Source organism: Macaca mulatta, chromosome 9, assembly GCF_049350105.2.
Source record: "Macaca mulatta isolate MMU2019108-1 chromosome 9, T2T-MMU8v2.0, whole genome shotgun sequence".
NCBI lineage: Eukaryota > Metazoa > Chordata > Mammalia > Primates > Cercopithecidae > Macaca > Macaca mulatta.
The window spans coordinates 133,363,507-133,435,595 of NC_133414.1; the positions used below are offsets into that span (position 1 = coordinate 133,363,507).

General features: G+C 41.8%; 1 long non-coding RNA gene across 1 annotated transcript; it reads left to right on the forward strand.

Moving 5' to 3' along the window:
* The first annotated feature begins 23,226 nt into the window (after window positions 1-23,226).
* Window positions 23,227-28,581, forward strand: LOC144331029 (uncharacterized). Its single transcript, XR_013397864.1, has 3 exons — window positions 23,227-23,516; window positions 23,789-24,356; window positions 25,555-28,581. It is a non-coding gene; the product is annotated as an uncharacterized LOC144331029 (long non-coding RNA).
* The last annotated feature ends 43,508 nt before the right edge of the window (window positions 28,582-72,089 follow it).

The window sequence follows — 72,089 nt, forward strand, 5'->3', positions numbered from 1 at the left end:
CATGGAGGTTGGGTTTTCCTCATTCCGAATTTGCTGATTAAAACACATGCTCTCACACTCACATGCATGCACACTCTCACACACACTCAGATGCACACACACAGGCTCACATACGCACACATTCATACACACTACTCTATACACAAATGCACACAGTGCCAATATAGTTCCTTTAATCAAGAAAAAAAAAATGTTCCATCTGGAAGACCATTTGCACCAGTCAGTAATGAGTCGGGTCGAGGAAGCAGTTTGCAAGCCCCCCTGAGCATCCTGCTCTGTCTTCACTGCTTGTCAGATGCTGACCTGAGGACCACACCATGGAAGGGAGGTGAGAGATCAGCCCAGGGATGCCAACCTGTTTCTGTGTCTTCCTTTTATGGTGTCTGCCCTACCTGAAGCCTGTCCCAGGCCACTTCCTCATTGGTTACTAACAAGTCTAGAGGAGATACAAAGTCAACCATTGGCTGCCTTCAGTAAGGAGAAGTCTGAGACTGGCAACTGCTATTGGCCCATGCACTGTCACATGATCCTCTTTTCTGGCAGCCAGTGGGGGATGAACTTGATGGAAAAGAGAATTGAAACAGATGGACCAGTTTAAGCAGCCACTCTAGAAGCAGGATGATGAAGGGCTGGCTTTGTTGGACATTTCTGAAATTGAATCAATAAGAGTTTGTGACTAACAAGATGGTAATGGGAGAGTACAGAAGGAAAGAAAGGCATTCTACCCAATTATGAAGTTTTTAGAGGAGATTTACTGATGCCACTGGCCAAGCTAGAAAACACAAAATGTAGCTCCAGTTTGGGGTGAGAGAGAAATGGTAAGTTGGTTTTGCAAACATTTCTTTTTCAGGGCTTTGCAATTAGAAGATAGTTAGTAGCTGAAAATGTTTTTCTGAAACTTGCAAGAGAGATGGAAGGGAACCATCACCCTAGGTGTAGTCCCAAAAGTCATGTAAGTGGATGAGACCCCATCCTGGGGACAGAACATACAAGATAAAGGGGCCAGGAGAAGAGCTAGTAAGAGACCCAATATTTGTGGGTTAATCAGAGGAGGAGAAGAGCAAAAGAGATTGAGGGATGAGAAAGGGTGGTTTGAAAAAACAAAAGGTGACGATATTGTCCTGGAACTTAACCAAGGAGGAAGTATGGAGGTAAAGAGAAAGAGAAACAAGAAGATTGAACAAGGATACTGGCTTGGGTCCAGCAGCCACTGGTGACTGTCTTAGGCTAGTGTCTGGGCGGTGGTAGAGACCAAAAACATTGAGCTGCGTATTCTCAGCCCTGTCCTGTTCAACATTTTGATGAATGTTACAAATGAGGACATTGTTTCATTTATTCCACAAATGTTCATTAAGCGTATATTCTGTGCCAGACACAACCTGGAAAAAAGCTTAGCAAACCAATGGATGAGATAAAGCTGGAAGGGCTCGAGATTAATCCTGAGGCAGGGGAGCTAAACCCATCAGAATTTTTGTAAGTAGAGCTAGGACCAACTTAGCATATTGTCAAGCCAAAGTGATTGTTCTGTGGCCCAGTGAATTAGCAAATGATAGTAAGTGCTAACTCCAAGTATTTCCAGGAAACTGCCAGTCTGAATTAGAAGAAAGTCTGAATAAGTAATTATTTTTAACGTCAAGTAGTTTAATAACTCTCAAGTACTAAAATAATTCATACTTTGCTAACATCACGGCCACATAGAGCTCCTTCAGTAAATGCTTTATGGAAAAATGTAATCTGATTTGTGACTAATATATCAATTGGCTAGCAATAAATTTTGTTTCTATGCTGCAGGAAGCATTTGCTTTCTTTAGCAGATTAAGCAATCTCTTTGCAATATTATTTACAGTATTAATTTGCTTTTTAGTCAAGTATCCAGAAAAAAGCAAGAGCTGTAAAGTCAGACTGACACAGGTTCAAATCCTAGCCTAGCTGCTCACCAGGGATATGACTCAGGGAGGATGGCTCAATTTTTGAGTCATCAGAAATATCTTACATGATAAAATGGGTATAATCCTAGCTGTCCCAAAAGATTATTGAAAATAAATTAAATAATATAGCAATGGGTGCCTAGCCCAGGCTGAATGTTTTCCTTATGATGAATGTGAGCTATTATTAGTCTCAGATGCTAAGATAAGCATCCTCAGTCTAGTCCCTGGGTGCTGGTGAGGTTTTCCTGAAGTTCCAAAAACAGTATTCAATATAGGGCTCTGAGACAATAAAAGAAAAATGAGATGGACCAGGAGGGACCTTCTATTGCCATAAAACCTGACAGGGGATAGCAGCTAAAGAAAACCTGCATGAGTTACCAGAGCCCTGGCTGGATCCCCCCCGCCGTCTCCTTCTCTCACACCTGGGAAGCCACCTGGAGCATGGATGGGTCGTGGAAAGCACAGGTGGAGGATGTCTTGCCAGGTGTCAGGGTCGAGGTCACAGGCTGGCCTCTCCACAGGGATGTGCCGAGTACTGCTGTAGGAGGTGAGGTCAACCCTGCTTCCTTCTGCCGCCAAAGCTCTTCTCCCAGATGGACCTGAGGAAGCCATAGTGTCCACATCCCAGGGAGGATGCTGCTCCCTTTGAAGGAGCTGGGGAGGCTTCCAGCAGCCAAGCCCCCCAAGACCAATGAAACAGCCCTGGTTCCAGTTTCAAAATCACAGCAGCAAGAGAGCAGACACCCACGGGCATCACAGGGCCAAGCCTGTCTCATCAAAGACATCGTGCACCCTTTCCTGGTTAAGAAAATGGGAATATCGGGGGAAAAATAAACAGTATGCTTTCTGTTTTTGTTTCAAAGGGAGGATCTTTGAGGCATTTTAACATCAATTTTTTAAAGTGTTTATTTTCCTAATCATCATGGCATATGGATTGGGCATCTAGTAAGTACACGGTATGGTGCTAGGCTCCATGGAAAAGAGAGAGAGAAAAAAAGCGCATGCCGTGTTCTCGGGAGACTTCTCATCTAGTTAGGAGATGGAAGAAACACACGAAAAGAGTTTAACAAAGACCCAAAAATAGTGAGTGGATAGACATGGCATAGGCATTCCAAGCATTTGTTATCAATCCAATATCTATCTGGGTAGAAAAAGAAAATGAAGTGGGCTTCCTTTTCTCAGATAGGCTAGAAAATGAAGTGGTCCTTACTCAGCCACTAACCAGTGCCTGCCCTGTGCTGGGTCACCTTGGCCCTGACATTTCGTAGTTAGTTCTAGATGTTTTGGAGAAGAGGAAACAAATCCAGGTTGTCACACTCTGAAGGCTCTCACATTTGGAAAGGTCTGTGGAGGAGGTCAGAGGGGGAACAGACAGCAACTCATAAGCTGGAAACACAACCTAAAATTATCATTGCTTTGCTTTTAGTCACAATAGCTTTTTTGCTTTTTTTTTTTTTTTTTTTTTGACCAATGATAAAAGAGGACATGCATTTCTACCGCATGAAGGAGGCATGGATTTTAAAAGGCAGCGGAATTATTGCACTCAGGAACTCTTTCAGGCAGAAAGAAAGTCATTCTTGTGCCTGCAGGAATTGCTGGGCATACAGTACACAGTGAGTGAATGAATGAACGAGATAAGTAAACGCTGTGCTCAGAGCGCTGATGTCCTGTGCGCTCAGGTATCCAGGCAGAGAGAAAGGGGCACCTGGGGGATGCGATTCTATGGCCGAGTTTGCCTCTGACGATGTAACAGGTAAGAAGACGGGAGAGGAGGTGTCACCTCTGACAAGCCAGTCACATCTTGCTTCATAGACTGCCCGAAAATCAGGTAGAGAGACAGTGCGTTCCCCAGCTGCAGATGGTGTCTTCGAGCTGTGCCATGGAGCCCATGTCTTGACAAATGACAACAGAGGCAGAAGAATGGGCTGTGGGAAGTAGCAAGGAACCAGAGCCTCCCCTGCGTCTCGGGGGGCAGGGAGATCACCAGGGGCAGCAACTGTCGCAGGCAGAGATGAGTCCAGAGCGTGAGGAGTACGAAACAGGACCTAACAGAGGGGAATTCTGTCCCTTGGAGATCCTGAGCCTAGGAACACAGCACTCCTCAATTTTGCAGTAACATCATTTAAAACTAACTTTTATTCCCCCTTAGAGTTGGGACCTGAGCAAAAACAACATAGAAAGTCATCAACGCCAATGTCTAAACACCACTTGAGAAAGAGTTCTACTCGGCACAAGCATTCCCAGGTCCTGCAGAACTCCCAGACATCATTTATTCTCACCAGGGAGGCAGCCCCCACACCCCCTCACACGGTCTCTGCGTGGAAATTCCTGAGCTCAGAGAAGACCCCCAGTCGGTGGTTGAACAATGCAGACTGCGACAGCTCTTACTGTTTTTTGTATGGCTCCCCGCTACCGCCCCCCGCCCCAAATGTGCCATTTCGAGTGGCTGCAGTAGAAGGGACAAGTAGAAGAGCCACTAGAAACAACATTGGAAAAGTTGCCAGGCCGTGAGGCGGAGCGCTTAGGACAGGCAAGCAAAGAAGCATGTTAATCACTCAGGAGCAGCGAGCTACCGCATGCATCCTGCAGGACAGACAGGGCCTGCGGGAGCTACACTGAGGAAGCGTAAACAAGAAGTGACCCCCAAACCGGGCTGCCCATCAGAGCACCTGGAGAATTTGTTAAAAATACAGATTGGTAGCCTCATCATGGCAAGGTTTTACGTATGCATGGCTGGTATAGGACCCTCAGTGTGTATTTACCGAAGTGTTATGGGCTGCTTCTCAGGCGGTCAGTTCTCTGACTGGAATGGGAAGGAGTGGGATGGAGAGAGACAGGCAGCCGGGAGGTCGGACAGGAGGCTCTCTCTGGGGTTTGGGGCAATGTCCCTCCAGTGGGTTACCCCTGAATGCCCTCACCATACTCTTATCCAAAGCTGTAACCCGCACCTGAGTTTTGTGGTGGTGGAAAGGAGCAGGAAGAATTGGAAAGCTCTGGTTGGGAAGCATCTGTGAAACTTGGCGACATTTTGACTATCTGTAGGTGACAGGAGGTTTTACCCCACCCTCCACTCTGGACGAAGAGAGTGGTAACTTAGAGAAATGGGGCTGTAAGAGGAGGAGCTGGCTGAGGACAAAGCCGGGTGCTCTGTTTTGGACCCAATCCATTTGAAGGCTTCCTGGAGTGGGCAGCACAGCCTAGTGGCTAAAAGAGCTGCCCTCTGCCTGCATTCATGATTCTTGTTTTGATCTTTCCCCAGCTGTGTCACTTTGGGCTGTATGCCTCAGTTTCCCCATCTGTCAAATGGGAATAATGATAGTGACTGTTTCATGGGGCTGATGTAAGAATTAAATGAGTTCATACAAATGAGGTACTTAGAGCAATATCTGGCATGTATTAAGTGCTGGGTCAGGCGCTGCCATTCTTGTTACCACACCGTCAAATGGGAGTCAGTTGGCTGAAGCTGTCCATCTGGGACTGGGGAGATCAGGCAGAACTGGAGATACAGATGTTTAATTTTCACTTTTTCAAATGCAGTCATCTGTCATGTTAGTTAATAACTTGCTGCTAAGAGACATGTGTAGAAGGGTCCAGCATGACTTCCCTGCCACTACTTTGGACATGGGTTCAAAGGTATTAGCATTATCCCTGCAATTCAGCCCCAGATCTAAGCCAGCCAGCCCAGCACCAACCACTCTGGAGATGGGGTGGACATTGGCAATGTAGAGAGTAGGAAACCCTGGATTCCAACACTATCTGCCACCAGCTACTTCTATGGCCTTCTCTTATCTGTCACACTGAGACTTGAGCTTTTCGTGTTGAAATGGCTTCTCCAGCCTTTTTATTTTGATTGTTCCAAAATCAAAACCATTACTATCCTGAAAGAAGAAGGAAAAGGCCGCTGGCTCTATTGCCCTGGTGCTTTGCATAACTCAGATAAGATACAGGATTCTCTATTGGAGACAATAAAATAGATTGAGCATTGGCAGCGGACTGGTGGCTGAGTATCCCCTGGGTGGCAGTCAGGATCCCAGTTCAAAATGTTATGGAGCACACGCTGTTTTCTATTCACATGTGGCTGGATATTAAAAACAACAAGCAAACAAACAGTAACAATGGCCACCCACTTGGTCGATAGCAAAGACAGCAAAGAGCTGCCAAATGTCAACTACACTTTGTGCTGTGTGGACATACACCTTAGGCAGGTTGTAGTGGGGGACTGGAAAGAAGTCAGCTAAAAAACCCTCTTAACTTCTATCCTTCTACGGAACAAAACCAAAATGACACACCGTCCCCAAAACATTGTCCCCTCTGATGGTGACTAAAGAATACAATCCATGCTCATTCAACAAGGTTTTAAAAAGTTGTCTTTTAAAAAATAGCTATTTCTCTTATGTTCCCTAATCCTTACAAGGAATTTAAAAATCGAGTAATTAAAAATTAAAATACTCCATGAAACATGGATTAAATAACAACCAACTAATCAGAACCCTAACTCCACTGGAATTTTTGCAACCTCTGTTGTTTAAATAAACATTAATGATAAGAAAACTCTCACCCGGTGGGCTTGTGGCTTTGATGTGTATTTAGCCAAAAGGGCAGCCACATTTCTTTGGGTTTCCTTCTCATTAATCACAAGGGAATGAGCCCAGACTTGAATTCAGATAAACCTAAATTCAATTCCCAGTCTGATCATCACTGGTTTCAAGAACTCACCTTAATAACTGAATCTCATGGCCAGGCACGATGGCTCACGCCTGTAATCCCAGCACTTTGAGAGGCTGAGATGGGCGGATCACCTGAGGTTGGGAGTTTGAGACCAGCCTGACCAACATGGAGAAACCCCATCTCTACTAAAAAATTACAAAATTAGCTGAGCATGGTGGCACATGCCTATAATCCCAGCTACTCGGGAGGCTGAGGCAGGAGAATTGCTTGAACCCAGGAGACAGAGGTTACAGTGAGCAGAGATTGTACCATCGCACTCCAGCCTGGGCAACAAAAGTGAAATTCAATCGCAGTAATAATAATAATAATAATAATAATTGAATCTCACTAAAACACGATACTTCTCATTTGTGTAAATACAACAGCACTTGCTCCCTGGAATTATTTTGACCTTTACAATGGAATTGCACTTTCAGTTGGGGTGGGGGAGTTAGGTTGTTAAGTTAATGTATATAGTCATATTTTCCTTGAAAAGGCACTAAATGGCCAACCACTGTCCAATAGAAACGTAATGAGAGTCACATATGTAATTTAAAGTTTTCTGCTTGATGCATTAGAAACATAAGAAACAGGTGAAATTAATTTTTATAATATATTTTATGTAAACCCAGTATATCCAAAATACTATTTCAACATGTAATCAACATAAAAAATTACTAATGAGATATTTTACCTTTTTTTGTATGAAGTCTTCAAAACCCAATGTGTATTTTACACTGCACATCTTAACTAGCCACATGTTGACAGCCCAGTAGCTGCTGGATGCTGTGACTCCAAACCATTCTTGTGTCTAGGGTGGTGACAGGCCAGGCCTCCATGAAGGCGACCTAACTAGATTTCCTCTCCAGTGTTGAAGCAGGTCCGCATTTCTTCAGTTGAGCACCACAGTGAAGCAGATGGTTCACATTTAGGGCCCAAGAAGGAAAATTATCTTTAAGTATCAGAGTTGCTCATTGAGAAAAACGCGGCCACTTCCTAGAGGCACCACTGAACACGCTGGGGAAGGGTAGAGTCTCCTCAGTCACTTACTTAGTAGTTCTGTAACATCTGATGGATGATTCGACTTCTTAAGTCTCAGTTTCCTCATACGCAAAATCAAGATGATAATAACAGTTCTCCATTGATAGGGTTGTTTGTTAAAATTAAGATAATTGGAACAAAGCACGGGGCAGAAAACATGCTTACTTCACTTTCCTATTCTTCATAGTGATTAGGATGGGGAGGCAATAGATATTGTCAACTATGACAGTACTAACAGGGTTGGTCCAATTCATCAAGGGGATGAAGAAGACCTTCAGGTCCCAAAACTTCTCCTTGCCCCATCAGCCACCATTTCCTGACACAACTCAGTGGACAATCATCCTTTTAGCCTGTACAGTTCTCTCTAGGGCTTTTATTTAAAAAGTGGAAGAGGAACAACAGCTGGAGCCATGAGTGTGTTAGTATGAATGTCATTTATTCACTTTGTTCTTGTCTAGAGTAACCCCAGGAATCAATGATGCTCATTTGGCCAAGTAGGGGCTCAGAAGCAGGGGAATGACCAGCCTGGGTTACACACTTGCTCATGGACGACAGTTGACCCCCCAGAAAGCATGGGCCTATTGACTCTAAAAAAACTCATGAAAGTCACTCTATTTCCCCACAGACATGGCTAAGGAAAACCAAAACATTCACACGTCACAAGGTGCCAAACAGACTAGAGGCTATGATGACTTCGGAAAAATTTCCAATCTGTTTGTCAAAGTGTTTTCCTTCCAAGAAAGGTGAAGGCTTAAGGAAGAATTCTTCACCAAAAACATATTTTCTAACAATCAAGAAGAAAGAACCTGCAGAAGAGGAAGAAAATCAAACACATTTTATGAAACATTAGACAAAGAAAGGAAGAAAATAAATCCAGGCCTGAAGAATCTTGCCAGCAGCGTGCTTCGCAGGGAGGGAAGAAGCTAAAGTCATGAGCTACCATGCGTGTGTGTGTGCGTTTGCGTGTGCGTGTGCATTTGTGTGCGTGTGCATGTGTGTGCGCATGTGCGTGCATGTCCATGCGTGCATGTGGTTTCCATTGGCTCTGCACCTCTCCTGCGGGTAAGGTGCTTGCTTCGTGTGTCGTATTATTCCAATGGGCTGTTTAAGAGTGCTGCCAAGAAATGAGGTGCCAAATAAAGACAACATTTTGTCAGAAGAAAGACACTTTCTGCTCTCTGGCCCTCTGTGAACAGCAGAGCAGGAAACATCGCACGTGGTGTTAAGGAGTAACCCCTTCAGGTCGGCGTCTGACCTCAGCACTATCTATTGTGAGAGGCTGTCCTCTGCCCTGTAGGGTGTTCAGCAGCGTCCCTGGCCTCCACCCACCAAATGCTAGTAGCACCCCCACCTTCAGTTGTGACACCAAAAATATCTCCAGATACTGTCCAGTGTCCTGAGGGGGGCAAAGTTGTCCCGGTGAGAAGCCCTGGTCTAGGGCATGCTGGGGCAGCCTGCCATTTTGCCGTCCAGCTAGACCAAAATGCAAGGAGAATTCTCTGCTTTCTGAACCAGATGGGAAAAATCACTTAACCAAACCCTGTCTCTCCCCTACATCTTCTTTTTTCGGCTCCAACACAAGGACCGTTCAATTTAGGAAAGCAATGAAGAGTATAAAACACAGCCTGGTGATGGGGTTTCTAAGCCAGATTTGGCCTTCCTGGCTTCAAAGATCATGAAACCTCTCATTTGTACTCCACAAAGCAGCAATTTCTCACAAGGATACGTTCCTTTGACTCTCTTTTAAAAGTCAAGTACAGCTTGGTAACCACAGAGTACAGAAAATACAGACTTTCTGCAAGAAGCAATTATTCAAAACCCAAAGACTTAAAAAAAAAAGAGTATGTCAAGTCGTGTCAGTTACAACATGTAAGACAACTGGATTTCTCCACTTCTAAGCAATGAAATGGTCTGGATTTGTTTTTTTCTGGCTGACTTTGATTATTTCTTAGAGATATAACCCAAACTGTCTAAAAATGTTGACATCAGGTTACTGACCTCTTAATTTAAAAACAAGAAGTTCCAGGTTTAGTATTTAGACTTTCGCTTTAAATGTTCACCAATCATTACATCCATAATTAGACCTTGTGCTGGAATGTACCAAAATCTGCCTCCTGGATCACTTACAAGGTCTGTTGAAGCCACGAAAAAACTGAATACTTCAGCAATGGTTAGATTTTTCTGGGCTGGCACAGGAAAACTCAGTTCATGGAATATAAATCAGCAATCCTACACTCTAATTTCCACCCTTCACATATAGCATGATTATACAACAGAGCTGTACGCGCATCAAGTCAAAAGCCAAGTCTTGTTTGCCAGAAGGAAACCAAACCTTCAATTCTGTGGTTAATGCCACCTAGGGATATAATTACACAAGCTAATATCATCTTTCTACTGGAGAAGAGGAAAAGAGATTCTCATGGGCAATATTCATTTGAATTAACCATCGTAGGTTTAATACCAAGACTACAGTCAAATTCCTAAGGCATTCTCATTGAAAAGTTCAAAATTAAAAAATTATTCATCTGATAGTAACATTAACATGCTTATAGTATATCTGTTCCAGTTTATTAAATGCCCATTTCAGAAGTGTTCTCAAAACACTCCCTCCCACATAATTAAAAGGATTTTGCTTAAAATAAACCAATTGTATTATGACCCTCGCATACACAGCAGAATTTAGGGAGAGTTCAAACATTTGGTGAACCATTGGTACTCCTTATTGGGTCTCAAGACATCAACATTGGTATAACATATTTAATTAAAGGCAAGTACAGAAATTGTTTTTATTAGAAGGCTCAAGAGGGTATTTATTAAGAAAGTTTGGGAAGTTGTGGTATTTGCTGTCCATTGCAAAAACTAATTACTAACAAGCAAGTTAGGCATTTAGAATTACTGTAAGATTCATATATGGATCATGCCAAATCTTTCAGAACATTAGCCCCCTTCTAACATTTCACAAATACTCTTAAAAACTGAAGAGTACTGCAGCGAACAGTTTCTTATAAAGAACCATCCACATTCACATGTACACCATGGAATACTATGCAGCCGTGAAAAAGAATTAGTTCATGTCCTTCGCAGGGACATAGATTAAGCTGGAAACCATCATCCTCAGCAAAGTAACACAGGAACAGAAAACCACACAGCACATGTTCTCACTCATAAGTGGGAGTGGAACATTGAGAATACATGGACACAGAGAGGGGAACAACACACACCAAGGCCCGTCAGGTGGTGGGGGGAAGGAGAGAAAGAGCATGAGGACAAATACCTAATGCATGCGGGGCTTAAAACCTAGATGATGGGTAGATGGGTGCAGCAAACCACCATGGCACATGTATACCTATGTAACAAACCTGCACATTCAGCCCGTATGTCCCAGAACTTAAAGTAAAATTTTTAAAAATTAAACAAAACAAACCAAAAACAAAAAAACCCATCCACGTTAAAACTTCCCTGGACTGAAGAACTCCTCTGCCACCTGACTTTCTTATCCCCACCTTGGATTATTTTGCCCACTGACCCTAAGCATCGTCTGTCATCCATCTCCATGTGTGAACCACAAAAGCATATGGGCAGTTTTTTAGAAAGCTAAACATAGGGTTGTCATATGACCCAGTAATTTTACCCCTAGGTATGTATTCCACAGAAATAAAAACATATCCACCCAAGACTTAATACATGAATGTTCACAGAGGCATTATTCCTAACAGCCAATACGTGAAAGCCAGTCCAAATGTCCATCAACTGATGAATAAATGCAATGTGGCATATTAGTCAGTGCTATAGCTAATATTCCATCTGTGCAATGGAATATTAGTTAGCTATAAAAAGGAACAAAGACCTAATACATGCTATGACCATGGATGAACCCCTAAGACATAATGTTAAGTGAAAGAAGTCAGTTAGGAAAGGCCATCTACTATATAGTCCCATTTATAGGAGATGTCCAAAAAGACATGGGTTCAAGTATAAACAATTTTCCTAAAATATGATTCACTCCTCTACCTTAGACTTAAGTTTATTAACACCATGCCTAACACCAGTTTTTAAATTTACTTCTTAAAATATATTACTTGCTTGTACCAAAATGACAAATGAAAACATATTTAACAGAATCCACCAAACGAAATACCACTATGCCACATTGATATCCAATAAGAATTTCCAAATATTACAACAAAAAATACAAATCAACTCTTTTTAAAGAGATAATAGTACCATTAGCCTCTGTCTTCTAAATGTTTGTTCTAACTACCATTTCTTAAACTTCTCAACTTGGGACTCTTCTTCGATTATGCTGAGAAGCAATGAGATATTAAACATTTCAAAGTCTCTCTGAGTTATCAAAGAACCAAAAATAAATCCCAAATTGCCTTTTAAGTGTGAAATGTGTTTTTTTTCCCCACTCTCGGTTGAAAAATGGCTGCAGAAATTGTACTCAGATTTTCCAAGCTATAAATCTGTCTCAAGCTAGGACTGGGCATGAACATTTTTAGCCTTGAAGAATATTTTTGTCAGAAAAATATGACGGAAGCAATCAGGGAGCTGTGATCATCATCTATGTCTTGGCTGCAGAGGTCAGTTTTGGAAATGAGAGGTGAGAATGCAAGGCCCTTACCAAAGAAACAAAAAAGAAAGCTACAACAATGACAACCCTTATTGAAATGCACACAATCCAATCAAATTCAATAAACATAGTATGCACCAAAAGAGCCATAAAAAAGGTTCATGTTCTTTGGCTCAGTCATCCTTGTTTTTAGGAATTTATCCTAAAGAAAAGCAAACCACTGTGACAGGATTTATAATAGAAAACAAAACAAAACAAAACAAAACTGGAGACAGCATCAACATGCAACAACAGGAATTGGTTAATTAAATTATGACCCATCCTTTTGATGAAATGTTATGTCTCCAAAAAGACGAAGTATGAAAGACATGGAAATGTACTTATGATATAAGGTTAATAGGGAAAGAAAAATATATTCTTGTAATAAATGTATAAAAGTGTACACTATAATAACTATGCAAGCAAATGTATTTATATGGAAAAAGGATTAGAAAAGACTATATAAAAATATAAATCATTGTGCTAGCATGGTGGGCTTACTCACTTTTTTCTCCATGTTCTCAAATTGCTAAACTATTATAGTCTTTTTAAAAAATTAAGTCAACCATACACATTTTAAGAGAAACCATTTCATTAATCAAGTGGCATGATTACTACCAACCACACTTTTACTTGTGCTATTTGTGTCAAAATAATGGCCATCAGAGACCCCCAGTCAAGAAGCAGGGACAGGAAATCTGACCAGCCCTGAAGGAACTTCAGCAAACATTCCCTGGAAACAGCGTGCAAGTGGAATAAGCATGGACTGGCAAGATGGGCCAGGGGGCTCAGCACTCTGCCCGGGAGGCAACAAGCAGTCTGTGAGGGTTAATTTCATGTATTAACTTGGCTGGGTTATGGTACCCAGATAGCCGGTCAAACATTGTTCTAGATGTTTCTGTGAAGGTATTTTTTACATGAGATTAACACTTAAATCAGTAGCCTTCAGGTAAAGGAGATCATCCTTTAATCTGCTTTGCAGTGGGTAGCCCTCATCCAAAGAGTTGAAGACCTTAATGGAAAAAAGACCGACCCTCCTGAACGAGAGAGGATTCTCCCAGCCTACAGCCTTGTCTGACTTGAACTGAAACTCGGCGCTCCCCTAGGCCCCCAACCTGCTGGTCCACCCTTCAGATTCTGGACTTGCCAGCCTGCGCATTTGTGTGAGCCAACTCCTTACAATAAATCTCCCCCTAGGAAGAGCGAGAGAGACTGGATACATAGAGAGAGAGAGAAAGTCATGTGCTACGTGATAGTTCAGTCAATGACACACTGCATATACAATGGTGGCCTCATAAGATCATAATCGAGCTGAAAAACTCCTGTCCCTAGTGACATCATAGCTGTTGCGAGGTCATAACGCAAGGCATTACCTGCGTATTTGTGGTGATGATGGTGTAAACAAACCTCCTGCACTGCCAGTCATATAAAAGTATAGCACACATGATTATATACAGTACGTAATACTTGATAGTGGTAATGAACAACTATGTTACTGGTTTATATATTTACTATACTTTTTTAGAATAGGTTTTTTTTTTTTTTTTTTTTTTTTGAGACCGAGTCTCGCTCTGTCACCCAGGCTGGAGTGCAGTGGCCGGATCTCAGCTCACTGCAAGCTCCGCCTCCCGGGTTTACGCCATTCTCCCGCCTCAGCCTCCCGAGTAGCTGGAACTACAGGTGCCCGCCACCTCCCCCGGCTAGTTTTTATTTTTTAGTAGAGACGGGGTTTCACCGTGTTAGCCAGGATGGTCTCGATCTCCTGACCTCGTGATCCGCCCGTCTCGGCCTCCCAAAGTGCTGGGATTACAGGCTTGAGCTACCGCGCCCGGCCTAGAATAGGTTTTCTACTCATCTAAAAAAATTACCTATAAAGCAGCCTCAGGCAGGTCTTTCAGGAGGTATTTGAGAAAAGGCACTGTTATCATAGGAGATGAGTCCCATGCATGTTACTGCACCTGAAAGACTTCCAGTGGGACGAGATATGGAGGTGGAAGAGAGTGATATTGATGATCCTGACCCTATGTAGGCCTAAGCTAAGGTGTGCATTTGTATCTTTGTTTTTAAGAAAAAAGTTTAAGAGGTGAAAAAAAAAAAAATAGGAAAAAACCTTATAGAATAAGAATATAAAGAATACTGTATATTTTGGCACAGCGGCACAATGCATATATTTTAAGCTAAGTGTCATTACAAAAAAGTCAAAAATTTAAACAAAATTAAGTTTAAAAAGTAAATAACTTTAGCTTATTGTAACTAAGAAAGAAATAGAAATGTTTTAACAAATTTAGTGTAGCCTAAGTGTACAGTGTTTATAAAGTCTACAGTAGTGCACAATAATGCTGTAGGTGTTCACATTTACTCAGCAGTCACTCATCAACTCACCCCAAACAATTTCTAGTCCTGCAAGCTCCATTCATGGTAAGCACCCTCTGCAGGTACACCATTTTTCTTTTCTTTTATTTTCTGAGATGGAATCTCACTCTGTCACCCAGGCTGGAGTGCAGTTGTGCCATCTTGGCTTGCTGCAACCTCCACCTCCCGGATTCAAGCAATTCTCCTGCCTCAGCCTCTGGAATAGCTGGGATTACAGGCATGCCCAGCCAATTTTTGTATTTTTAGTAGAGACAGTTTCGCCATGTTGGGCGGGCTGGTCTCAAACTCCTGACCTCATGATCTGCCCACCTCAGCCTCCCAAAGTGCTGGGATTACAGGCGTGAGCCACCGCACCTGGCCAGGTATACCTTTTTTTAATTACTTACATTGTATTTCTACTGTACCTTCTCTATGTTTAGATACATAAATACTTCCCATTGTGTTATAATTTTTATGGTATTTAGTACAGTAACATGCTGTATAGGTTTACAGCCTGGGAGCAATAAGTCATATGATATAGACTAGGTGTGTAGCAGGTTTGTGTAAGTACACTCTATGTTTGCACAACAATAAAATCAACTAACGATGCATTTCTATCCCTTTTGTTAACTGATGCATGACTACAATGATTATGTGTATATATATACACACACACATACTTGAAACTGTACATACATACAGTACATACATAGAGTACATACACACCTACAGTACATATATATATGATACTACACACACACGCAACACAGCCTATCAGTTCAGTTTCTCTGAAGAACCCTGACCAGTATAGATCTCTGCTTCCATAACTGTTGCCTGTGCTGTCACCTGGCGCAGAGGTGTTCTGAGGACATTTGTTGAATGAGGAAGGGAGGAGTGAGCTGCTCTTGCATCCTGGAATGGGGGTGCTCTCAGGCCAGTTTTTCACATCCCTCTGAGAAACTCATGTAAATTAAAACACTGGCAAAAACTTATTAAAGTTATAACTCACAGAGCTCCTGTCTCTGCATGTCCTTGCTAATATTTTCAACGTTCGTTAAGAAATCATGTTTACCATTGTATTTCCCACACCTGGCTCACCTGAAGCTGAGATCCCCAACCACACACCTGAGAACCCTACTGAAGCCGTTGTTATGGTCTCCAGTGGAATCACAGTTTTCACATTTACAAATGACTTGCTAATTCAATATGAAGTCATAGTAATTATGACTTAGTCGTGTTTGCCAATTTCCACCTTACAATATCGACAGTATAAAGACAATATACTCACTGTTTCTCTAACATGGGATTAATATTTTTGTCTGCAATAGACAAGACCTCCCTCTTTTCAGAGTCCTTTGTGATGAATCCTATTAATCAGTAATACGTTAAAGACTTCTCACATTTCAGAATATAGAACAGCTTATGATTGAGTTACTATTTAATTTTCTGCCCCTGATTTTTGAGGATCCTAATCCCATAGTTTAGTCCAAGCTACACATTTTTGGTAGTTATTTAATACCCTTATAAAGTTTTTATTTTAATGTTAATGACAAAAGGTCTGATTTTATCACTAACTTTTATGTAACTGGTTTAAATTAGCAGGTGTATTCAAAGCACACGGACTTTCTGATTTAACACATTACTGAAATAGATAATTTCTTATTTACATGATGAAACTGCCTGATTGTTTTACTATCCTAAAACCAGTTTACTAACAGGAACACACACCTTGCCACCCAGGAGGACAGCCACGTCAGGAACAGGACAATAGGGCCCCACCTGGGGCTCAGTGTCTAAATGTTTTTATAGGACAATAGGGCCCCACCTGGGGCTCAGTGTCTAAATGTTTTTATAGGACAATAGGGCCCCACTTGGGGCTCAGTGTATAAGTGTTTTCATAGACAGAAAATAAGAAATAAAAAATATTTGCATTCTTTGCATTTTTCATTCTTTGTTCTCCCTTCAATGAAGATTATTCTGAGATCCAATCTTTAAAAAAGACTCAAGGGTCAGTCTCCTTTGAGGGACTTGCTCCAGCATGGAATAAATGAGAGCCAGTCTTGTCGAAGGTCACATTACACGTATGCTTTGAGGAAGTCAGTCTATGGACGAATGGCATTGGAAAAACCACCAGTACACTAATTCCCCAGGAACGCAAATCCTATGTGGCCCACAAGGGTGGCATCATTTCAAAGTCCCAAATATCCACTTACATCCCCGCAGTTGGCCTTGCACCATTTCCCTCTCAGGTAACTTTAATCAAGTCTGTTAATATCAACCATCGGCTCACTTCCTTAAGCCATATCTGCTACTAGATTGCGGGTTCTTAATCCTAACGACCATCATCAAACTGCAATCATCTGGGGAGACTTTCCCGAAGCACTATTCCTGAGCCCCACCCCAGACCAGTTAAATCAGAATTGACAGGAATGGAGCCTGGGCTGATTCTAATGAATCAGGCAAAACAAATGCTAAGACCCACATGACAGACGGGCTTTCTAAAGCAGACCTTTAGAATCAGATGAAATAAACCTTCTCCTGTGAAAGCTCCCCCACCAATTATTCCAGGCCACATGCTTCACTGCTCAGGTAATGAGAGGGTCTGGGCTCCAGAGGTTCAGCCACTGCACTCTCAAGGTACTTATCTAAAATGACAAACCTTCCAAAGAATTTTCCAGAGTTTCACATGTGCAACAGTTGAAACTATGTTGTGTTGGGTTGTTTTTGTTCCCCTGAAAACACATGTGTCCTTTTGTTTCATGGTCTCACTTGGCACCAAGCGCCTAGTTCATTTGCCCATCAGATTAGCTCGAATTACATGCTTTTACTGCTCCTACAAGCTAATGCAAGAGACCTACAATTAACTGTGGGCTGGTTTAAGCCCTAAATGAAACTAATGTCTGCCCCGACCAAATGCCTCAGGACCCACTTTTTTTCCTGTAAATTGCTATTTTTGTAGGCTGTCTTCCAGAAGCTGAGCCCCAAAACAAGTTGGAACTGTAAACCTACTAGATTCTACCCACAAGTGTTGTTGAATCCTCGTCTCTTGCACTGTCTCTGAAAGCTTAGCAAAATGCACAATGGTGTCCTTACGGAGGAGGACAGAATTGCCACTCGTAATGTAGTCTCATTCAAGTTCATATAACAGCAGAAGTGAGAGGAAGCCACCCACATCCCTGCGTTCCATGGGTAGGCTCCATATGTCAAGACATAGGAAGACGTACTATTGCCTGCCTTTTGATCTGCAAATTGAAGAACCAATTCATGTCTAAGGAAAAAAATATATTTGGCACTGAAATTGAAAATACCAGGAATGTTGGAAAATTCCAGTGCCAGCTCTAAAATGATGACAGGGTACACAAATGTGTTCTGGCTGGTTAAATTTTGCAAACTTCAGAAAAAGATGAATGGATAATAAGCATGATTCTTGCTCATGGGCCCCCATGGAAAAGTAGCATAATATTGGTATTACATTACCTTTCATTTCCATCAGCAATGAGTTACACTATGTCAGTCCCGAAGAGGGACAATCAGATAAAACCCTACCAAGAGCCTGTGGAATTTGCTGCTCCTGGCATCAGGACTGAAAGAGCAGGGTGAATTAAGCAGAGCTAATCATGCTTTTGGAGGTAGAAGGGTGGAGAAGAATGCATTTATGTAACTCTCTTCAGTAGAGCTGCAGACTTCATTTTGCCAAAGATCAATTTTCTCCCAACTACCATCATGAAAGAACCAATGAAGGCTCTCAGTAATAGGAACTGCGAGTGGAAAATGAGGTATCAAACTGATATCTTCACTTGCCTGACTCGGAAACCATGTCTTCTGCAATGACTTTAATGGAACAAGTGGTATCTGTTACCTCCCCCGAGAGCCAGACTCTTGGCCTGACATCCATCCTTAATAGTTAAATTAGACCACCATTTCCTCTGGCTCAACTTTTATTCCTGAACAAGTCATACTGGTTGCATGGTCAAAGGTCAGATTATACAGAAAGTCAATAGGTGCTTTTGAGGCTAAAGAGACAAGCACCTGCCCTACTTTAAAAGCATCCATTCCACTCTTGTTTTAAGATTGAAATATACCTGGAAGGATGGTTATTAACCTCTAGAGTTCACTTGCCCAGGAAGCAGGAGACCATGTTCTGAAAAATCATGTCATCACTTCTATGTGTACATGACTGTTTTCAAATATGTATAGATGACATCCTAACAGTAACATACAAATTTAAAAGCATTTCTTCATTTAGAGTAGCTTTTTGACATCATAGGTTTCAACATTGGATACTGAACATACAACCACAGGCCATGAGCATCTGGACAACTTTGTGACATGATGAGTAGTTCCTCCATGCTTGGAATCACTGAGCTGGAAGACCATCAAATTTCATTATTGTCTGAAGTTACTTTCAGGGCTCCAGAAATATCCTCTAGAGAGTTGGAGAAACAAAATGCCACAATTTTCTTATTCCACATATTGGTATTGATACCTCCTAATGATGTAACTGCAACAGACCCCCCACGTTACAAGTCACAGTAACCTGAGCATGGGCACACGAACCCAGCATGCCTGATTAGTGACTCTGGAGCAGGCTGGAAAGAAAAATTCAAGCACCTGTGGAATGTAAGTACCGAACCCAGGGGTGGGGACCAATTTAAGAAGTGAGGGGTGCCCCCTTTTGTTGCAGTATGAACTTAAAAGTCAAGGACCCAACACCGCCTCTCTGCATAGCCCAATCAGGTCATGCCTCCTCGCATTTCCTTAGCTCCCTTATAATTACTCTCTGCCTATAAAACCGGTCCCCAGACCCCAGCTCTGGGAGACAGATTTGAGGTTTCCTCCTGTCTCCTTGCTAGTCAACCTGGCAATAAAGCCTTCTCTTTTGTCAAAAGCCAGTGCCATAGTGCTGGTTTCTACGTGCGTTGAGCAGGGAACCCATTGCTTGGTGACAATTACCATAATGATGATAATGTCAGGAACAGCATACAGAAATAACGACTTTCCCAACTCTATGGAGAGCCTTAGGTCCAAGATCTGAGGTCTTCTCCTCCTCCAGCTCCCCTTCTACTTTATCACACATTTCTTTGTTATTTCCATAAGATCAAGAAGACCTTTGCTTAAATAACATCTAAGAAGGCAGACTTTGGAGCCAGGCTATGTAGGTTTAAATCCCAAGTCTATCTCTCACTAGCTGTTCAGCCTTAGGCAATTTACCTGCTCTCAGCCTCAGGATGCTCATCTGAAAAATGGGTGCCCAGTGAAAGTGCCATGGAGGGCCTAAGCCTCAGAGCCTGGTCAAGTATTTGCCATTTATACTGCCTGTTTTCCTTCTTATATAATTCCCTTTCATCAGTTGTTCTGCTCATCATGCACTCTTGCACAGACCATTTCAGAAACATCTCCAAACCAGGCACTGACATAAAGCACTTCTCTGGTTCTATCTCTTCCAAAAAGTTCCCATATTTCACTATTTTTTTATCTTCCACATTTTCAAGTTTTGAAGATTTATTCACAATACAATGATTTAGGGTTCTGGATCTTTATTTATGAGCCCTCCTGCCTCTTGTCCAGATACAGAGTATGGAAAATGCTCTTAAGTTGCCTGCAGAGACACAGTTAACCAGAGCTTGCACATGTGTGCATACACACACACCCACACACACACACACACACCCATCCAGGTACACATCAGAGACCTGTCAGCAGGTAATTACCTTCCCGTGCTGATGGCTCTGAATTGCTGACTGCCTTCCAGCTACATTCACTCTTCAAACTTCCAACTTCACTTCCTGTCCTCTTTGCAGCTGTTTCTGACTTCAGGAGCCCTGAGGCAGGAGACCTGCTCAGCCCTTTCCATCTTGCCTCTTCTTGCCCCTATAAAGATTTGCTGCCCTGAGCTATACAATTTCCAGAGCAATCATGTAAGACACTTTACAACCCAGCCCAGTCCAGGAGCAGAAAGCTGTCTTTCTGTAAAGTCAGTCCAACTGTTGTCTTATTAATTAGTATTTTATTGGCCAAACAGTGCTTTAGACATAGTGGGGCTATTTTTACCCAGGCAGGTGTGGCAGGCAATGGGACTTGAACCTGTGTGGTTTCATCTAACGCAGGGGTAGAGGGAAAATAGTGGGCTTGGTGAGTTCATTCACCTATGGGATCTTCCTTGTCCCTCTTTTATCTTCTCTGTGCTATCTTCCTTTCCTTGCTCTAATGAATACTCATGGTGGCTTGGTACGCGCGTAAAGCCAGGAAGTTACGCAGCCGAAATTCCTAGGAAGGAGAACTATTTCACTGTGCACTTACGGATATGCTATTTCACTGATCCACAGTAAGTACACAGTGCATTAGCATATCTGTGCCCATTAGTAGCATATCTGACTCTATTACCAGTAGAAACCACAGATGTTTTCACGTAACATTCAGTTGTTGCAGATTTCTCAAAATAACACTTATGCTCACTGCTAATTCTAAATGATAGTAATTATCATACCTACAGCTAGACCTTGTATTTTAATGCATTAAAAGAGCACATATATCACTATATCGCAAATTTGGGATTTTTAGTTTTTGGCATTTGGTGTTAGTGGATAAAAGGACAAGCTGCAGGAGGGGTTAAGTGGTTCTGCAGAGCTGGTCTGACACCCAGGGAGCTCTCTGAGGTCAAAGGATCACTGTTCCCACTGCTGGTCAAATGGTGTCAAGGTTTTGGTCCCCTCAGCGTTATTCGTGGCCCCTCTATATTTGCGTGATAGCTGAATACCTCCACCTTTGACATTGCTTTAGGAAAATGTTTCTCATTTAGCACTCTGGGAATAATATAAAATTTCAAAAGCAGGCTGTGAAATATTGTAACTATTTTGAAATCTTATATGGTAAAATTCTTTCAAAAACTTTGTGTGTGTGTGTGTGTGTGTGTGTGTGTGTGTTTGTATATGTGTGACTCTCTTACTCTCTCCCTTCTCTTCCTTCCCATTTCCCAAATAACCAACCAAATGAGCATTTTTTTTCATGCTTTCAGTGATCTTCACTAAAAAGCTCAATGTGTGCTCATGATAAATACACCCCTGTGGCTACTTGCAAGAGAAACAAACCCCAGCATGAAAATACCAAGTCCTTCCTCTTTTCTTATGTAAATAAATCTCCAGATGGCTCATTTGTAAGACTGTGTTTACTAATTTGTGTTTTCTTTCTAGACAATCTGTTCCCAGTAACCATTCTATCATTGAAACTGGAGGTAATGCTTACAATTTTACTTAATAAAAAGTCTATCAGAAGACTTGGTCTACAGGGGTAGAGTTGGCAGTGCCAATGCCACACACACACAAAGCCCCCAGGAAGAGCTAACCAACACTTGCGCTATTGCTATTGTTGTTGGACAGGAGATATGTTAAATTAGAATCAGAAGAGAATAATTACTTTCAGACGTAGTGGAATATCAGAGCTGGAAGGGGCCACAGGCTCATCTAGTCAAGGAATGGACACGTATGCCATGCACACTCTGTGCCCTCTCCCCCACCTAGTACCATGGCAGATGTCACCAATCATTCATCCTTTCCAGTTGAACTCAGAGATGATCTCAATGTGCCTCACCAAGTCACTACCAATCAATCACAGTTGACATGTAAGATGATACACATTTGCCATCACTTAGCCCCTCATTTTACTGTTGAAACAGTTGAGACTGTGAGGGTGGGAACAATATTATTCAACACTTCCCAGCCAGTTAAGGACATTAGTTGTTAGGCTGGGAAATTTAAACAGGGATCTGTGATATTGGATGGGAAATTACATCTTGATTTTCACTACCTCTAACTATAATCTAGCATTTTCTTCATTTATGAAGAAGGTGACAAACCACAGTAGTACTAGCACATCTGACTTTGTCACCAGAAGTCACAGACATTTTCATGTAATATTCGGCTGCTGCAAATTTCTCAAAATATCACTTATGCTCATGGCTAGTTTTAAATTAAATAGTTCTTAGACCTGCAGCCAGATCTTATATTTTAATACACATATATTAATATACCACAAAATTTTTAGAAAGTATTTTGATAACTATATTTCAATATATTTGGCTTCTTTTGTAATACTATATATTTCATGTTATGCACCTAAGGCATTGTTCTGAGAAGGAAGCCAAAAACTTCATCACACTGTCCTGAGGGATCATGGCACAAAAAAATAGGAAAAAACCTTGGCTAAGCGAAAAATCGGGTTTCTTAAACTCCTACCCTCATGTTCTTCCCATAAAACAAGGGCCTCACCATGAGACTGCTGCCATCTTGGACTGCCCCAATATTTACCTCCATGTTAATAAGAAGGTTTTCTAATTTAAAAAATTATTCATGCTGATTCAAGAGAGAGACAAAGCAGAGATGCATCAAGCAAAGAGTACAAGTTCCCAAGCTCCACTCCCCCAAGATAACCATTGTGAACAATTTGGTATATGGCTTTGCCGACACTACACTCATTATGTAATAAACATGGAATAAAACAATTCATGCTCCTCTACAGCTGGCTTTTGTCACTTAACAACATAAAAGAATAAAGATGATATCACAGACATCTTTATACAGCTTTGCCGCATTCTTTTCAGTGGCTCCAGAGTGTTCCACTCGATGAATGCACCCCAATTCATTTTATGAGCCCCCATAAAGGAGATTCATAATCCAAAGTTTTCTTGACACAAGGTGACAGAGAGAAGTTGTCATTTGAACTGGAGAAGCTTAGAAGTTTGGTTTTCACGGGTGACACAGCACGCTATGGAATAGTCTTGGTGATGAAGAGGTCGCCAGCGAAATAAACCACAGCCTGCAGCTCTCTGGACCAAAGAAGGTACCTCTGTCCTTAGCAAACACATGTGGCCTTTCCAAGAGGTAAGTGTCTCAGGAGGAGCTGGAGCGGTGGCAGGAGAGGTTCAGTCCCCAGCCGGGTGATTCCTGGGTGAGAGTGATCCAGTGCAAGGGCATAAACCAGACACTAGACCCTACATAGTCTCAGGGACACAGCAGGAAGCATTACCGTCTGTATTTCATGAGTTGGTGAAAAGCCTCAAGTTCTACAGGACTCAGGCTCCGCATGAGAGGACACCCACTCATGGCCGTGGAGCAATTCTCCCTCCCCAGCTCTGATTCTGTTCCTTCTACAGCTGTGTGTGATCCTCCTGCAAACCCCTCCTACTTCCGAGCCACAGCTGACCTTGGGATCAGCAGGTTTGGAGAACTATTGTCATCAACTGCCTCTGGGTGGACAAATGAGGAGGAAAAAAATAAAAGAAACTCTAGTCAAAATCAGTGAATACATAACCCGGTTGACATCACCGTGCCCAACACTACTATTAAAATGAAACCAGAAAACTCCGGGAAGGCCGATACAAGAGCAGAGGCTCCAAAGAAAAGAGGAAAACTTGTTTGCAAAAGGTGAAGTAATGAGACAGCAAGGCACCAGGACACACGTGGAAACCCAGGAGAAGCCGGTCATCTCCTCCCGCAAGTGGCTTCAACATGCAGGGGAGAACTGGCCTGAGAGTGTGAGACCCAACACGGGGCCGCTGGGCCCAGATCCCCCGGTGATTTAGGCAAGTGGCTTCCCGGCTTGGTTTTCATTTCCCCAGCCACGAAATTAAGGGTTGGATATGAGAACACTTTTCATCCGACCCCATTCCTCTACCTCTGTTCATTTGTGCTCACCTCCCACCGAGCTGGTTCTGCATTCAGGTCAGTGCCCACCTCTGCCTGGCTCCTTTGCCCCGATCCCCTTTCTTTTTCATTGTCTTTGTAGATCTATATTTCTCAGAAATTGGGCTGCTACCTCCTCCTCCTTCCTAACTCGGGCGTCTCTTCTCCCCCTCACAGATGCTTTCTTCTCTGTCCATCGCATCTTGCTGTCTCCATTCTGCTTTGGGTTTCAGCATTTTAAATTCCCTGGCTTGGAGTCAGCTCCTCTATCAGAACCAACGTGGCTCCAGACTGTGCTACCCCCATTCCACGCAGGAAATAAAACAAAGCCGGGCTTGTTCCCAGTTTGATAGGCTGCAAGTTTAGGGAATGGGGGCTTCAAATCTTTCACAATTTTGTTTTGGCACCGGAGCGTCTGTGTTTAATTCTGCGTCTCCTGCCAGACTTGGGAAGCTGAGGTGATAATATCAACATGTGGAGAGATGGGGAGCACAGACTGGCCTCTCTCCCCTCCCTGGCGGTGGGGGCAGGGGATAGGGTCACACGATCACACACAAACACACATGCTCACATACACAGGCACACACGTGCACATGCTCCTTCAAACACACACCCACGCACGCCCAGACACATATACTCACACAGACACACAAAGACACACGTGCACACACCGATACACTTCCACAAACACACGTGCACAGTGATGTGTACACACACAAAGAAACATTCATCCATGCAGAGAGACACACACTCACCCACCCATAAAGACACATATAGCCACACCAAACACACACACACACACAGACACTTGTGTGCACACTGATACATACATCTCCCCAGACATGCTCACACACATAGGCACAGGTTCATATTCAATCACACATAGACACACAGATGCACACACATGCCCACTGATGTACATACTTGCACACACACAGGCAGAGGGAGGCGTGTGCTCTGCACAGCAAGGAGCTGGGAGTATCACAGAGCAAGCCATCACGGATGACCCCCAGCTCCCAGGACCTGACAGAATACAGTTTGTGATCACAAGGCCTCTCCAGGAGCACCCATCATAAAATTCAACCAATTAAGCAAACAGTTTCTATGGAGACGTTTACTTTACTCAGCTCTGACGTTCTGCAGTTCCTATGTCTTGGGAGATACGCTGTGGCTGCAAGCTGTGGTCAGTCTGCCGCAAACCCAAAGCCCTGTAATCTCTTTGCATTACTCTCTGCAGGTAACGGAGTTGTCTTAAAAAAGACAGGCATGGGAATGAGATGGCATTAGCTGACCTCATGTAGCACCCGCAAGGTGCCCAGAAAGAATGTGCCAAGAGACCAAGCACGGCTACCACCAGGGACCACCCCATCGTTCACTCCTTCACTCACACACGCGTGCACTCCGCAAACTACTCCTGAGGGACAGCCAAGAGCCACAGATGTCCCTAGGCCCTGGGGGCACCTCCATGAACCAAGAGGAAGGTCGCCATCCTTCTGGATCCTACAGTCACAGTCGCAGGAGGAGGCAGACGTTCATCCAATAATCACACAAAAGGATGTGAAATGACAGCTGTGATGAGAGCCCCAGTTCCCTCATGGAGTGAGATGAGGCAACACCATCAATTGCTCTGACAATGTCAATTTCTCTGGCGTACCGCCTTGTCTTGTGCAGCAGTGGGGATGCTGGGGACCGGGTGGGAAGGGCAAGACGCATCTACCTGGCCCACAGAGAAACCCAGTTACATTAGCCTCATTGTTCTTGTCATCCACCTCTCTAGGCTCCAGAATCCTGGAGGGAAGGAACGAAGATCATTAAAACTCAGGATTACCTGAGTGGGGTAGGGGGACTGTAGCCATAGATGCCTTTGCATGCCTTTAGCAGGAGAAACAGACATAGGAGACACAGGCTACCATGAAGAATAAATAAGGTAGTGAAACTGCAGCACTAAGCAGTGTGCCTGGCACCAAGAAGCTGCCTAATAAAAGTGGCTGGTGTTGCTTTCATGTTCTTTAGTGTCCTAGTTATGCTTGAGCTTAAGTCCTCAGTGAAGAGATCTACATCCCTCAGAGAGAAAAGAATTGCAGTGAAGGCTACAGGGGACCAAACACCCCAGGGAGAGGGTGCAGGGCAAGGAGCCAAGCAGGCTGGGCAAAAATTTGGCACTGCAGATCCAGGAAAGGATAAGCCAGAACTGATTCGCATCTCCTCTTCTATCCGATACTTTAGAGCAATTTAAAATGTGTTATCTGACAATATAGAAAGGAGAACATTAGAGTGGCCATGTTGAAGAATGTTAAGAAATTATTGTTTTACAACAGATTATCCAGTCCTGACTTGGTGGAATCAGGACTTCTGTCTTTATTTGTAAAAGTCCACCACCAACAGTGAGCATTGCCTTCTAGACCCAATATTCTGTGGATACTGGAGAGGGAGGGGTGCCTGTCTGCTGGGATGCCACAGTGACCACGGTGATGTAGATTCTCTCTCCACTGGGCTTGCCCAATACGTTTCACGGGATGCCTCCCCTAATCTCTTGACCTGCCTCTAGTTCCTCATGGAGGTGGAGACCTGCCTTGAATCTCAGGCCACTGTGAGCCTTGTCATCAGGAAAGCAGGGTTTTGAAATTTCATCTGCTAATCCATGAAAAACAATACAAGACACTGGGTCTGGATACTAGCAAGCCCCTGTTTAAATTCCTCTCTGACACTTACCAGCTGAGGACCTTGGGCAAGTCACTAAGCACCGGAAGCCTTACTTTCCTTATCTATAAAAGGAAAATAATAAGATCTACGTCATGGAGTTATTGTGAGAACGAGATGAGATGATGCCTCTAAATAGCTTTTGTTTGTTTGTTTCTACTCCACCTTTTTCCAGAGTAGGGGTGTGTGTAGTGTGTGTGTGTGTGTGTGTGTTGAACAGGGTGGATAGAAGGAAAAAAGGGATGGATAAATAAAGCCTAATCAGGCATCCCATAATGACACAGAGGAGGCCACCAACACAGCTCTCGTTCTAGCAGTCACCCCTCACAATGTCTCTAAGTCAAGGGTGTTCAGCTCAGTGCTACATTTCTCATTTCTTAAAAAAATTGTAAACATATTGTAGTCAGTACCTCATGATCAAAATGGAATTCAAACCATCTCTAGTAATGGTGATTTAAGGCTTATTAATCACTGTAAATTATTTTGACACCCCAGTGAAAAGTCCTCTGTGATGCTTTTAGAATCCCATTTTCATCTAACATTAATTAAAGGCCGCCAACCGTAAAGTATTAATAAAATCAAATTCCCTAAAGGAGCTCCCAGCTGACAGGCTTCAGCTCTGGGCGAGTTGCGGGACCTTGAGCAAAACACAGGCCATAATGAAATTTTAACCATGGAAATGTAATCAGCATGACCATGATAAAGAGAGGGCATTTCTTGGGAAGATAATAGATACTTTCAATAATAAATTTTATGATCCTCATTAGCCTACCTCCAGCAGTTTATGGATACTATGGCTATTTAGCAAAAGACTTTCAAGTCAAACAACCTTACTAACACGCTTTATTATTGTTTCATGGCTCTACTGATTATCCTACAAACATCAGGCCCAAAACATATATTGGTGGCAGGGAAATTGGCCCTGGTGGTGTCAGAGCAGAAGAATGTGAGGCTAAGACCAAGGATAGAACCTGGATGATATTCAGAAAACAGACAGAAGGGTTTACGTCACTCTCACAGAGTTTACATCCCTAAAAAGTAAAGGCGGCCCACCAACTTCCATCTTTAAGAAAGAGTGAATGTCAATTGTTATGGCATTTCTTTAATCTTGTCTTGTTGTGATTGACTGGTTCCTCACAACACCCAGCCCAGCAGCTTGGCTCCTTGTGAATGGATAGAAAATGGAGTTTGTCTCCTTTGGCAGCTCCATTTCCAAGGCTGAACCATAAAGCCACTGTGGCAACATTCATGGAGCTGAGCAAAAAGCGCTGGGAGGATATGTACGAACGCAGTCTGGTGTGCGTGCTCAAATCTGGCATTCTATCCTCCTACAAAGACCTGAAAGCGTTTGCCATATTGCCTTTCCCCTCCTCTCCTTGAACAACTGAATGGAACCAAGAAATTTTTAATCTATTTTTCAGAAACTAAAAGCCATGACTGTACATCTTAAATACTTTTTGCTTTAGCCCATTTTCATCTGAAATCCTAATGACTTTACTGAGAAGTTGTAATTAATAAAGCTATTAGCCCAGATTCTGATCTCGACTCTAAATCCTAGGGCTTTTGTTATCATGGAGACAGGGCTTTCAGATGCGAGGAAATATCTCCCCTTATCTTGGTGGCACAAAGTTGTGGTTAAGAGCTGTTCTAAAATTATTTTTGAGTACTCACCCCAAATAAGGACACTGTTTGCACTAGAGGTGCCCATTATCTAAAGACTAGGTGTCTATTCCAACAGCTGATGCCCTCTAACTCCAATCCACTGCAGCCTCACAAAATTCCCTGGGCCATTTCTAGAGCTGTGCAGGGCAGAAGGAAGGATTCTGACATTCTCCCAACCACGTACATTCCTGTAGGACAAATCTGAGTAAAATGAACACGGAGGCCACATTGTTGCTGGAGAAGCTTCAGATCCAGTCAGACCTACCTCTAGGAGAAGGAAAGGTATTTAGAGGTGTTAATTTCATCTATGAAAGCATCCAGCCCATTAATACCACCCTTCCCAGCCAGTGCAGGGTCCCCCAAAGCATAGCTCCCTAAAATATGAAACTCCCAAGAGAATCCCGACATCCTCTATTTTTGACAGGCAGTTCTGTCCACTTAGGTGGGCAGGGCCATCCCACAGTGTTCTGCCTGCAAACTTGCCAGCTGAGCAGGCAACAGTGAAAATGTAGAGCAGATGGACAGTCCCATCTGCCCACAGAAGTGATGACAGGCCAGCCCCCGGCCCCCACCAAGTCACTTGCGATGGGATGCAATGATCATGTGACCAATGGTTTTACAAACCTGCCAGAACTTATTCATCCAAAGAATGGCTGTTCTCAAAGAGATGGCTTTTAAAGGAATTATAATTGCTCTTTTCCTCAAAAGCACTTAGAAATCACCCTGCATAGTCCATTTCCAAGCTACTTGGTAAGAGTGAAGCCTGAAGACTAAATGAGAGGGTTAAATAAGGTAGGTCTAAAGCATGCCTACCATGGTGCCAAGTATATAGTAGGCACTTAATAGATGTTGACCATTATCACAATAATTATCGTTCTGACCTCTTACAATGTGGTTGGCTGCTCTTTTACAGGGAAGTGTAACCCTCAGTGAGCAGAGCCTGTCAGTCAACAACTTATTTCCCATGAGGCACTGGGAGCACCTGATGCAAATTAAGGACTAAAACCACAGTCTTGGGTTAAATAATGTCACTGTGGTATAGAATGATGACAGGGCAAGCTTGGATCAATGTCTTCAGGAACACTATGGAAATTACAAATTTTATTCTGAAATCTATCCAGCTATACCACGAGGACTAAAGATAATCATTTGGCCTCTACCTCTTCCTGCCTTCAAAGTAGGAGGCAGAGTTTCTGTGGCAGAGATAATACGGCATGCTCACCCAATCTGCTTCTTCTTCCTGGCCACCCAGGAAGCCTGCATTCCCAACATGCTTTGCAGTTTGGTTGAGACTGCATGAATTTTAGTGCCATTTTCTTCACTCCCCACCCCACTTCCCTCTTTCGGGCCATAAGCATGGGCTGTGAGGTGAAATCAAAGGATGGAGGAAGCCTGGGCACAGCTCAGAGAAGAAGCACTCTCCCCAGTAGAGTCAACCAACCAGGAATATCTACATTAGACTTTGAGCAAGCTGTACAATTTTATTGTTACACCACTGAGATGTGGGGATTATCAAAGCAGCTAACATGAAGTATACTGATTAATACAATCTTCTCACTAAAGTTTTAGACAACTTCCTGTTTGTGAAAAACCCTCTCATATATGACAAACCCAGATGAAGAAGTAGATTAGCTGAGACCTGAGTAAAGACACCCAAGATTTTTCCCACCTGAAGCCACGTGAAGCTCTAAACTGCTCTCTAAAACAAGTTCCACTTTCTGGAGAAGGGCTGAATACATGGGCAATGGTGGGGAATTTTGCAGATTATCACTTTCCTACCTCCAAACTAGTTTTAGAAGCAGTTGAAATGAAGATATCAATCATAGAAACAGCTTTAGAACTAGAAATGCACCTTAGAGTCACAAGAAGCATTTGATTGTTCCGACTTACAGGAGTGTTGGCAGTTTTAGACCAATGCGAGATGGGGACACTGAAGGCCAGAACAGTTGAAATGACATATTTAAGGTCACTAACCAGTGAGGAAAGAGGCTGGGACCCTCATCCTACAATTCTAATCGGTTCTACCTCTCCCTTTACAGTCTAAAGAACAAACGCCCAGATTTTTAAGTGAGAATGAGATGACAGACTCAAATTTATGTATTTCTAGGGCAGGTTGCAGGTGGCTTCAGGGACTTCTTCATGAACTGAGTCCTGAAAACCCATTTAATGGTTGATTCGGTATTGTTGGGACTTGACTTAAGCCAAACCAAAAAAATTACTGAAGTGATGAGGGAAACAAGCAAAAGGTAATAGCTTCTCCAAAGAAGCTGCCCACCTTGTATCTGTGGTATACTTAGAATTTCACTGCTGAAGGAGCCTTGATTGGCCATAAAACATATAAAAACTATCTTTGAAAAAGAGCAGGATATCACTCTATCATTAATGTTTAGGCCAGTTCAAATACTGGCTAATGTAAAAGAGATTTTACAAAACTGTCTATACATAAATAGCACGCTATTAAGTAATGAGTTATTAAGAAGGCATTTTTTTCAGTTGCATATTCACATGTAATTAGCAACTCCTGTAAATGTTTGACTTTGTTGACCCTGTTTCTTGGGGAAGAGGCTCCACATGAGAACTAGTGGTATTGACTGGAAACAAAGGCAGATGAAAAGTCAGGGTCTTACAGCTCCTCTTCACAAATAGGAAAGAGTAGTGGGAGTTGGAGGAGGCACGATGAGACAGTCCTAGTCCTTGATTGTTTACTTGGTGGAACCCAAATCCAATCCAACCAAGGGTGTGGTGTTTCAGATGAGACTGTGAACCTCTGAAACTCAGGCCCCTCGCCACAACTCGCATGGGGGATGCATAGGACTGAATAGTGGCCTCCAAAAAGATATATCCACATCTCAATCCCCAGAATCTGCAAATGTGACCCTATTGGGAAAAGTGTCTTTGCAGATATAATTAAGTTAATAATTTCAAGGTGAGATCATTCTGGATTATACCAATGGGCCCTAAATCCAATGACAGGTGCCCTTATAAGACAGAAAAGAGGAGACAATGGAGAAAAGAGGAGAAGTTCATGTGAAGATACAGGCAGAGATTGGCGTGAAGCAGGTATAAGTCAAGGAACAGTTGATCCTCCACAGGCCAAAAGAGGCAAGGGAGGATCCTCCCCCAGAGCCTTCGCAAGGCGAGTGACCCTGAGAACACCTTCATGTTGGACTTCTGGCCTCCAGGACTGTGAGAGGATCAATTTCCATTGTCTTAGCCACCCAGTTTGTGTGATGTGTTACAGCCACCCTAGGAAAATGACACTGGAGGCTGCTGGGAAAGAAGGCCCATGGAATGTCTGGGAAGCTCCTCAAAGGAAACCAGGAAGGCCCCGTTTCCTCTTTAGTGTAGGGTGACTGGGAGGTACTTGGCAATGACTCAACAAATATTTATTCCCACCGCAAACATTTGCTGGTAGAGATGGCTCTCCATCCTCTGCTGGTTCACGGGTTAGCAGAAAAGGGCAGGCCTAGGAAACATTCACCAGAGCACTGTGAGAAGCACTACAGGTGATACAAAATTGGTGCTCAGTCTTCAAAGTGTCTGCCAAAGGAGCATGCCCCGTTGTCATCTAAGGGCCCGCTGGGCATGGATAGTTTTCCAACCCATGAATATCACAGTGGTAAGCAATACACCGATAGGTTTCTCCTCCTTCTCTTTCTCCATCCCTAACTCTGGGCAGGGAAAGAGAGGTAGAAGACAGCAAGGAGGATTGTGAAGTGGAAGGGGCAAGACTCAAATTCTGTCAAAATTCTCTCCTAAGTCTTGGGTTTGGACTACAACTGCTATTGACATGAGGTCAGATGGTAACACCTGTAAATTTCACACAGTGAAAGCAGGATTCTGTCCAACAACATTGAGAGCACAAGTGCCTACCAGAAGCAAGAGCTTGCGTGAGAAAATCTCACTCAGCTCTGTCTATTACAGTCGTCAATTAAATATGAAGGCAAAAGGCAGGGGGGAAATCTCCAGAAAACCCACACTTTCCACTTCGTTTTCCTCAGATTGAGAAATAAAAGGTCAGTCAGTGATAATCTGCTGAAAATAAACTGTTGGGAGAATTTGCAGATTCTGAACATGGAAGATCAAATGTTGCAATCAAAGGGAATGAGGATGTTTAAACTAACCGGAAAAGGAAGATCCACACTGCAGAACAATCAGAATTCACTGAGTCTGTGCTTTTGTGACAGGAAACCACCAAGTTTAACATTAGAAATGTTCATTCAGAAATCCAAAGACTTGGTTTTTTTATGGCTCGGGTCCTTAAAAAATAACAGCAGGGGCCAGACCAGCAGGAGTGGAGGGTGCAGAGCTAGGAGTGGAGGGTGCAGAGCTGAGAGGGGAGAGGATGCAGACATGAGGAGGGCAGACGCCCACATGACATCCAGAGTCAAGTTCAAGTAGGGCCCAGGGTCAGCGACCCCAAATGAAATCGCACAACTGGTCAGCAGCCTTTGACTAAAACCAATTCTGGGAAAGAGACAATCTCCCTGGAAATGTTTATAACACATACTGGCTCCATCCTTTTCTGCTCTCCAAGGACGACTGAATCCATTTTGCTCAACACAGCATTTTTAGACAATGTGGGTTTTATGGTTTTTGTAAAACGGAGGGAGGAATGAATTGCAAAACCAAATATAACTAGAAATGTCTTTGTAATTTTTAAATAAAATAAATGAAAACAGTTCAGACCAAGGATAGCCCTCCAAGAATGGAAACCCAAACACAATCACTTTCTGCTGAAATATAGGGGAAGGAGCAGAAGTAAATCCAAAGGGATTGGGATCCAAAACTTAAACCCAATAAACTCAATGGTAGAAATTAAAGACAAGATATAAAAATCTTACCAATCCTAGAGGCTGAGAAACACACACAAAGAAATCTATTATCCTTTCAAATGTTCATGGGTGAGCATCAAATTTGTATTTTTAAAGCTTCCCACTATTTAGGGAGTATAGATATTTATGTTGGAATTACCATTTGCATCTGAGCAATCCTGTCTCTAGTAGCCAAAAAATCAAAACAAACTGCAAATGCTTTGTAAATCCCTCACTATGGCAAGTCTTAGTTCTGTCTAAATTTTTCTTCTACCAGGGCAAGTATAAAATCCAAGTATTCTATATTTACTAAACCTGTCTAAATGTCCAGAAGAAAAACGGTTGAGTAAACATAGAATGGCCACTTAAGAGAATAATATGCAGCTCTTTAGAAGATGGTTATGAAGACTGTATTGCCAAACAGAGACCGATTAGTTTACGATGTTAAGTGAAAAGCAAAATGAAAAGTTGGGATGGAAACAAATCACCCCAAAATGTTAATAGGAACTATCTCTGGGTACTAGGATTAAGAATGATTTTTTTCTTCTTTTCCAAATATAATAACGCAATTACAATGAAGAAAATTATTGACAGATAGAAACTTTTAGAAGCTTTTGGAAAAAAAATATGGCCCTAAATTATTCTATTGGATGTCACCTTTCTTGTAAGGATGCCAGGTGAGAAGTCGCAACAGATTGAAAACAAGGACTTATTTCTTACCCTGAACTTGCCTCTGTTTGAGTCCCTAGGGAGCAAATTTGGGGAAAATTAAGAGTCATGTTTTGGGCATTTTGGGTCTGAGGCCCCTGAGATAGGATCATGGCAATGTCCATTAAGTAGCTGAGTCCATAAATCTTCAATGAAGAGGATCCTTTGTACTTTAAATATGACAATTGGGGGATAATGTTTTCAACCTTCAGTTAATGGTTCTTTTGACCACTTTTAATATACAAAATTATAATACAGTAAAAGAACGTGACCAACCAATCAGATCTCATTTTAAATGCATTTTGGATTTATCTTTAAGTTTCTAGCCAATTGAAATTCTGTAATTCTTAGGCGAATGCAAATAAATATACTAAAACAGGATTCTTGCTTGCAGGTAATAGAAACCAACTAAAGGTAATCTAAGCAAAAAGGTAAGTTATTGGTAAGAGATGGGGGAACACATGGAATTGAAGAAAGGGGTGAAATGCCAGGTATCCGAGAAGGAAGAATCAAAAGACTGTCAGGAGTCCAGGTAGAAGAAAATAATAACAGCCTCTTTAGGGAGCAACTGTCAAAAAGAATCAACTCAAACAGCTTCCATCCTTGTAGTCAATATGCACATTCTCAGGAGAGATCATCCTGACTGGGTTAGAATTATTACGTACTCATATCTTGGCCAAGAGAGGGCAGGGTCCCCCAACTGACAGTCCCACGAAGCCCACACATAAGGTAGGAAGGATGCCACGTAACCTCCAAGAAGAAACAGATAGTGGGCCAGGAAGATCACCCATATTCCCCTCACTGTCCACACCTGGGAACACATATTCCATGTGCCGTGTTTTGTACAGATGTGGTGTAAAAAAAAAAAAACAAGAGCAATAGTTATAACTGGTCTACGGAGGCTTCTCTGGGATACAGACATGTTCACGCCCACTAATACATGAATCACCCTGCCTCATAAAGACTTCCAGTATACACACTGCACACAAACTCCACGGTTCAGAGCTTTAGAAAATCAAACAAGAAATTAATAACAAAGACAGTGACTTTGCGGGTATGTTTATAAGCAACGAGTTCAAAATTAAATGAGCCAAATAGTGAGGGAGAAAAAAAGCCAACTCTTTGGAGTGAAATGCCTTGAACAGTGAAATGACCAACAGAACAGGTCTCATTGTATCACGAGGCTGTCTTATTGACTTGTTTTGGAACTCCACGTTTGAACACAATGAAAGTTGTGTGTTTTTTAAATAAAACAAATATTTTTTTTCCCTCACAATGCTACATAGAAACCTCCAGGGCAAAGTAAAATAAAACCTCATTATTTCAAATTCCACTCATTCCAGAATTATAATAATTTGGCTCGGGCTGCATTGAAGCCTGCCTTTGTACTCCCTTTGAGTGGTGGTTTCACTGAACAAATCAATAATACAAACAAGATTGCTGGGAGTCACGTTTAAGCCACTCAAGAGAGACTTCAGCGCACAGCTTACATGCAAATGACAGTGCTCCTTAGGGAGGCATCTTAATCGTCCTTAAGGCAGAACTGGCAAGGCTTGTTAGTAGTTCAAATGTCTATAGACCCTTTTATTTCTTTTAAAACTCTTCTAATCAAATGTTGTCTGACATGCTGTTTAGGTGCAAAAGGGTGAAGAGTAAAGAACCTATCTGCCGAGCCTTAAAAAAAAGGTTACTCCCCAGCACTTTGGGAGGCCAAGGCCAGCGGATCACGAGGTCAGGAGATCAAGACCATCCTGGCTAACACGGTGAAACCCCGTCTCTACTAAAAATACAAAAACAAAATTAGCCAGGCGTGGTGGCAGGCACCTGTAGTCCCAGTTACTCGGGAGGCTGAGGCGGGAGAATAGCGTTAACCCAGGAGGCAGAGGTTGCAGTGAGCTGAGATCACACCACTGCACTCCAGCTTGGGCGACAGAGCGAGACTGTGTCCAAAAAAAAAAAGAAAAAAAAAAAAAAGGCTGCTCCTTCTACTTCAAAGGCAGGAAACAATAAAAAATGAAAAATGGTGGTGAGTGTGTACAAATGCCAGCAAACATATCTAAACGAGCTCAGGTATTGAATAGGATATAAAGTAATATAATCCTGTTACAATTATCATAAATTATTTACAATGTGCTCTAATCTGTCACCTCATTTGGGCATCACGAAACATACATGAGACACACATGGCAGAGACAGGAAGCGCTCACCAGAGAGCCCACGGGCTCCCTTGCATTTCCCAGACTCCCTTGCAAGACATGGAACGACAGCAGGAATAATGAGTGGCACTTCCAAATCCAGGCAGATAACTGGAAGCGTACTTCCTCTATCTTCGTCTCTCTGTCAGGGTGACTTTGGAAGCCCCTTGGTGAGATGGCAAGAAGATAAAGAGAGCTTTAATCTCTGACTTAGATTCTGATCATCCTCACCAGATGGAAGACGGATCTTGCAGAGCACAAGCATGAGCGGCTCAAGAATTAAATAAATTTTTGTCAAGGAAAAATGATGAGGCTTTGTGACTAAGTCACAAGGAACTGGAATTGTGCTGGTTACTGCGGTATAGCTTAGCCTGTTCTATCACACTACCTATGATTGTTTCCATCTCACGGATAAGAAAACTGAGACTCAAAGAAGACATATGACTTGCCAAAAATCATTGTGCTATTAAAAGGCAGGACTGAGAATAGAACTCAAACCTCTTGATTCCAGTACTCTTTCCCTTACGACCAAAATGTTAAGCTGTTGCCTGCATGCATAAATTAATGACCAGCTGGTATTCAATGACAATCTGTACAATTAAAACTCAATGCCAGAAAACATACTTTCGTTAATTTCTTCATTCAATCCAAGGCCTCTTTACCTTCTTCTCTTGCAGGTGCTGGAGAATGGAGAGACAAACACATCAACAAAGCCTAGAACATACCACAAACCTCTGCTGCATTTCATTTTTTTGTATAAAGGCTTCTTCATGAAATCAAAAGAGTATTGTTAATGGTGAGTGGTGAGAACAGATTTAGGAACCAAAAAAAAGTAAATATAAGCCCAATTTTTCATTCTGCCAAATTCAAACAAACATCATTTTAAGGACCTGGCAGCCCCCACAAAGTCAGCAGCCACCAGTTAAATAAAAAGCCCATTCATTTAGAAAAAGAAGTGTCAACACAGGCATTTAACATAAGTCAGGTTTCCACAGCACAGTGACCTGGCATATGGTGACATGCACATATGGACTGGGATTAAACAGCATTGCCAAATATAAATGCAAAGAACATATCAAAATCCCTTCCCTCCCATCCTAAACCCAACTCATACACTATCCAGGGACAGATCTTAATGTAAATATAAGAACTTAATTGGGATTTTCAGAAGTCTCCTTAATGCATCAATCTGGGAGGTAATGTCTCCATCAGTGTTCATGAGTAATACAAGTAGTGACTACCAACTTTTCTTGGCAAAAAAAATAATAAATTGGCATAGACTATCTAAAACAACCCAGCATATGCCTCATAAAAATACAAAGCTCCTACAAGAAAACTTAGGAATACATCTTTATGACACTGGAGTAGGGAAATATCATTTAGAGAGAACACAGAAAAGAAATACACATCAGAGAAAAACACAATTATTGAACACAGTCAAAATTTCACATTTTTGCTTATCAATAAACACTGCTTAAAAAATGAACAGGCATGCCACAGACTGGAGGAGAACATTTGTAACATATACATCTGATAAATAACTTGATTCTGGAATATGTAAAGAATTCATACAATTCGATAACAAAAAGACAAACAGCCCAATAAAAAATAAGCAAAAGATTTGAATAGGCTTTTCACCAAAGAAAATATTCAAATGGCCAATAAGTATATGAAGAAATACTCACTGTCGTTAGTCATTGGGAAGTATAAAATAAAATGACAATGAAATACTGTTACACAATCAGCAGTAATGGCTAAAATGGAAAAGACTGGTAATACCAGATATTGGCTAAGATATGGAGAAACCAGAACTCTCATTCATTGCTGGTGGGAGTGTCAAATGTTACAAACACTTTTGTTATATAGTTAAATAGACATCTATCCTATGGCCCAGAAGTCTTCTAAGTATTTATCCAAGAGAAATGAAAACACATGTCCACAAAAAGACTTGTTCATAGCAACTTTATTCATACAGCTACAAACTGGAAGCCACCCAAGTGTCAATTAGCAATAGAAAGGATAAACAAATTGTGATAGATTCATACAATGGAATATTAGACGGCAATAAAAAGGTTCAAATTGCAGAAACATGCAGCAATATGGATGAATTCCCAAGACATTATATTGAGTGCTGAGTGAAAACATTATGTTGAGTGAAGCCAGACACAAAATAGTCCATACCAGATGGCTGCATCTATATGGAGTTTTTCACATGAGAAAATTAATAGATGATGATAGAAATCAAAGCAGTGACTGCTTCCAGAGTGGGTGGTAGGGTTGACTGGGAAAAGGTACCGGGATACTTCCTGGACTGATGGAAATATTCTGTATCTTGCTAGGGGTGTGGGTTACATGAGTGTCTGCATTTGTCAAAACGGACAGAACTAAATACTTGCAATCTGTGCATTTCACTAAATGTAAATTATACTTCAATTTTTAAAATGCATTGGGGAAAAATGTATCTTTTCTATTTTAGGCCAAGACTAAGGATAGATCTCTAAGAGAGCTCTTATAACCTTAGATAACAGAATCTCACCAGAAAACAAAGGCCTCATCCAGACCAGGGGAGGTGGCAGGGCATTTCTCTTCAATTAATTTGCAGTCTTAGACCAAGGCAGGATATAATGATGGCATTAACCAACCACAAATCCCAGTAACTGCACATCTTGGAAGGCACTGGATAGACTACGGCAAGTGTCAGACACCTTCTGAGTGCAAACCTCTTAAAATCTTCTCGTTCAGCCTCTTACTCCAGCTACCTCCCCAATGACCAGTTCAGTGCAGGCTCAGTCCGCTTGCACTTAGGGGCAGCCTAATGGTGCCTAACCCTTCCCTCACCTCATACCTCTTTCAACCTTGGTCCTTTTCTGATGCCATGGGGCGGGACCCAGCACATGCATGTACACCCAGGAACTGCAGGTGAGTTAGAGCCCATGTGACCACCTTAGCTAGTACAGATGGGAAGCTGGTAGGCTGATGCATCCCTCCACATTGCTTCTGCAGACATTTTTGAGCATAATTCCTATGGCTCCTGAGGAAACCCCTTAAGATGGTGCCTCAGTTACCACTGACTACACAGTGATCAACTCAGTAACATATATCTCTTTACTGACTTGCCCTCCTTCCCTTTTTCACTCCATCCTTCCCTTCTGCTCCTTGGGACCACTTTTTCAATAAGCCATCTGCATACAAATCTTTGTCTCAGGGTCTAACTTTCAGGGGCACTAAGGCCAAGGCACAGTTTGTGTATATGTACAGAAATTTACATCTACATACACAAATGCTTCCCTGGGTGCTGAGACCTTGTATAACACAGACCCCTGTTCAACTGGCTGTGTGCCTGGAATGTTGTTCCTTGTATAAACTAGAAAGAGACTGATGGCCTCCTGCTAGGAGAGTCAGCTTTTGCTAAGATACACACCTTGATAGGAAACATAACAAGAATCATGACCAATGCCCACTCCAGAACCATTGCCTTTTTATGTAAATAATGAACCCATCTCTGGGCTGAATTCAACCCCAGGAGTGTTGGCTCACTAGGTTTATACCATCGATTCTGCTGCTAATGACTAATCACTGAGTGACAGACAGAATAATACTGCTTCCAGGAGGGAGACACCTATCTTGTCAAAGAAAAAACTCAAAATGTGATTTTTAACTTTTGAATGACTATTTTTTCTCATATACAGTGAATTACAATAAAATATCAAACCAATATTGAAAGACCACTAATATAAGGCAAGCATCAGTGCTGTTTCTGGTTGCATCTCTTGTTGGGTTCCATGGCCCAGCCAATCCTCAACCACATGACAGTACTCTTGACAGACAGAGTTTGGACTTGAGAGCTCACATATCCTCTCTTCATTCATCTACTGTGTATACAGTGCATAGCTTCAAGCAAGGAATGTTGCCCTTTGTGTTTCTGTCTTTCTCTTGGGCAGTGACTTGCCTTTTTTTTTTTTTTTTTTTTCTTTTTTGGACTTACAAAGAGACTAGTTAGTGAAAGACCTAGTGTAAATATGACAAAACCCCTTCAGTGGGGATAGTTCATTAAAATCAAAGAGCTTGTTACAACAGGTTTTCAGCTGAATTGCTTAATGTATGCTTTATAAAACTTCACAAGGCATCTGCTAATGTTTAGCCGGAATGGTGGGTTGGTGTGTTGGTTTTTCTCTTCAGGGAAGATTCAAGAAAATGGTAATGGGATGTGAAGACAATTACATAGAAGCATGTTGATGAAGACTGGAAAAATGAAGAGCTGTTAAATGTGCTAGAATTGGAGCCAGGCTCTAACTATGTGTAGAAACAGACTGGCTTGGGCCCCATCAAGGTATGTTGAGATCAAGCCCATGAAGGATGCATCAGCTTCCATCATAACTGCAGGCACTGCTCTCAGTTTTACACAGTTCTCACTCCTGACACAGGCAGCGTTGGAAGCACAGAGAATCCGACAGAAATGCAATTTCTATTTTGGAATTCCAGTGTGTGTGAAGGACGGGGATGTGATGCATTCTGACTTTGATTGTGTTTTCTCTAGTTTATAGACTAACCTAAAATAGACGGTGTGTTTCATTAGAGCGAAAGAGGATATGAGATCTCTACTGAAAGGAAAATCTTCTTTCTTATTCTTCTTCCACTAAGTGTACAAATAATTGTTTGCCACTTCAGCAGCTCAAACTGAACAGAGTAAGAAATGCTCATGAGTATGGCATCCAAGGCTGTCCACTCTCTGACCTCCCACCACTTCTCCAGCCACCTTCACCAAATAGACACATGATCTAATGTTTTACATTCCCTGCTTTCCCTGTACACACCAAGTGACTTCAGGCTCCAAGCTTTTGCTCATCCTGCCCCTTCACCTGGCAATGCCACTCCTTGTCTCCTCATCTTTCATGACATAATCAGCTTCTCTAGGAAATTTCCCAAGTCAACTTTTCCATTTCAAATTAGGTTTGTCCATTTCCTCTTTGGAAAGGGACAACCGTTCCCTGTACATACTTCCATCTTGCATCCCAGAACACTAGAAAGCAAATTTTTTACAGGTAGAAGCTGTCTGACTCATTCCTGTACCTTCACTGCTTAGCACAATGTTGAACACATGGTATGTCTTATGACTAATGGAATGAATATCACACAAGGCAATTGGACTTTTTTTTCTTGAGAAAGGGAGAAAATATTGGAGGATTGCTGCCTTGGAAAACATTTGGAAGGATTTGGGGCTATGTTCATTCAGAGATTCCAGGATATTACACACAAAACCCTAATAAAGCTATAGCGAAAATACATTCTGCAAAATCACAAAGGCTTCTCCTACCCAGGGAGTCAATGTGGCTTAATCCACAAACTGCACCCTGTGCCGCTCCTCATTTCCTGATTAAAATTGACACTGGATTTCCAGAAGAAAAATGCAGTTGAAGAGATAAATGAGGAAGATAAGGGAAACCATTTGGATGGCATACACTGAAGCTGCTTGAAGTCTGCATTTCTCTAACTTACGAAAATATTCCTCCTCGAAGAATCTTTGAGAGAATACTGTACTTTGAGCCTAAGCATGATCACTCTTGGAATCTGAAGGGCAGTATTGGAAACCTGAAGTTCCTAATACCTTCATGAATCCATAGACCGCTTAATAATATTTCCATTTCTTCCTGTGTTCTTAACCAGATAATAATTACACAACAAGGTTTATTCAAAGATTGAAATTTTACCTCGAGCAAAATTCAGAGGTCAAATAGGGAAGGAACTCACTCAGAGAAAAGAATATAATTTAAAAATACTTTTCCTCCTACCAGGGGAACAACTAGTTATTTTGTCATATTAAAAACAATGGTTTCTTGCAGTGCATCAAAGACATAAATCTGAACAGGCCAGACCTCTTCATTATCCCTGTGGCCCAACAAACTCCTAAAGGCAAAGGGAGCCAGTTTCTGAGCAGGCCAAGGGATTCAGGCTGTACACTCCACAGGGGACAGAAGGCTAAATCAGCCGGAAAAAGGTAGAGCTGTACAGTTGGGTAAGCAGGAGTGCAGACAAGCGTGGATAATTTTAACTCCCAATACAGCTGGACTGACCACTAAACTGTCACCTCATATCGAGCTTGTAACTGAGAAACCACAATTATCCTTTTGAGCACATTTACGAGGAAGCACGGGGAGCCCAAGGCGTTATGGGTGAGACTATTCAGAACAGGTGGATAGGGCAGTGAGGGAGGATTGTCACATGTGGTTCCCTGCAGGGACAGGGGAGGAAAGCCAGGAGGCCAGCTTCATGGCAGCCTTTCTATAAAAGGGACAGGGCAGAGAAGAGGCAGGGATGCAAAGGAGATAAAAAGGCAAATAACAATGGAGGGAGGAAAATGACAATTGCTGTAGTCTTTAGAAGTGCCAGCAGCTGATAAGTCTTTCAGGCCAAAGAGGGAACCCTGAAGTGACAGAAAAGCCTTACTTCCTTTTGTTTTTTCCCCCTTGCACAGGAAAAGTTACCTTCAACTATATCTGACTCTTCTTCCTTTCCGATTGCTAAACCTCAGTCAGAGACGCGTGATTTTATCTATAGCTCAATCCAATGTTTAACGACAACCTCAGAATATGATATGTATTCCTGACACTTGCTGACATGTTTTGGATCACTAAGATAATGAATCATTTACATTTTGTGAATTCCTTTCAAATGTTTTCAAGGAAATAATTCAAAAGTGCCCTCCCTCCCTGCCTCCTCCCCTCCCGTCTCCCCACTTCATTTGGTAAGCATAGACAACTCCCGTTTCAAACTGTTCCCAGTAGAACTCCTGAGTATTAATTTAAAAAGATAATTAAGGCCAGGCGTGGTGGCTCATGCCTGTAATCCCGGCACTTTGGGAGGCTGAGGCGGGCAGATCACGAGGTCAGGAGATTGAGACCATCTTGGCTAACGTGGCAAAACCCCATCTCTACTAAAAATACACACACACACAAAAATTAGCCGGGCGTGGTGGCATGCGCCTGTAGTCCCAGCTACTTGGGAGGCTGAGACAGGAGAATCACTTGAACCCTTGAACCCTTGAGGCAGAGGAGAATCACTTGAACCCAGGAGCTGAGATCACGCCACTGCGCTCCAGCCTGGGCGACAGAGCGAAACTCCATCTCAAAAAAAAAAAAAACAGATAAGTAAGCAGTACAATTATCTGTTGGTTTCACCATTGCATGATTTTCTTACTTGTTCTTACTTGAAAATCCTGGCAAGTGAAAATTCCTACAAGTTTCACCTTGATCATAAATGCATTTTCTGGGCAATTTTGTGTTTGGGGATTGATAGCCCAGAGCACTAGTTTACTTTACATAATATGAGGACTTAAATTTAAAGCATTCTTAAGGAGTGGCAAAAGACTTAGGTGCCAATTTCTACAAATGAAGTCATCCATTAAATGTCTACTAGTGTCGGGCATTAACAAACTCATAGACAAGTGAAGAGTTAAATTCTAAGATGTGTCATAAACAGTCAATCTACAGAAACAGGAGACATTTCTATTGATAAGGGAAGCGGCAAGTGTTGAGGCGGAATAAACAGGCATCAAAAGGCTGGAAGCAGAGGTCCCGGTATCAAGAAAATAATGCACCAACCCTGGGATCTTGCACCAGACTGCCATGAGCATAACATCGTTACGTCTCTTTCTTACCTAAGTTTTCCTGTTTTGCTCTCCCAGGGAATTTCACTTTAAGGGAATACATCCCTGACTTTATAGCAAAGATCAGGAAGCAAACAAGATCCATTTATATAGAGATCGCTTTGTTCTCTTCCACAAAGCCAGGAATGTCTGCATTCGCATTTAAAACAACAAAATTATCTTTCATAAGATGTTTTCTCCTTCAAACAGGACGAGAGAATCGAAGCATGATGCCCAGCATGGAATTTCGGTCCCCTTCCCTTTTGACCTCAATTGGCAAGGCCCTTTGTGCCTTTTATGTAATATTAGTGGTTTTCAGAATGTGCTCCCTGGACCAGCAGTGACCACAGCATCACCTGCGAAGCTGTTAGACATGCAGATTCTCTGAGCCCATCCTACCCATGCCCAAGTGAACCAGAAACCCTGGGGAGACTGGGTGCTCAATGTAAGATTTCATACATTCTCCCAGTGATTCTGATGTTTGCCAAAATATGAGAACCATTGCTTTATGTTAATTGACTTCCTTTGTTATTTCACATCCACTATCTATAAGCCAATTCCCACTGCAGTGGGACAGAGAGAGATGGCTCCACACCGCACTCTTAGGTACAACCGAGCATCCCCCTTTGGTGTTGAGAGGTCTGCTTTATTCTTCCCATTTCTTTGATGGACACATTTTTAACTTAGAACAATATTTCTCTCCAAACAGTGTGAGCATCTCATGGTAAGTTTTTACAAACATTTTTTAGCCATTTCAGGTAACAACCCCCAGCGTAACAATCCCCCACGTGGCCTGTAACACCCAGAACTCTGGTGAATGTAATGATTGTTTTGCAGACAGGAAGTGACTGCAGCATTAACACTATCCAGAAATGCATGGTGATAAACTCTGGCACTGCTACAGAAAGGAAAAACCAGGCTCAGAGATGCAGAAACTCAGAGAATACATTCTGTAGCTGAGAGGAAAAACCCACACAAACTCAAAACAAAACCAGTTCAAATAAACCTCGCTCCTTTGCCATCTATAAACAGAGTGAAGTTCAAGGGAGAGTCTTCTGGCCCCAAAAAGAACCATGGAATGAGATAAGATGTTTTCTCCTTTATTTTAATGTGTGGACTGCATTGGCGCCCCATTATAAAGGCATTTCAAATATCCATTAATGATTTAATTGACTAAGTGCCATTCTTCCCTGACTCCCATGTTGGGTTTATCTGTGCAGAGCTTCCTGCGATTATCTTAAGTCTCTGGCAGCTTAATGAAGGCTGTATGTCGGCAAACACTATTTTTTAAAAATTGGAGGATAAACTTACAAGGAGTAAATGCTCCATTAGATGTTGAGAGGTCACTCATGCCCCAACTTGACTCGGATGTCTGACACAGCTGCTTCAAGAAGTCCACGTGGCCCCAGGCGATGGAGCTGTTAAATCATGTTCACGTAGGACATTCCTCTTCTGGCTTGAAATACAATCTGGTTAATGAATTTACCTTCTTCACATCCCAGGTACCGGTCAGAATACCCAACCTGAAAATCTTTTGTGCTGAGTATTTAAAAATCTGTCTCTCATAGGATTCCTACAGAAGTCAACGTTTTGTTTCTCTTAAAAAGGAACACTCGCTTCCAGTCTGTTGTGACATATCTGAACTGTTAGACCTGGCTGTGTTTTCCAGGAACAATAAGTGGAATTTTCTCTAACCCAACCAAACTCTTTTTAATGAGTTCAGGGGAATCAGCGTGTTTGTGTTGGCTTGCTGGACCTTCGAGGCTTACAGACCTAGCCAGCTCAGGCACCGATCAGCAGCCGGGGAAGGCATTAGTCTCCCCCACATATCTACCCTGCGAGCTTCATGGCCAAGAGCAATGCCAGGGAGTTCAAGTGATTAGTTATGTTAGGGAAATGAAAGCCAACAACCCAAGAATCAGCGAACCCAGGAAAAGGTCAATAGGCCTTGGTGCTGTAATGAACGTAACAAATATTTAAATAAGGATAATATTGAAATGTGTTCAGTCATCTTGATTTATTTCCAATTACTTGGCTTTTGCTCCACTATGTAGTTCTGAAATTCAACATTGATTTCTGCTGACTTGTGGAGCCACACCACCTCTATTTTTCTTCCTTCTACGTGCCTTTCAATCTTACTTCACAGTCCCTTCCAAAAGGACCACAAAGCATGGCAAACAGAGGTAGACTCAGTCTATCAAGTGGCTACAAAGGATGTTGTTTTATAAAGCAGAGAACCTGAGCCAGGCTTCTGTACAATGCAGAGGAAGCGTAAAGGCTCTAGACAGACTGGTCCAGGCCATGGTGAATGGCCTGGCCCATTCAATCCCAACCATCAGAGGAGCTTTTTTCCTTTCCAAAGCATGAGTCCTCCAGGGATGAAGATGAGAATCTCCTTGAGTTTAGAATTGTAATATGTCTCAACTGGAGGAGTTCCAAGAGCTTCCCTACTATTAGCTTCAGGAAGCAGAGGTGGGGCCAGATAAAATGGATTGCCCACAATTCTCAGTGAGTTGAGAGGAAGGGCACTGGCCGAGGGGATGCTTCTCTGTTCTCCCTCCTGCCCACCCTGCTGCATGCGTGCATCGATGTAATCACAAGTAAGCCTCAAACCATGGCCACAGCACTGTTCTGACACTTGCTGGGAGATAATCCTGGTGCCTTCTCTGGCTAGAGTACGGTAGGTAGGGTGAGAGGGTAGGTGTCAAGTGTCAATCTACTACAAAGACTGGTAGTTTTACCTACCTCCATATCTGTTCCCACTCACTCTTACTCTGTCTTAGGAAGCCAACAGGCAGTAAAGCTTCTCTCCTAACACTTTACCATGAAAAAGTTTCGATGGGCACACCAGCACCATTTTAAGACTGTTGCCTGCATCCTTGCCGTGATGCCCACTGGTCTCTCAACAAGGATGGAAAAAGTAACAGCCTTTAACTATGGTTTTTCTTTCAAACCAATTAGTTACCATTTATTGAGCACATACTATGTACCAAGAACTACAGAGGTACATGTCTCTGTTTGATCCTTGCAACATCTCCATTGGATAAGTTTTATAACTGCTCTATAAATATTATTATATTTGCACTGTATCACTATTTCTGTCTTTTCTTTTTTCTTCTTTCTTTTAAGACGGAGTCTTGCTCTGTTGCCCAGGTGGAGTGCAGTGGCGCATTCTCAGCTCACTGCAAGCTCCGTCTCCCAGGTTCACGCCACTCTCCTGCCTCGGCCTCCCGAGTAGCTAGGACTACAGGCACTCGCCACCACGCCCAGCTAATTTTTTGTATTTGTTAGTAGAGATGGGGTTTCACCATGTTAGCCAGGATGGTCTCGATCTCCTGACCTCATGATCTGCCCACCTTGGCCTCCCAAAGTGCTGGGATTACAGGTGTGAGCCACCATGCCCAGCCTTCTGTTTTGTTTTTACTTTAAATTTTAACAAGAATATAAGTTCCACAACAGAAGTGACCTTGCTTCTTTTGTTAACAATTCCATTCCAAGCACCTACCATGTGCCTCACACATAGTAGCTATTAATAAGTACTTGCTAAATGAATGAGGGAATCCTCATCTCATAGGGTAGAAAACTAAGTCTTAGGTGAATTAACTTATTCAAGGCCTTCCAACTGAATAGAGGAGAGGGTGCCTTTCAAACACCCTCTCCTCTATATATTTTTATTAATGTGATTAGATACAAAGATGTGCTCATGATAAATGGAACTGGAAACTATCAAGATTCTTAATGACTCTACCCAAGGCCCATACGACACAAGAGTGTTTACTTAAGGTTCTGACCTCTGCAACCCCTGAATTTGTCATAATGAGAAATAACGAAGTTTAATACTTTAATAGTTGGAGTATTCTGCCTTAATGACACATTTCTACTCCTCAGGAGATTGGCAATTTGTTGTGAAATAGCATCTCCTACTACTGACCTTACTGAATGACGGAGGCTAAGTCAACACCAGACCTATAAGAAAAACATTGAGTTCTTGAGATGCAGTATATATGATGACGAACTCCATGTGTGCCCACAGTAACAAATGGGGTTGTTATTAGGAAATCTGCTCAATACCTAGAATTACAACCTTCCACAGTACCATCATCATTTGCAAAGTTGATATAACAGAAATTGATTAGGGAAAGAAATAAAGACTGCTTGGGGAACTATTAGTAGGCTTCAGGACCATGAACATTTATTTGAACAAAGGTGCTTTTCCAGATGCTCTATGTCCTCACAGAACAAAATAATAACCGAAGCTGAAACCTGCAGGGTAGAGGATGTGGGGTCGCTATAAAATGGAAGCACCCTCATGAGGGGGCCAAATGGAGGTGGGAAAATATTAGGTCCAAGGGTTTTCTGAAAATAGGACACCGGGATAATTGCAACCTAAGCTTAAGGCAGGAGTTAGAAGAGCTAGCATATCAGAGGCCCCATAAGTACTTATTTTTTTACTTTAGGAGGGGATAAAGGCCATCTCAGAAGAGAAAGTCACTGACTTTCAATTAATCTGCTTTCGACCATGTTACAAATAAAATTTAGGGAAACTAACAGACTCTTAATGAAAAAAAATAAATCTTCAGAAGTTATTATCTGGGAAACCTGGACATTGTCTGAGGACCTGGTTGCCTGTGACAACCTACATTTGCTGGGAGGGATTGCCAGGGGGTCAGATAACAGCCCATAAAGTTGCTAATATAACTGATGCAGCTTGATGAGAGGAAAAGCATCAATCAAAGTCAGAAAGTGTGTGTAGGTGAGGTGGGGGTGGGAGTGCCGGCTCTAAAGCCTTGATTCTGAAAACAGAAGGTCTCCACGGAATTTTTCTGTAGGAAAAATGGGAGGCCAAGTAAAACCAGGTGCTGGGAACAGGTGATGAGCACTGCACTTGACCTCTCTAAATGAAGGATGCAGACCACTCGTTTCCTCCAAATTACAACCACCAGAAATTTAGTTCTTTCAATAATGACTTCAAAATTTAACCACCTCTCATTTTAAGTTGTCCACGTTTGGTGGCCAAAAAAAATAAATAAATAAAGAACATATACATGGACAGAAATGTACAAATGCAGAGTCATTGCTTTCTAGATGTCAAATGCAGATGACTGAGTTTATCTCATACCTGGGTTTATGGCCTAGTATCATCATTGGTCCAGGGAAGTTTGCTTTCTTATTTTACTTCACTTGTGTATTGACTATTTTTTTTTTCTAATCCACTACTCCCAATCTCCTCCCCACACAGACAACACTTCTAATGCATTTAGTATGTATCCTCAAATTTGTAGGTATCCTTATAAAATGTACAGTTGTTTTGTGTGCATATATAGTTCTTAATTTATATAAATGGCATTGGACTAAGGATCACATTTTTCCCCTTTTAAATTCAATGGTATGTTGGAGAGATCTGTCCCTGTTGCTATTATCCACTGGGTTTTACTTCATGATGCCCATCCACTACATTTTACTGAATGATTTCCCTTCAAATGGACCACAGATTAACTCCATTTTCCTTTATGACCCAAACAGTAAGCAGCAAACATGTGCATCCATGTCTTTCTCTAGATTTATGCAAAGATTTTTTTTTCTGAGATTACCCACAAGTGGAATTCTGAGTCCTTAGCACAAACACTTAATCATTTAAGTAAGCCCTGCCTCAGTTGCTCTCCAGGATACCGGATCAGTTCCCATTCCCACCAGTAGGACACAAAGGTTTCTATTATCCCATATAGTGCTAGCCCATGGATATAAATTGGATATAATTTTTACCAATTAAATAGGTAGAATATGTTATCCCATTCTTAATTTAATTTGCATTTATCTGAGTATTACTGAGTTTAAGCATCTCTTTATATATTTTTTAGTCATTCACATTTCCTTTCTAGGAACTGTTGTTCATATCCTTTGGTCATCATTTTTAAAGTTTTCTCTCTCTCTCTTGTGTATCAGTAGAGTTCCTTACATTCTAGATATTGATAGCTCACTGATCCTGAGCTGTGCAAATATATTTTCCTAATCTCTCATCTGTCTGTTAGCTTTTTCTATGTTGTCTTTTTAAAACAAAAGTCTTTACATTTTGTGTAATCAGAATAATCAATTATTCACCTAATGGTTTGTTCTATTCAGGTCATGTTAAAGTTCTTCCTTTCCTGCAGGTCCTATATTTTCTTCTATTAGCATTCTGGTTTTACTTTTCACATTTAGATCTTTCATCCATCAAGAATCTACTTTGTATATGGTGTGAGGTAGGGCTCTAGCTTTGTTTTTCTTTGTATCATGAGGCAATTTTCTTAACACCTTCTATTAAATCATGTGTCCTGTTGCCTATTGACCTTTATCATCTCAAGTTGCCATGTATCTAGGTATCAGTTATAAGTTATTTCTTTTCAATTGGTCTACTTCTCTGTTCTTGTACCACTAGCACATGGTTTTTATTTCTATAGTTGCATACTATATCTTAATATCTGATCATAGAAATTTGCCTTCTTTTGCTTCTTTTCCAAAGTAACTTAGCTATTCATGGACCTATATTCTTCTGTATACAGAATAAGCTTTCTCACATTCATTCCTAAATCCACTGGAATTTTGTTCTGGATCACACTGAAATTGCACATTAGTTTAGAGAGAACTGGCAAATTTATCATCTTAAAGCATCCCATTTATATACATGGTACAGTTGTCCATTTACTCATATTTTCTTAAAATGTTACCCATAGATACTATGTATATTCCTTGTTAATTTCTAGATATTTTATAAATTTTGTTGCCATTATGAAGGCATCTTGTTTTGTCTTTTATTTACTGGTTGGTTACTGGTGGTACAGAGAGATGTAACTAATGTTTCCAAGTTGATCTGTGTCTTGAAAATTTCCTGAGCTCTCTTATTCTAGTCTTTTTCTGTTGATTTTGACAGATTTCCATTGAGATCATATCATCAGCAAATTACAATTTAATACTCTTCCTCCCAACCATTAGACTGACATTGTTTTATTTGTTTTTATCTTAGAATTGGCCAGGGCTTTTGATACTATATTAAGTAGCAGCAGCATATGGTTCTAATCTTAAAGGAGATGATTTCAAAGTCTAAAGTAGGTTAGCGGCATAAATCTTTACCAAATTAAAAAGGTCCTTTTCTAGGCATGGTGTACTAACAGACTTTTAATATAAATGGATGTTCAACTTTATAAACATGCTTTTTCTGTATCTATTAAGATGATCAAGATATTTTTCTTTTGTGGATTAATTTAGCAATACATTTTCTGAGGTTGAACCATCCTTGCTTTTCTCAGGTAAACCCTCCATGATCATCTGTTTGTTACTTTCACTTTCTAGAATGTCATCAGCTAATATTTCACTTTACATTTTATTACCTATATATTCAAAAGTCACATTGGCCTTTTTTACTGACCTTTTTACTGTCCTTGGCAGAATTTGCAATAAAAAATACAATAATCTCATAGAATAATTTCTAATGTTTCATCATTTTTCTATTTCCAAGAGTTGTTTATTTTTTAAAACTGGTGGAATTTACTTATAAAACCACTGGATGTGGAGCTTTTGTGGAAGAAAACAGCTTTATCACCATTTTTAATTTCATTATTGCTTATTGGTTTATTAAATTTTTCCAGTTTCTTTTTTACTATTTTTGCCATTTTATATTTTTCCAGAAATATAGTTCTCATGGAAAACTTTCCATGAAAGTTTCCATTTCATGTAGATTTCAAATATAGTAGACAGTTTTTCGTAATATTCTTCCATAATATTTTTCTCAGCTGTGTCTATTTTATTTCCCTCTTTTTCATTCTGTAATTTTATTTGCTTATTTCCCCTTTCTCTTGATCAGTCCTGCCAGAAAGAAAGTGCTTCTTTTATTGATGTTTTCAAAGTACTAGATTTTGGTTTTGTTAATCTTCTTTTAGTGTACCTTAAATTTTATCATAAATTTATTATCTCTCTATAGTAAATTTTGTTCCCTTTGGGGAACAAAATTTTGGGGGAGTTTGTTCCTTTTCCAACTTCTTCATTTGAACACAAATAATTTGTTGTTGGTCTTTGTTGTTTTCAAATAAATATGTCTAAAGCTATATCTTTCCACTGATATATATTGCTATTTTAGCTGTCTTACAAATTTTGATAGCTTTTAAAACATTTCTGGGCTGGGCACGGTGGCTCACAACTCTAATCCCAGGCGAGGCCAAGGTGGGCTGATCCTGAGGTCAAGTGTTCAAGATAAGCCTGATCAACATGGTGAAACCCCATCTCTACTAAAAATATAAAAATTAGCCAGGAATAGTGGCGTGTGCCTGTAATCCCAGCTACTCAGGAGGCTGAAGCAGGAGAATCACTTGAAAAACTGGGAGGTAGAGGTTGCAGTGAGCCAATATCATGCCACTGCACTCCAGCCTGGGTGACAGAGCGAGACTCCATCTCAAAAAAAAAAAAAAAAAAAAAAATTGTGTTTAGTTCTAAATATTTCATAATTTCTGTTAATCATTGCTTGACCCAGTTATTTGGGTTTCAGATATATGCGTTACTTTTTAGCTTTCTGTTGCAACTGATTCCTTATTTTACTGCATCTTTATCATTGAACATATGATGCATTAATCAGGATTCTTTTCAGAATACAGAACTTTTATTGGTAGCCTAGTAAATTGTAAATGTTTTATGAATAATCCATTCTCAAAATAAAATGTATGTTTACTGTTTGTTAGACATAGAATTCCATACATATCTACTGGTTTCTCCACTTATTGTTTTATTTGACTCTTTCATATCTTTGTTCATCTTTGGTCTGCTTAACCTATCAGTTTGAGAAAGCTGTTTTAAAATTTCTGTCCACAATTGTTAACTTACCTGTTTCTTCCCATAGTTGACTGTCATTTTACATATTTTTAAGACAATATTATCAGGTACATTTATATTCATCATGATTATATATTACTCTTTGCTACACTTATAAATATATCACATTCTTCTTTGCCCTTAAATGATTTTTGTTTTTAATCATATTTCATCAGATATAAATATTGCTATCATGGCTTTCTTTTGGTTCACATTTCCCTACTACAGTTGGTCCTTTAACAATACAGGGATTAGGGGCACTGACCCCCTATGCTGTCAAAAACCCACATATAACTTTTGACTCCCCTAAAACTTAACTACTAATAGCCTAGTGTTGACTGGAATCCTTACCTATAACAGAAACAGACTATTAACACATATTTTGTATATGTAAATTTTGTGTACATATTTTTATATATGTATATTTTGTATATGTTTTATACACTGTATTCTTAAACTAAGCTAGAGCAAAGAAAATGTTATCAAGAAAACGAAGAGAACATATATTTACTATTCATTAAATGGAAGTAGATCATCATAGAAGTCTTCATCCTCATCATCTTCATGTTAGGTAGGCTGAGGAGAAGAAGGAAGTGGAGTGGTTGGTCCTGCCCCTCAGAGGCAGAAGGGGCAGAAGGGGCACAAGGGGCAGAGAAGGTGGAAGAGGAGGCAGGAGAGGTGGGCACACTCAGTGTAACTTTTATTTTAAAAATTCAGTATAAGTGGACCCATGTAGTTTGAACCCATGTTGTTCAAGGATCAACTGTATTTTTTTGTTATTACCCTAACCAGATTGCCCTCCATCACTACTCTCTTACTAACAAAACATCGCTGGATCTTAATATTGTATCCAACCTGAGTACTTCTGTCTTTTGACGGGTTAATGTATATGTATTGCAATTATGGTTGCATTAGAATTTACTTCTGCCATCTTATTTTACTTTTTTCTCCATTTATTATATTTTCTTTTGTGTATTTTTTAATTTTTGTTTCTTGCCTTCCACTGAGTAAACTTTTTACCTGTTAGAAATTTATACATTCTAGTTTTGTTTTCTGGTAGCTGCTCCAAACTTGTTAGGATCCATAGTTGCATTCTCTCCATCTAGTTCTTCATCTTAACAACACTTACATCTTTCACTGAACAAAGCAAGCGCCTGTCCCCACCTGCCTCTATCCTCACCTTCTTCTCCTAGCCCATCATCCTAGGCTCATTATGTTGCAAATTTTATTTTGGGTTGTTATGCACACCAACAATGGTAGTTCTGAGGACAAACATCAATCAATCTTTCTTCTGGAGGTGGATGACTTCAAAGACATTTCTTTGGGGTCTTCCTTCTTCACCTAAGTAAACTTGAAAGATGTAAGCTAGAGAGTGGGCTGCTTTCTCCTGGTAGAGTACAGTATAGCTGTTGACTCACAGGCAATTAACAAAAATAAACCTCACCACATGAATAAACATCAAATCATCACAAACAACACTTTAGCCCTGGAAACCTGGTGGGTGAGAAGGGAATGTTTCACCATTCCCAGGAGACAAGCAATCTCACTTCATTGCTGGATGACAGCCCAGGGTGCTGCCCCACGTCCCAAACTACGCTCTTCTAAACAGCCAGGTACCTATGTTTATGAAGGGTTGTAAGTGAAAGGTATATATTAAGTAAATATGCATAAGCCAAGACATGCCCATAGTGATAATTTCACACACATATACTGCAGTACAAACATACCTCAGTGGTAGTTATGTGTGTTTCTACACACAAACACACACAGCCACACACACACTCATATACATACATACTGTCTCTAAACAATACTTTGACAATACAGTACCTAAATTCCCCTAGACTCATTTTTTTAACATAAGTTCCATATCATCATAAGCGCTGGGATTCAACAGCAGGCAAAAGCTGTTATGCCCGAGGAGAACCAAAACCTCAAACACCTAAATAACCCTTTTTCTGAGCTCCCATTAACAGAGCTTCCTATCAGTCAACATTTTAGCCCGGTCCCTTCCTTCCATGTGCTCTTTAAAATCTGTCTTTAATTGTCTCATAACTGGAGTTTCCCCAGGCTTCATAAGCCTTTGGATATAAATGAGATTATATTAAATTAATGCCCAGATTCTGCTGACTCTTAAACTTCATCTGCTTCTCTGCAAGAAATCAGCCCTCTGCCTTGGTTTTCTGCAATTATTTCCAAGAGACCACAGGAGCATGTCACCTACCTCCTCACTCCAGCCTTCCTACTTCTCCCTAAAGAAGGCACAACTGTTATGCCTTCTCCTTCACTGCCAGGATGATGTCACATCCACCCTGAGGGATCTAATTGCATATCTACGGAGGAATGAGGAGGCAACTCTTCTTCTCCAATCTACAGTGGTCCATCACCATCAAGGCACCCAAGCCACACTACTGACATTCAGAATCTTACAAGTGCTTTGTTGAAACAGCTCCTTCAGTTCTTCATTTGCAGCTTTCTCTCTCACCAGGGCTCAGACCTCATGGTCCATGGAGGCAGGCTGGGAAGGAGGGGGCGGGTCACTACCATCTCCAACTTTTCTCCCAAAGACACACGTACAGAAACCTTCACACAAAACTCCGATTCCACCACCTTCTCCAATAGGGATAAATATTAAGACATTATAGATATTTAGCTGTGAGATATTAAGTCATGGCACAGTTGAAACCCAACCAAACCCCGAATCTTGGTGTAGACTTAGCTGAAACATCTGCTATGCTGATGACTCCTTTTGTAACTTTTCTCTCCCTGAAAAAATTCTGGATGTTTTGAGATGCCCATTTTGTTCAACAAATATTTTTGAGGTCTTGTCATGAAGGCAGGATGGCATCCGATGAATTATTTATATACTGATTCTTCCATAACAGCTTAGCCATGATAGTACCATGTTTTGTATTTCAAAGCTGTGATGATTAGGGCTGTTCACAAGAACCCTGAGTCACCTCCTCCCAGGTACATGGTGAGATTGGTTTTTCTTGGTCTCTTGAAGTTAGGCATAGCCTTGTGGCTTGGTTTGGCCAATGAAAAGCATGCGGTCTGATGACTGTCCCTTCCAGAAAGATATAATTGTCAGTGTAAGACACTGCAGCACTCACTTTTCTCTGCTATAAAGATTGTTGGATAACATGAAAGACAGAGCCTCCAACAGCCTGGGTTTCTGATCTATAAGGAGCGGAATCCTCTGTGATCCTCATAGGACATGTAGCCTGAATGAGAAATCTTAGATGTTTTAAGCCACTAAAATGTGGGGGATGTTTGTTAACATGCACAAACTCATCCCTCCTGACAAATACAAAGGGAGAAGTATGCTAGAAATGTCTTTAGGATTGAAAATTCAGGGCCATTGCCTTGCACAACTTCAGGTGGCACCATTCATGCTGCATCCTATGAATTCCATGCATGAAAGCACAACCATTCATTCAGTGTTCTGTGTCCCTGGAATTGGGCAGTACTTTGAAACTAAATAAATGTATGTATTTCCTGAGTTTTCTGTCAAGTTTAACTCATGAATGGGGGCATTCCCCAGTTTTGTGCCTGGGGAAGAAATATGCTATTTTACCATATATGTAAGTTTTAGATATTTCTTTGCCGTGTTATCTCAGTACCATGATTTACTGTAAGGCACTAGTTCTCAACCAGAGGCTAGAGATGGGAGAATCTTACCCCCCAGGAGATATTTGGAAAAGTCCTGAGGCACTTTTGTGCCATCTGAAGGCAGGGGGCACTAATGGTATGTAGTACATAGAGGTCAGTGATGCAGTGAACAGAGGCCCCCACTTCCCAGGTAGACATTTCTCCTTTGTACTGGCCAAATGCCCTCCTTCATTGAGAATAGAAAGGAGATGGTCTAAAGCGGAAGTCCCCAACCTTTTTGGCCCCAGGGACCAGTTTCATGGAAGACAATTTTCCACAGATCAGGAGGGGTGGGGAGATGGTTTCAGGATGAAACCGTTCCACCTTAGATCAACAGGTATTAAATTCTCATAAGGAGTGTGCAATCTAGATCCCTCCCATGCACAGTTCACAGTAGGGCTCACACTCCTATGAGAATCTGATGCTGCCACTGATCTGATAGGAGGCGGAACTCAACTGGTAACGCTCGCCCACCTGCCATTCACTTCCTGCTGTGCCGCCCAGTTCCTCCCAGACCACGGACCAGTACTGGTCTGTGACTCAGGGGTGGGGGACTCCTGGTCTAAACCTCAAGGAGGTGGAGCATAATGTTCCATTCCAGTGTGTAACTTATCTGGTGGCTTCCTTCTCAGGAGCACAGTATGTAAGCAGGGAAAGGAGTAACCTGCTTTACAGCAGAGAGGCCTGGCAAACACTCCTCAGCAGGCAGTTAATGTCAACATCAACAGCCATGAGTCATGTTGATAGAATGTACCCTAGACACCGTGTGATGAGAATAGCACCTTACCTCCCCCAAACCCATAACCCTACCCTGATCATGAAAAAAAAAAAAAATTAGGAAAAAAAAAATCCCAGTTGAGGGACATTTTATGACACACTTGACCAGTATTTCAGATCAAGATGAGGAAAGTCATCGAAAACAAGGGAAGTCTGAGAAATTGTCACCACCAAGGGGAATCTTAGGAGACATGACAGTTAAACGTGATATGGGATCCTGGATGGGATCCTGGAACCAAAAAAGGACATTAGGTAAAAACTATGGAAATCAGAATAGCACACTAATAATAATGTATTAATATTAATTCATTTGTTACAACAAATGTATCACACTAATAAAACATGTCGGCTCGGCGTGGTGGCTCATGCCTGTAATCCAAGCACTTTGGGAGCCTGAGACAGGCAGATCACTTGAGGTCAGGAGTTCGAGAGCAGCCTGGCCAACATGGTGAAACCCCATCTCTACTAAAAATACAAAAACTGGTTGGGTGTGGTGACACATGCCTGTAATCCCAGCTATTCTGGAGGCTGAGGCAGGAGAATCGCTTGATACCGGGAGGCGGATGTTGCAGTGAGCCGAGGTCACGCCACTGCAGCCTGGGTGACAGAGCAAGACTCCATCTCAAAAAAAAGGAAAGTCAATAATAGGGGAAACTAGGTGTGAGGTATACAGGAACTCTATTATCTTTGCAATTTTTTGTAAATCTAAAATCATCTAAAATGAAACATATTTTAAAGATGATATGAGGGATATAGGAGAACTATAAAGAGTCTTCCAGCAGTTACAAAGGTCAAAAGTGAAATTGCTCATAAAGAGACATTACAGAAGTATACAATGAGTTGGACAAATGATCACTCATCGGGTTTGATTCCCAGGAGCCCTGAGGACAAAAGTTTACTGTGTTTGAACAATAAATTTTTGAACACATATTACAGGTAACATGCTGAGAAATGACTCATATGTGGACCACAATAAGATTGTAATCTACTCACAAACTTATATGATTGAACAAGACTGAATAGTGTCTGATAAAACAATGTGAGCAGTGGTTTCCAAACTGTGTTCTGTTGAACCTGTGACCCACCGAAGTCTGGTCTAGGTCTGCTTAAACATATTTTAACTGTTTTTACAACTGTAATAAAAAGCAACACCATCTCACAACTGTCTCCTATAACCTAACACACAGGAGATCAATAACACCACATTTATGTTTGGTTCTAAGAACTAAGCTTCTCCTGCCATCCCTGAATACAGGTTGGAATTTATAAAGGGGCATTAAGCAGGAGGGATGACGCATCATGCTCATCTTTTTACAAACACCCACCTCTGTGTATGCTCTTTAGATATAGTTGTACAAGAGAAGATTCCACACAACGTTGGACAAATTGCCTTCCCTCACACCAGCTTCGTTAGTGATGAAAACTGGAAAAAGAAATTAAAGTTGGCCGGGCGCAGTGACTCACACCTATAATCCCAGCATTTTGAGAGTCCAAAGCGGGCAGATCATGAGGTCAGGATTTCGAGACCAGCCTGACCAACAATGAAACCCTGTCTCTACTAAAAATAATACAAAAATTAGCCGGGCCTGGTGGCGCATCCTGTAATCCCAGCTAATCAGGAGGCTGAGGCAGGAGAATCACTTGAACCTGGGAAGTGGAGGTTGCAGTGAGCTGAGATCACACCACTGTATTCCAGCCTGGGTGACTGAGCAAGACTCCGTCAAAAAAAAAAAAAAAAGGTACAATTTAATGGCATTAAGTACATTCACAATGTTGTGCATATATTACCATTAATTCTAAGAATTTTCATCACTTCAAAAGGAAATTCTGTAGCCATTAAGCAGCCACTCCCCATTCCCACCTGCCCCCAATTCTGGCAACCACAAATCTTTCTGTCTCTATGGATGTACCAATTGTTGATACTTCATGTAAATTGAATCATTCAATATGTAACCCTTAGTGTCTGGATTCTTTCACCTAACACAGCATTTTCAAGGTTCATCCATGTCGTAGCATGTATCGGCACTTTCTTTCTTTTTATGGCTGAATACTATTTTATTGTATGGCTATGCCACATTTTTATTCATTTGTTGATAGACATTTGAGATGTTCACATCTTTTGGCTGTTGTAAATAGGGCTGCTATAAATATTCATGAATTTTTTTAATGTCTGTTTTCAATTCTTTAGGGATATACTTAGGAGTAGAATTGCTGGATCATAGGCTAATTCTATGATTAAATGTTTGAGGAAACTCCAAACTGTCTCCATAGTGGCTGCACTGTTTTACATTCCCAGCAGTAGTGTGTGGGGGTTCGAATCCTCCATATCCTCACCAACACCGTTTTCCTTTTATTATTATTATTATTATTATTATTACTATTATTATTATTATTGCCATCCTAGTGGGTATGTAGTTTCTCATTGTGGTTTTATTCTTGAGACGAAGTCTAATTCTGTTGCCCAGGCTGGAGTGCAGTAGCATGATCTCGTCTCACTGCAACTTCCACCTCCCAGGTTCAAGCAATTCTCCTGCCTCAGCTTCCCAAGTAGTTGGGACTACAGGTGCATGCCGCCACAGCTGCCTAATGTTTGTAATTTTTTTTTTTTTAGTAGAGATAGGATTTCATTATGTTGGCCAGGCTGGTTTCGAACTCCTGACCTCAGGTGATTCACCCACCTCGGCCTCCCAAAGTGCTGGGATTACAGGTGTGAGCCGCCGTGAACCGGTCTCATTGTGATTTTGATTTACTTTTTGTCAGTGGCTAAAATTGTTGAACATCTTTTCATGTGCTTGTTGGCCATTTGTATAACATTGGAAAATGTTGGTTATTGAGCTTTACACCCACTGTGCCCTCCAGGCTGTGAGCTCAGTGACAGTGGAAGAAGCCGCTCCTTCTCCTTTGTGTCTTCGGTGCAAAGGGCAACTGACATCCTAGGGGAAAAAATACCCAAAACCTCTTCTCTTAAAAATGAGCCGAATGAAGTAAAGAATAGCCCAAGAGATTCTGCCAGTGGTAGAAGCTGTGAGAATCAGGGTGGAGAGGACCCCAACCAGGTGGAATGGGCACACCAATGAGGTGGGATGTCAGTTGGGACTTGAGAGATTATCTGATTTTGATCTAGATCCCCAGTTTCTTCTTTCATCTCCATTAATTCATTTGTTCGTCAATGCAATAAACAGATCCTGAGTGATTACGCCGTGCTGGGAGGTAGGAGCTTTGGTGGGCTCCTGCGTGTTTGAGACACAAGGAATATCTGACATTGAGGCCTCACACCTGCCTCAGGTCCGCCCCCCTCTGTGGCAGGCACCTTCCCAGTGCCCCACACCTGTAGCTGCTCCTAACCTGGTGTTTCGCTCTCTATCCCAAGCTAATGGACCTATAATGTGTGGAAATGAGAACAAGATGAGGGTTCAAAGTGCTTTATTGGTTTGTGTGATTCAAAACAACATCAGATTTAAACTTGATGGAGATTTATTCTTTTTCTTTTTTTTTTTTTTTTTTTTTTGGTTATAATCTGTTTCCCACCATCCTCCCATCACTTCCCAAGGGCTGGAGTAACATTTGCCCTGGCTATTTTCTTTGATTATTCAATTAAATAATCCCAGGGATTTTCAAAAATGTTGAAATTCTTATCTCCTAATTCTATAATTACGGTGCTCAGAGATGACCTTCTGCTCATTGATATTATGAATAAAAGTTATCACACATATCTGCACACACCTGAAAGTTTAAAGAGGCCTTTCACAAAGAAGATCTCATTTATTTTCCTCAAAAACCTGGGAAGTACATACTACCACTCTCAGTTGACAGAAGAACAAACTAAGGCACAAAGAGATGAGATGCCTTGTCCAAGTCCACATCATTCACAAGTGACAAAGCCAAGACTCCATCTTAGCCCTTTTACTTTTAAATCTTCTGATATTTCTTATCTATAGGAGCATTACAGAAATTGTAGCATAGGAACAAATAATGTTGTACCTGTGATAGTACTTTTTTTCTTTTTTGAGATGGAGTCTTGCTCTGTCCCCCAGGCTGGAGTACAGTGGTGCAAGCTCCGCTCACTGCAACCTCTGCCTCCCGGGTTCAAGCGATTCTCCTGCCTCAGCCTCCCGAGTAGCTGGGGTTACAGGCATTCACCACTGTGCCTGGGCTGTGATCGTATTTTCTAACAGGTTAGTAATAGTTAAAATTTGGCAAGAGCTCCCTGCCTTAGTTTCCAATTCTCTTAACATTTTTCATATTTGATTTTTGGAAGCCAATTTCTTGGCAAGTGATCCAAACAAAATTTCAAACCCAAGCTGTACCCTTGATGAAATGACTGTTTTTCCCAGAATAGTCCATGGGCAAACTGTTACACGTTGTGCTCAATGACCAGGGACACAGCTGGCGAAAAGCACCATATAAAGTTTTTCTATTTGCTGAGATGTTTTCGTGCTTGATCCTCACGGATCGCTCTTAATAATTTAGTCACGCACTCCTCTGCAGTATATTGCTTCCACAATGCTAATTTAAACCATGTCAGTGTGCTTGCAATATGACTGACAATAGCCAAAAGAAAAGAAATCGTTTCTTCAAATTAAATGTGTACTATTCATCTGTGAACATCATGCTTGAGATGCTAGTTAGAACTCTCCCTTCTCCCTCCTTGTCCCCCTTTCTCTCTCTCCTTCTCTCTCCCTCTTTTCCCTCTCCCCACTCCCCTCACTTCCTCTCCCTGTTTCTTCTCCCCCTCTTTCTTCTCCTCCATCCATTTTCCCTCCCTCCTTCCCTCCCTCCTCCTCCTTCTTCTTTCTCTTTCTCTCTCTCTCTCTCTCTCTCTCACACACACACACACACACACACACGCACGCACGCACAATGCTCCCTGGAGAATTTCCAAGCATCTAACATACACTTTACTGAAACAGGCTGGATTGGACCACACACACAATAGCAAATTGCCTAAATAAGTCAGATGCATAAGCAACAGCCACTCAAGTGCAGAGAATGTTTAAACTTTAGGGAAAAAACAATAAATTAAAGCACAGCCTTTCTTCTAAAGTGATTCCTTATTGAGACTTCTGCTCTGAATTAGAAGGAGGTTGTGTCAGAGTGGGGTGCATATCTGGAGCCCACCCTGAACTCTTTCTCCAGGACAAGTCAAGTGGCTCATGGAGAGGGACAGCCCTGAGAAACAGAGTCCACACTCAGCAACAGGAAGAAGGACTAACGCCCGGGCTAGACTGTCTTGCAATTTACTAAGATCATCTTTAAATCTTTCAGAAAGATGAGCCGTTGAGGTTTAAGGTCATTCTTCACGTAGGTTTTCAAAGCTGGCCTGCCCTGTTTGCCTTACCTGCCAGCGACAGACATCAAATACAGCCAGAGTTTTGAAAATACAAATAGATGTGTCACCCCTTGACTGCCATTCTTCCCACTGCAAAACCCAAACCCCAGACTGTGACCTACAAGACCTCCGCACTGTGACCATATGACCAGGCACCTGCCTAGCTCTCCAAGCCTCCTCTTGCTCAGTCCCATCCAGTTATACTTGATTCTTTTTGTTTCATTCACTCCTTCAAGTCTGTTCCTGCCATGGGACCTTCTCCCAACTGAGTCCTCTGCTTGGAACTAGTCCTCAAGATCATCACAGGACTGATTCCTTCTCTTTGTTCAGGTGTCAGCTTGAATGCCACCTACTCTGAGGGCTTTCCAAGCCTTCTGAAATACACTAGATTACGGGTCATAATTCTTTATTCCCCAGTAAGACATCCACATCCTTGCCAGATATCTTTGCAGTGCCTGTCACCTTGAGCAGAGCAGCTTCTTCTCTCCGTTAATATCAGTCACATGATTTGCTTTGGCCAGAGGAACATGGGTATAAGTGATACTGGGCCTCAGCTCAGGTCTGAGCTGAAGTCGTAAGAGCTGTTACATGGTTCCACTCAACCACTTGCTCTGCTGACCACCACAGTGAAAAATATAAGCTCACGTACTGACCAGTCACCATTTCTCTAAGGTGAATGAAGAGCCCACAAGTAAACAAGAAGCCTTCAAATAAATCCTTGTTGCCACAAGCCACTGAGCTTTTAATGTCACTTGTCACATAGTAAAAATGCTAACATACTATGCAAATGTAAATAACCCTCCTCAGGCTCTATTATATCACTCTGTTTTGTTTTCATTGTAATATTTACATGCCTAACATGTCTTCCCATTTGTCTATTGCTCATTTCCTTCTACAAGTTCCATGAAGGCACTGTATTCCCAGCACCTGAAACAGTGCCTGGCTCACGGTAGACATTCAGTCAATGTTTGTTTAATGAATGAATGAGATCCCAAGTCTTAATCATGGAAGGATTTGTATGTTTTCCAATCTGAAAACCCAATTCTATGAGACAGGAAACGAAAGCACTTTTTTTTAGTTAAAAATTCAACAAACATTGTAATATCAATATCTGAGGTAAACTTTATCAGAACTCTGATATTCCCAAGAAATTAATAAATGACTGTGTTTCATAATGCAAAAATATCAGCTTGTCTTACTGTGACACAAGGGCTAAAATGACCATGATGATGATGGAGTGATGATGATGATATGATGATGGTGGTAATAAGGATAAGGATGATGATGATGATATGATGATGGTGTTAATGAGGATGATGATGATGGTGGTGGTGGTAGTGCCGGTGGTAGTAATGAGGAGGAGGATGATCATGATGATAGTGATGGTGTCAATGGTGGTGATTATGATGATGAGATGCTGGTGGAGGTGTCCATGGTTGTGATGATACTGGTGGTAGTTCAGATGAGTTACCCCTACTGAGTTATCTGGGATTGAGTCTACCACACCATCCAAAACATGCAGAGGAAATCAGCAACTCCTGACTGCCCCCAATAAGCAGACCTCTACTCAATCTGCAATGCCAGCTACTATACTGGCAGTGGGGGCAAAAGTAGGCAGGGTTCTTGTTCCCACAGAGGTCACAGGCTAGTGGAAGAGGGAGATTAATAATCACATACATAAAATTTCTCAATTGTAACTTTAAGAGAAACTACAAAGTGGCAGTGCAATGTTATGAGAGTCTGTAAGAGAGGATTCAGCCCAGCCAGGAAAGGCATGCCTGGGCAGTAATTAGGAATTAGAACTACAAGATGAGTATGACTCACCCAAGCGAACGAGGAGTCTAGACAGGGGGAACGGGGTGCACAGAGCCTGTGGTGTAGAAAAGAAGATAAGCTTCACTAGAATCGAGTGAACATGGGAAGGGTGGTTTAAGATGAGGCTACAGAGGCTAGAAGTAGCCAGGCTCAACAGGGCCCAGTAGGCCAAGTCAATAAATTCCATGTTTGTTCTAAATAAGAAACAACTGGAGAGTTTTAAGTCAGGGAGTCACATGATCAAATCTGTCCTCTGGAAGAACCACTCTGGCTGCTGTGTGGTGGATGGGAACAGAGGGAAGATGGTTGCCAGAGCAGCTTGGACCAGGGTGGTAGTGGGAGAGAGAGAGAGAATCACACATGTGCCAGAGCTCTTCAGGAGCTAAAATGGTGCTGGATTCCATATGAGGGACATATGAAAAAGAGAAAGGTGTCAACGGTGAATTCCCCATCTCCGGGCTTATGTAATGAGATGAATAGTGGTGATATTCACTGAGATGGAAGATACTAGATGAACAGCAGGTTTGGGGACTGAAAAATCTGTTTGGACAAGTTGAGTGAGTTTCCTTCAAGAGATCAAAGAGACAATATCAAGTAGATGATCAGATATTCAGGCAAAAGGCAAACTGTGATGGAACGAAGTTAAGTTTGTGATTCCCCTGCTCAGAGGAGGTAACAGCAGCTGTGGCCATGAATGAGATACTACAAGAAAGAAGAGGGAGTGAGGAGAAAAAGGAGTCTGGCACAGCCTTTCAAAGTTTGACATCTCCTGGCCAGGGAGTAGATTAAACTCCCAAGAGCCAGGGGAGACCAGGCAGATGGCAAGGAGGGAACCCAGGAGAGTCTGCGCCTAGACCCCATTCCCCACATCTGCCCTTCACACATTGGAGAATCCTCTTCACTTGTTTTAAGTTGTGAAAACAAAATTACTAACAACAACTCTTTCAAGAGTAGTAACAGCTCTGAATGAGGCAAGTTTCTTAAAACCAGGACCAACCTGCTGTTTAGATGAAGTCAGCAGTTGCTACCTAGTGAAAGGTTCCCTGAACCAAAAAGTCATTCCCACCTACCAGACAATGCTTAAAGTGTCCACCATGCCCAAGAAAGATGAGGCATTGATTCAACTCACATGGGGGCATCGACTTCCAAGATTAGATCCCACCCTGTGGTTCACAAACCCATAAAATCAGACTGCAGTTATTAAGGACTGTAAAGTACTCTTCCAGGGGCCTGGGCGTAAGGAGAAGAAGAATAGCTGGAGGTGGGAAGGACACTAAGAGGAAGATGGTGGGTGGAATAAGCAGGATTTAGACCATGAAGACCATATTCAAGCCCTGTTCTAGCCACTTGATATCTATGCAGCTCAGACAGTCATTTAACTACTCTTCAGAACCGCAGGGTCTCCATCTATAAAACAGGATAAATAATGTGTTTTCAGAGGGTTGGCATGAGTATCAGAGTATTGGTCATAAGTGTGCCCTGGAAACCATGAAGGCTACAACAGAAGCCAGTCACTGTGACTGTTTTCAAGTTGTGGGGCAAGGGAACTGCTTGGACTCCAGACCGGGGACAGAAAATCAGTGCAAACTGACTCCTCCGTCCCAGTTGTTAGTGACTACATAATTCCAGAGAAACACTGAAGCCCTATGTCAGCATAGGTACTGTGGAATACAGCATCAAGCAGATACCCGGATGGTCTAGGCATTAATTCTCAATTCTCTAAGTCATCCAAAAAAGTAGATAACTTGTGACTCTACTTCATGGAGGGTAAAACCATCAATGAAGTAATATTGGGAAAGAATAAGGACTGTGGGACCAGGAAGACAGGTTTTGATTTCTAGTTCTGCCTCTTACATGCTCTGTGATCTTGAGCAAGTCATTTAACTTCTCTGATCCTTAGTGTCCTTAAAAGTAAAATGGGGACAACTGAGTAGGTCAGCTAGCTCCTTCCCAGTCACTATTTATTTATATTGCTCTGTCTTTTCCCCACAGCACTTATCACTACCTAAAGTTATCTTATTCATAATGCTTTCATCAATTGACTATCACTTCCAAGTAGACTGTAAGCTCCACGAATGCAGGGAAAGCCTCATCTGTCCTGTTCACAGGCAGATATCCAGGGCCGGATACATAGTAGAAATGCAATCAGTATTTGTGGGATGAATGAATAAATCCCATTGAACGCATTAATCCTATTTTACAGCTGGAATCTGAGGCTCAGAGAAATGAAAGGCTTGCTTAAGATCATGCTTGGTAGAAGGTGGAGAGGAGATTCAAGCCAAGGTCTGTTTAATTCTCAAGCCCACAATTCCTTCAGGACTCTAGGACTCCACTCAGTCTTCCAAGAGGAATATGGAGCCTGCGTATCTGGGAAAAGCCCAGCATCCCTTGGAACAGAAGAAAAAAAAAAAAAAATCCACACTCCCACGTGACCCATAAAATCCTGCCTGCTTCAGCCCCAACTCCTCCTGCAACCTCATCTCACACCAAGTTCCTTGTTCATTAAATTCAAGCTACTTCAAATATAAAAGCGTGTTCCCACCACAGGGCCTTTGCACTTGTTCTTTGCTAAGCCTGGACCACTCTTCCCCCAGATCTTCCTAAGAGCGGTGTTTTCTACCACTGGAACCTCAGTTCATAGCAGGTGGGTTGGAGGCAGTAGGGAAAAGGCACTCCTTGACAGCATCAGCTACAGAAGCGTCTCATCTCCACCTTCCCCCGCCAACCCCCAAGTCATTCTCTAGTTTGCCTACCTGTTTAAATTTCAGTGTTTATCAACACCTGAATGCATCGTTTGTTTTTACATGCTATTGTCTGCATCCTTCTACCTCACTAGTAAAGGTTTCATGAGACCAAGAATCCGTAACCTTGACGTCAACACCTGGCAAGTAAATAGTATCCACTGACTTATTGCACAAATGATATTATCCCTACGACAATTATTCAGACCAATTTCTGCTCTAGAGTTAAAAGAAGGAAAAGTCCTCTTCTCAGAAGCTGTCACTCCATGTTGAAATTATGATGAATTGATTTAAAAGGTTGTTACAAGGACTCAAATGAAATAACATTACATTTTTATTCAAAATCCAGACTAGGGTAACACCTTTCAATGCTGTGTTTAAATATTTATTGCATATCTAATATGTCCTAGAACCACGGTTATGACAACGAAAAGATAGTTTCTGACTTCGTTGAACTTAGAGTCAAAGACAGATGTGTAAACATGGAATTCCAAGACAGCATGGCAAACAGCTTGTAGCAGGCTCTACGTGCAGAGCCAACTAATCTCTCACAGGAATCAGGGAAGGTGGGAGTGGAAGATGACGTTTAAGTCAAGAACTCAAGGAAGAGGCAGGAAAAAGTACTTCAAGCGCAAGGGACACGGGTATGAAGGTGACAAATACAAATGAATTCAGGGACCCAGGGAGCATTGCAAGTGAGCCTGGCTACCAGATATTGGCATATGAAACACAGCACGCTCCACATTTTGTTAAGCATACACCCATTTGGGTAATTTTCTATATTTCTACTTTTGGTAAAGAACGAGAAATATTTCTCTAAGAAAAACAAGAGTTATGATAAATTACAAACTGACAACCTCAGAGTCGGGGAGACAATAGGGAGTGGTGGAGATGGTGGATTCAGAAAGAGCCCAGGCCCTGGGTAGACCCAGTGTCGCTAGATCTTTTAAAATTTAAGGGAAGCTAGAAACCCAGATTTTTACTTTTAAAATTGCTTTTTTATGCTGACTCATAAAATATTCAAGCGGCATATAAGCCAAGCAAAACACAGAAGGCAAGGATCAGGCTTAGGGGTCCATAAAACGGAATTTTAAAAAAGTTTCTAAACAGGTTCATTTTGAATTTGATAGGATTGTTACTATTTGAAACTACATTCATCTTGAAAGTGCTCACCAGGCAGAAATAACAATAACCTACTCAGAAAGCAGGTAAGAGTAAGAATTTCATTAAAAGTTTTACGTAATGGCATAATACCGATAATCTACCTCTTTCCAAAATTCCTATAGTACCATATCCATGCACAGGCTAAATCTGATAGACACTTAGTAGAATTCCATGTGCAAAAGCATCTGTGAATTTTTTTAAGTTTTTAATTGCAGACATGTACATTTAGAGAAAACCTTCTCATGAAGTTAACATTCGGTGCATCAGCCTAGCATCGTCAATTTAAACACGATACAGAATGCCATAGAGTAAACATTTAAACCCCTCCCTTCCTTCTTAGAACGGGGGTGGTCTTTTGTAATATATTTTTTTCCCATTTTCCAAGTATGAAAACTCCAGCGAGCAAATGGTTTCTGTTCAACTGTTCAACTCAAACACCCTTGTCATTCTTCAGCAAGAGCTTTATTTAGAAGTTCCCAGAGAAATGAAAGTGAGAAAACCCAGTTCATAAAGAGAATGGATATAAAGAGCTCCATTAATACAGCTGCTGGGCCTGGAAAGTCAACAAAGCCTGATAATGTGTTTTATTTGGACCTATCCTCTACTGTGTGCTGGTGATAAGGAGGTGCTTGAAGCGCAGACATTCACTGTACTACACGAACTCAGCCCCTTATTGATTCTGAAACAATGCTCCCTTTCAGATCACACCCACTTAAGTGAATAATAATGAGGCAATACAGGGGAGAAGACGTGGTACGGCACTTGGAGCACAAGGAGCCAGCACAGTGGGGCTTTATTTCAGGTGCTGCCCACTGTCCAGTTGAGTCAATTCATTTACCCTCTGCATACACTTGTTCTCTGTGTGCAAAACAGGGCTGGAGCAATTGCTTATAGCCACATTACTTCTTCTTCTTCTTTCATTTTAACCATTTTGTTGAGGTACAACTGACATGTAAAAAGCTGTGCATATTTCATTATGCAGCTCGATGAGTTTGGGGATAAGAATACACCCGTGAAACCATTACTACCATCAAGGCCATAAACATAGCACCCCCTCAAGTTTCCTCCTGCCTTCATTATTACTATTATCATTAACATTTCTCCAAGGAACTCTGCAAGACTCAAGCTCTCGTTTTATGGAAAGCTTGGCAGCCGGTCTCCATACAGGCCACGCAAGCACCAGCCAGAGTTTCAGAATCAGATTTAGAAGGCATGTCAACAGGCACCTGGTTCAACTTTGGGTACCACACCCAGAACCCCCTTCAGGATTCCTCCTGCGGCTTCCGCAGCCTGACTGCAGTCTTCAGGGACCACTGCTGCACTGTCACTGTCATCTCTTCCATTCTCCCTGTCACTCTTTCTGCTCCAGCCACACTGGACTTCTGCAATTTCATTCCAGCTACCTGACTTTGCACTTGCCATTCTGTGTCACAGGGCTTGGCTCAATGTCACCCTCCCTCACCATGCCATGCAAAGTTCTTTCTCTATCACTCTCCACTATGGCACCCTCTACTAGTCTCTAGAAAGCACACAGCACTATCAGAAGTGATGTTGGTAATTATTTGCTGGGTTGTTCAGTTTCAGTCTTGCATCCTACAACAAACACTTCAAGGCCAAGGGCCTTGTCCACAATTATATAACCCCAGTGCCTGCAACTGTGCCTGGTAGAATCTCAAATGCCTTCAGATGTCAGGCAGACGATAGCAATCAGTGACAAGGACTGGGTGTAAGGCAACAGGGAGGAGTGTGGACTTCTGTGAGTCCAAGCTCAGTAAAAAACATTCAACATGTAAATCTTGTTGCAGGTCAAGCAAAAACACCAGGAGGCAGAAACCCCTTTCTGTCACCAACTCCGACTTGGCAAAGCTCCTCTCTAAATGCAGTTCCCAGCGTGGTACCTGCTAAGCCAGATGGGGCCTGGCAAGCCCAGAGCAGACATTCTCTCTCCCCAGGATCCAGCCGTCTCCTGGCTTTTTGGAGTTTTCTTTTTTGTTGTTTTCATTGACTACCCTTCACCCTTAGCAAATATATTCAACCAAAGAACCAGTTAGGTTTCCAAACTTGCCCCCAAAACACAACTACCTTTTTCAGAAAGTGTAACTGAAATTATTAATCAAATTGTAATTAAGAGAACTAAAGAATCAGAACAGAAAGAAATCAAAAATAGATTTTAAAAAATCAGTGATCGGAGGGGACAGAATGTATTGTGTGGTTTATTTTCAACGTGATTTATCTTCTAAATCCCACTTGGTTTAGGCTATCAGAAAGAAATTTCTGTCTCAAGTCTCAGAGCATGTACTCACAGACACATGCCGCCCAGAAGCAGAAAATCCACGTCAACTGGGATTAAACAGTTTGCTATCAGTCACCGCAATCAGTATAATCACCATGGAGAGCTCTGAAATAAACTTGTATATTCAGGAGAAGTAGCAAAACCCTCAAAGATAAGAACTTCATTATCCCCAAGCAAATTTTGGGCAGACCTGAATCAAAATATCCTTTTGAGGTTGGAAAATGTGGGCATTTCTCTAGCTTGGAAAAAACTGAAAAGTGAAAGTATATGTCCTCAAAAAGACAGCTCTAGATTTTCTGTTCAATTCAAACCCCACAGCTATGGAAAGACATCAGAAGCAAAGCTATAGGTTTCATCCCAATTTCCACTGCGGTTGGGTACTTTTATGCAGGCAGAAACATTTAAAGTCTCAGGGTCTACTCCAAATGAAGTTAGACTTCTGCAGCTCTTCCATCACTAACCATTATAATGCATGAATGGAATTCATCTGAAACTTCAGTTCTCTGTATTTCTTCAATCAGAAATTGATGTGAAGAGAGTAAAGCTAAACTCACTGAAAATCCAAACACTGATAACCAAGTAGGATCCCCCCAGCCCCCACACTCCCAAATACTTTGGCTGGCTGGGAGAAGTTTAAGTGTCAGCTCTTTAATAAGACTGATTTAGGGGCTATCCAGCACTCCTTAATTTTGCCAATATTGAATGATGACTGAAAGCATTTTTGATCTGCAGACTTAAGTCTGCTTCAAAGCAATGTCTTTCCTAGCCTGTTATGGAATCAGGAATAGGCAGTGATCTCAAAAGACTAAAAGAAAAATCAGAAACTCTTAGGATCATGACCACCACTTGCTGACAGAGCCATCACCCCATTTCTTGTGGCGTAACATGGATTACCCTACACGAAGACCCCCTCCCTTCATTGATTTTCTTCCATCTGGAAACAAGACTTCAAGCAGAAATGCAAAAACCCTGGCAAAGCTGCTTAGATTCTGGCATTCCCACAATTCCATTGTTTGCTCTAATTTGGGGAGGTCAGAGGAGGAGAGTTCCGAGGGGCACAGGATTCTGAGTTACAAAGCCCCCAGCCCCATTGTTCCCAGAGCCGGCTCACTCCCTCCCCTTCCTCTGAAGTGGCAAATCCCCCAGCCCCCCTCAGTGGCCTCTCAGTCTCTGAAAGGCTCAGGCATCCGCTTCACATAATGCTGGAGGAGGAATATTTAGGTTCACTGAGACAATGCTGCAAACAGCTCAACACCCTCTCTCCAGGACTGAGCATCAGACAAGAAAAGGGCCAGCCTGTTCCAAAGCCCCTGTCTCAGTGGTAGACTTTTAAATAAAGTCCTCTGGTGTCTTCATCCCATTGCACTTGTTTAATCAAACGGGTTAAACGTTAGTGGTGTCTTTATTATCGCATTATGCTCTCCTGTGCAGCAGCTTGGAGGTGGG